Source organism: Ammospiza caudacuta, chromosome 16 (assembly GCF_027887145.1).
Source record: "Ammospiza caudacuta isolate bAmmCau1 chromosome 16, bAmmCau1.pri, whole genome shotgun sequence".
Lineage (NCBI taxonomy): Eukaryota > Metazoa > Chordata > Aves > Passeriformes > Passerellidae > Ammospiza > Ammospiza caudacuta.
The window spans coordinates 7586653-7658741 of record NC_080608.1 but is presented as its reverse complement, the minus strand read 5'-3'; the positions used below and the strand labels follow the sequence as shown (position 1 = coordinate 7658741).

Here is a 72089-nt window from a genome sequence, read left to right as displayed (position 1 = left end):
TGCTGCTGTACAGGCAGGGGTGGTATTAGTCTGTAATGGTGTTGGAATTAAGGGTAGAAGTCTAGTTGGCTGCTGGGCTTGATACTGAGCCAGTTGTCCCCAGGGCTGAGCCCTGAGCCAGTGCAGATCTCTGGGGCAGCTCTGCAGCAAGGAAAGCTTTCATGTGGCTCAGGCTGGACACAGAGTGAGAGACCCTGTCACCATGGAGCCTGTGAGGGCTGGTACTGTGCCTGCACTCTGCACACAGTGACAATGTAAAAGAGAGAGAGGCAGCTCTGCAGGGGCTGTGCTGGGAGAGCATTTCACAGAAATAGGAACAGTTGATCTAGCACTGCCCTCCTGTGGGTAGAGCTGCCTTTCCACAAGGCACAGAAGCACCAAAACTGCTTCTTCACACATGGGAGAGAGAGCAGTCTCCTCTTCTGCCATTACTGAAGAACTGCCCTAATTAGTTAATAATTTTAATTGTAAAGCTATTTGTTTTTTTTAATCTGGAAAGCTATGGGTGTTGTCCAAATAATCAAGGTATTTTTTATCTGAGTAAATGAGTAAATATTTCATATACATGATAAAAAGGTAGAGTCTCACTGAATACTTTAGCAAAGAGGCTGAAAGATAACACTGAATTGCTGAAATAAAAATGCATCAGTGGACGTAAATGGATCTCACCTGTGAGAATAGAAATCCCTTTTGTCTGAATGCCTAGTTGTGACCAACTGGGGTTTGCAACCCATCTCAGGCAAGGTAGAGCTATTTGTTTAAAATGCTTTACCTTTGCATAGGAGTTGCTCCAGTAATGACTCAGGAGGAGGTTGCAGTGAATTGAATCACTCCTTAAATTGTCTCATGCATGAGAAATTCAGCTGCAGGAAAAAGGTTGGTGAAAAGCCTCCAGAGTGTAAGGTGATCACAGCCCAAACTGCTCTGATCATTTTCACTTGGTAACTCTGCAGTCTGGGCTGAGCCTCACTGCTGATGGGATTTTTCCCTGCAGGACTCTTCTCCTGCTTTTCTTTGGATTATATTGGCATTACCTAGTGTCCAAATACAGAGAATGTTTCCATTCAGTGCTTTTTGTATGCAGAATGTGTTAATCTGCTCCAAGCAGCAGAGCATCCTCCATCAGCTGATATTTTGACACTTCTTTTGGTCCATGGCTACTTCAATTTTCCTGAACTCTTAGAAGGGGAAACATGTCTTGGGACAGAAAGCAGAGCTGCAGAGGTCCCACTGCTTGAAGGAACTGAGGTACCTTCAGCTGATGAAACTCTTCTGTCAGAGGAGTGCAGGCCTGAAACTGTGGTGAAAATCTGGCAGATGTGATTTCCTTTCTCAAAAGGAGGAACTTTCTTCCTATCAGGTCAGGTCCTGGATCAGGAAGGTGACATCTTTATGAGAAGGTGGAAATTTTAGTCTTTGGAAAAGATGGTCCTAAGGGTGGTGAAGGGATGTTTGTGAGCAGCCTCACCAGAAGTATCCAGTATTGTCAGTGACTCCAATCTCACATGGGCAGTGCTGCTCACTGCCAAGCCAGTTCTCAGCTTTCTGCCCAGCAGAACTCACCCAGCCTCCAGCACCTCCATTGGTACCCAGAGCTGTGCAGCCTTAGCAGCTGTGAGGATGGGAATCAGCAGCCAGCCAACCCCCAAAACCTCATTTTCCCACAGTGAATAATAAAATAATTACATCATAACAGGCAAAGCTGCTGATTCTAAGGAGGTTCACTTTCCCAAGGGCAATACTAAGATGATAAGCTTTTCCCTCTGGTGTGACACTGCTCTTCCCTGGGTGGTATTTTATTGTGGTTTCTATGGAGCAAGTGGCTACTTAGCAAAAAAATAATGTCAGTATGAGAACTTTATGTGGGGCCTGGGATATCATCACTGACCTTTTCATGCATTTAAAAAACCATAATAATGTCAGGAGAGATTTAGCTATCACTACTAGTTTTCCTCCCAGACCACACCACAACACTTTTACTTTTTATCCAGGGGTTCTTGTACTGCTCCCAGGAGTTATTGGCAGAAGCAGCTCCCTGGAGCTGGAGTGGACAACACAATTTAATGTGACTAAAGTTTAAAAAATGCTTCTCTCCTTTCTAATTCAAACTATATGTAATGAATTATCACTCCTCCTAGGGTTAGAATATAAGCCCAATGTTTTACACCTGGCAATATTTAATGGTTGTGCCTCTTTGCCTCTTTGCTCTGTGACCCAGGGGAATGGCTTCTAAGTATTTCTCTTAAAGACTTAGTGTTTGTGTTGGCTTCCCTCTAAATTCATGGTATTTCATTAGCAGCTAAGCTGCAGCAAATCCCACATAACTATTAGGAAGTCTTGCACATACATAGAGAAAATGCAGTCACAAGATTGCTGAACAGAAATTGCTCTGTCTTCAAATGACCATGGGCTGTCAGCTGTTCCTTTGTTTGGATTATTATAGACACACATGAAATATTTGAATGAATGCTCAAGTTTTCCCCAGCTAGAATCCAGACAGATGTCTGATAAAATAACAAACACACCCCACTGCAGCCCTCCTCAGAATCCCCTTCCTGCTTTGGCTGGATTTCTCCCTGTATTGAACCCAGTATTTCAGGGACTAAATTGGACAAAGCAAGCAAACAACATCCTTCACATTGATTTCCAAATCAAATCATTGTTAATCACATCAATATTCCCAGCTGGTTCAACAGCCCTGAAGCCCAACTTTGTGGCTAAACCAGCTCCCCAGCATGGATGCCATGGAGCCATGTGTGTGTAATAGGTTTGCTATTAACTTTTGTTGGAAGTATTCAGGTCTGATTCTTTCACCTCTTCAGTTCTGCACATGACATTGGATTTCATGTCATGTGAAGGGAAGGGACCCTGCCTTGTACTAAAGCAGTGATCCAGGGCAACATTGACTCAAAAGGAGCCACAAATCCTCAGTCACTGAGGAGTCTGACAATATTTCAGTGCAGTGAGCTCCTGATTTCTGGGGGCTGAGCTCTTCTCTTTTGGAGTGCAGCTCTGTTGGTGAATGTGGCACCTTAGATGGTGTCAGTCTGCCTCCTAGACTGTGCTGGCTGTGGGGCAAAAGCCTGCTCTTGCTGGCATTTGTGCAAAGGGTTAATTTCAAGCCCATGTGCATCTCTTTGTGCTCAGTGAGGTGCCTCTCCTGCTTTAAACAAGGGAATGCCTGTGTTTGGGAGGGTGGCAATCAGGGCAGGGACATGGAGCTGTGCCATGGCTGGCAGGGGCAGCCACCACCCCAGTGCTGTCCCCTGGCCTGGGACAGGCTGAGCCCCTGGGGGGACACAGGCAGGAGGCCGGTTCACTAATGCTCCAAAATTGACATGGGCAAGCTGCCTAAAGCAAGCTGGGGGCTTGAAAAATACCTTGAAATGCAATTGTTGGAGGTGCAGCCCGCTCTGGCACATTTCTTAAATGAGAAACATCTTTTTTGCTGGGATAATCTATCGTGGTTGAAACATTCTGAAAGGCTGTATCTTTCCCCTAACTATCTTTGCCATTTTAATTTAAAAGCTTTTAAAAATTATCACCCAAATGAATGATAAGGAGTGAGAGGGTAAACTGCTCTGAGCTCTCCATTAATACAAACAATGCAAAGCGACTCTGCCCTATTTACAGAAAATTAATGAACTTAAAAAAGATGAACTGCATGTCATTCTAGTGATCATAAGTTGTTTGTCATGCAAGAAGGTTTGCAGCTTTATACATTAAATGCTGGGACAAAAGAAACATCTGCAATATTAATAATTGTAATAGATGATTGTATGTTGAGGGAATAGAAATAATATTAATTTTCTTTAATGAAGACTAATGAAATTGTTCTGATCTTTCCATTAAAATTTCAACAAGTTTTTCTAATCAAGAAGATCCTGCTTTTTGAGAGCTAATTTTTCATTTTTAATTCCTGAAATGTCAGCAGAACGCTAAAATGTAAAAGCAATATCGTAGGATGTCAGTACATTTCCAGTTCTAATGGGAAATTGATGCATTTCAGGGGTTTTGTTTTGCTTTTGATTAAAAGAAAAAACCTCAGGCTATTAGAGAAAAATATGTTTTTCTGTCACAGTCCTTTATCTATGCACTGACATGGCAGATATTCTTCACTGGGCTTATGAACAGCTGGGTGGACAAAGTGCCTTTTCCCTAAGCCTGAGCAGGGCAGGATGCCAAGCACCGAGTTAAGGGATGCAGCCTTGAGGGGCAGGGAAAGAGATGCTCACTGAAACCAGCTGGGAGCACCACAGGCAGCACAGAGAGAGCACCTTTGATAAGCACCCCAGATCATTAAGCCTGGTTACAGGTACTGGAGAAAAGTAAAACCTGACTTTTTGGGGGTGTTCATGTTCAGATTCACAGAGAAGCACAATTATGGGAACTCACTTGTTTTTGGGATGACACAGCTCTGCCCCTTCTTTGTCACCCACAGCAATGCTCCCAGAGCTCCTGTGGGACTGCCTGGGGCTGGTTACTGCTGATAAATCTCTGTGCCCACATGGACCTGGACCTGCCCCATCTCCCCTCTGCCAGCTGCTGGGTATCAGCCCTAATTCTAGAAGGAAAAATATTGGGGTGCTTGCACAGGATTTTCTTGTCTTAATTTCTATCATATATGTCTTATAATCTGCTAACACTTTTCATAGCATTTATACAGTTGTTGAGCCTTTGATATTTTTCACACCTGACAATTTCTTAGAAAGCATCAATTATTTTCCTACCTGTGTTCACAGTTTTTTGTCATTAAAAAAAAAAAAAAAACAAAAACGAAATATAAGGATTTATTTTACTTTTTGTTTAAGCAGAAGAACTGAATTTGTCCATAACCTTTATATAAGCACAAACCTCATAATTTCCAGAGCTAATGATGAAATCTGAACAGCTGAACTGCCATTTTCAGGCCGGTAGGTGGGAGGGAGAAACAGGATAAAAAGTCATACTGAAAATCACAGCTGATTAGTGTGATGTTGGGCCATTTCTAGCTGCATTTAAGCCCCAAAGCACATGTAAACACTCACAGATACAGAAAGTATTTCTCTCCTGTAATGTTTCATTTCCTGGTATCATGTGTCTTAGGCTGAGAAACAACTGCCTTCTCCCCTTCCTCTTTTCCTTCCTTCCTCAGCAATTCAGGTTTGTTTTGCCACCTGCCTCATGCCCCAGTCCCTCTCCCTGCCCTTGGTTTGTTGTCACTGCCTTGGTTTCACTGTTAGCCACCATGTCTCCTCCAGCTTAGTGCTGGAATGATGCCCCAAAGTTTCCAGGTTGCTGAGAGCTTCATGGCCCCATCTGCTGGCTTGGGTGCTTCTGGAGCAGCACCATGGCACCCAGGGTGCAGGGGATGATGCAGGAGCTTTGTTGTCACACACTCTTTTTATTAAAAAACAAAAAGGACATGAGGACTTTTCTGTCCGTGTGCTCCGTGCTCTGTCTCAGTGGTGTCACTCCCACATTCACTTGACTTGTCCCTTTCTGTGACACATCAAATACCAAGATTGCAATTACACCAGGTATGGACTTTTCTGCCTAATTGAGATTAACACACACAGAGCATTAGCTCAGGAGCTGAACCTTGGGGCCTTCCAGCAATTACTTATCTATTGGCTGTGTCAGATCCTGAATAGTTATTCCAACAATTACACATTTGCAGCACTTTGCCATGGGAGAGACCTGCTCAGGCCCTTCAGTGCACAGTGAGGGGCCTCCCAGGTGTCCATGCACACAGGTGTCCTTTTGTCCAGCTGCCCCTGCTCCCAGTAATTTACACGTTTTGCCACATTCCTTGGTCTTGGCTAGCATCACATATGGGCAGCAAACCCCATCCTGCCCATGAGCACCCCTGTCACAGATATATTTCCTGAAAAATCCTTTTGCTAGGATCTTTTCTCCTGAGGAGCTGGGAAGCTTCAGCTTCTTCATGTTTTGCTCTTTTGGAATGTGATTTGGAGAATTGTTTACCCAGCGTGTGAAATTGTTTTTACTTGATGGCCAATGACAGCCACCTGTGTCGAGGCTGTGAGCAGTCACAAGATTTTGTTATCATTCCATTCCTTTCTTTGCTAAGCCTTCTGATGTATAGCATTCTTTAATATAGTATATATAATATACTATCTATAATAAAATAATAAATATGCAATATAAAAATATACAATATATAATTTATATAAGTATTATGTATATAAAATAAATGTATCTATAATATAAAATATAAAAAAATATATAAAATATATGTATCATTAAATAATAAATCAGCCTTCTGAAACATGGAGTCAAGACTCTCTTCTCTCATCCTGGGACTCCTGCAAACACCACCACACACCCCCAGCTTCTCCTTGTGCCTCTGTTTATGACTTGAGGCACTGCTGCCCACGCTGCTCTCTGGGTAAGATGGAGCCATAAAATGGGAGTTATCACATGAAATTTGCAGTGGTTGCAACCATCAGTAACTGGGCTGGTAGCCTTGAGCAAATCACCTTTGCCTGTGCTTCTGCTTTCCCCAGGAGCAGTTTGGCTTCTGGAAGACCTACTCTGTGAAGTCTGAGAGGCAGAGGTGGATTTTCCTAAGGTTTTTTGGTACTTCTGTGCTTTGCAGGTGAATCAGGGTACTGATGGAGTTCTCATGCACCTGTCACACTGTCTCCAGCTTGACTGGGGGAAGCAGGACAAAGGGCTGAGATTGCTCAGCCTGTGGTCAAAGGGAAGAGCAGAGAGAGAACATTTCAGTTGCACCCCAAACCCTGCTCCCTTCTCGTTCCTGTTTTTCCTTGCTGGATTCTTCCAGCAGAAACACAGCACGGCAGGAGCCTTGAGCTTCTCCAGTGAGTGTCAGCCAGAGGTGGCTGAATGCTCCTCATGCTGCTGTGTAAATCTGGAGGGAACCAAACCCTACCAAACCCTACAGCCCTGCTGGGTTTCCTAAGAGGTACCTCTGCCTCCAGCTACCCTCCTGCTTCTCCTTCTTACTTCCTCCCAGTTTTGGGGGTGTAGAGGTCTCTGCTCACTCTTCCCATCACAATGTCTGTAAAATAAGGCAGTTTTGTGGTGGAAGCAAGTCAAGACCTGATAGAAACCATTGGGAGCAGGATTTGACACTTGGGAACTGGGGCTCATCTGCAGCTCCAGCCAGCCTGGGGCTCAGCTCAGCTGGGACTGCAGGAGCAGGAAAAACACCCGGGGAAATGATTTATTTGACTTTGTTTTCTGCACAAATCTCGCCCTAAAAAGGGCACAGCTGTCACTCTGTCAACATCGGCAAGTAACTATGTCAAGAAAAACATCATTGTGCTTCTGACTTGGTGCTTGTTCTGTCGAGCAGAGCCCAATAGGTGGACCACTTGGATCGTGTGAGGAATGGCACAGTGAGATGTGCAAAGCTGAAAGGGCTCCTCCAGCTCCAGCTAAGCTTGTTATCTTCCCCCCAATAATAGAGTGAGAATTGAGAAAAAGACAGAAAATCAGCAGTAGAAAAAATCAGCTCCTCCTTGTTGAATAGAAAATTGAATTTTTTCCAGAGCACAATATACCTGAAGAACAATAAGAAACAACGTTGATATAAGCTAAATAAATAAAAAAGATGTTACATAACCTAATTTTCTGTGGGCCTTACAGAAGTCTCTAATTTATCAGCTTTCATTTTGCCAGAGCAAAATTAATAAGACGAGAAAAGTAGAGCGAACTGCAATACTACAAGATTTCTTAAAAAGAAAAATAAAATGTGTGTGAGCTAATTATTAGCTGTGTGGGAATTCAGAAGGGCTGACCTTCAGGAGAAGCTGATGATGGGTGAATGGCACTGAAGGCAGGGGCCCGTGGTCCCCAGGCTGGTGTTAGCTGGCAGAGAATTGGCTCCACAAATGGGAATTTGCAGCAGTGCTGGGGCTGGCTGGGCTGCTGGGCTTCGAGGTAGGGATGCAGGGGAGGAGGGGGGTCCATGTGTGCCTCAGCCAGCGGGAGCTGTAACCTCCTGGGAGGTGCAGGGCTTTCCAAAGGGCAGGAAGGTGCAGGGACAGGGGAGCTGGTCATCCTTTGGTGTCTGTAGGGGCTCAGGGCACCCACAGTGTGATTCACATGCTCAGGGACTGATGAAGCACAGGAATACCACTGCACATCAATGTCAGACAGTGACCTTGGGTGGCACTGGCAGATAAAAGCAGCCTGTGTGCCTTTGCCCAGGGATGGATGACACAGGAGTGTGTGTAACAGCCAGAACAGCTGTGAGGGAAAACCTGCTCTGGGGAGTTTACCAGGGACTCTTCTGTGCCTCTGTGTGCCCTGAGTGCAGCTCCAGCCCTGCATGGAAGCTCTGGCTGGAAATGCAGTGTCAGCATCTTGGCAGACCCTCTCAATCAGCAGTGGAGTAGAAGGGAGTGGCCTTTTCCACCACTGAGGATAAATTTATGAGGAATTGTGATTTGATCTAATGCCTACAATTTCAGCTCTGCCCTTAGAAGCAGAACTGGGGCCATACCAATAGGAGGTTTCTTTTGGAAAGACCCATTAACCCCCTGCCACTGTTATTCTGTGGATACTCCATGGGACATGGTTTTGTCTCAGTGCCTTTAACCTCAGTTGGGAGCTCTTTCTTCAGCTCTGAGATCTGATTGCATTCCCAATCCCACTTAAACTGGCAGAGTATCATTCTACAGCCCATTACAGCTGCCAGTCATCTAAATTACATGATTTGCATTTATTTGATAAACACAAAGAGTTTTTTTAACCATTGAAAACAGAAACTGATTTTCTGTTGCAGTTGCCCACAGTGCACAGAAAGGTGTGCTGGGTTTCCTGTGCCTCCCCTGCCACCCAGCTGCTGGTGCACATCAGCTCACAGGCACCCCCCCTGTGCTCTCAGCCAGGCACTTTTCAGGGTGTTCTGCCTTCTATCCCACCCACCAGCAATCTTTTTATCAATGCTGAATTTTCTGTGAACTCTTACCACCTTTCTTCTACCAATGAGATGAAGTGCAAGTGGCTGCTGCTATAACATAACCACAGGAGAAAGCATTAAACTGAAGCTCATCATCAACCCATGGGTTTTGAAGTATTTGTACAACTAATTAAACTTTTTTCCATCTGTCTCCTAAATGGGAACTTAGTTCTGAAGAAGTCCAAACTTCTTCCGGGGTTTCAGCTTTGCTTCACTTTTCTCCAGCAGCTGTAGAGCAAAGTAATAATGGAAGAAGTAGAAAGATGTAGTTTATTTGTTAGTGCAAGTAGTGGTGAAGTAAAAGGGGAAGCTTTAAAAAATAAATAAAAAGGCAGAGGCAGTTTTTACTGCAGATGGAAGGAATTGCTGTTGACCTCACTTTAGAAAGATAAGACACTCTTTTTCATGAAGGGAAGAAAGGTAAAGGTTTATTCACATGTCCCATTATAGAGTTTTACACACATATTGTGCCTATTTCTGATTGGTCAGTGACAAGTTGTTACCTGTAACAATTGGTGAGTTCACCAGAGATTCCTACATGCTGGCAAGCATCTGCTTTTAGATATTGTTTGCATTTTTCTCTTTGACGGTTTAGAATAGCTTATACAGGTGCAACAGTCCCAGTCTCAGAACCCTTTCTCAGGGAAACAAGCTGTTTTTCACTGTTCCAGGATTCTATTCTTGGGAAAGGCTGGTAGCTTTCTCACAGCTGTGTCTGATTGAGCCAAACTCCAGTCTATGAAGTTTTACAGGCCTTGCTGTTCACCACCACAAGAAGGTAGAACCAAAACCTCTGGAAAGGCACATAACATGTAATATTGATAGATTGCCCCAGAGATTAATTAATCAGAAAAAACCCCATCAAATAAATGGGTTTTGCTCTTTCTTTTGCTGGATCCTATGTTATGTTCTTGCTGATTGCAAGGGGAGCCCCTTGTGTTGGAAAGCCTTTTGCTCTGGTGTCCTCTGTTTCCAGGCTGTTCCTGCTCCCCAGGAGCATGGAAGGATAACAGGACACCCTGTATGCTGTGGGAGCAGCTGTTGTTGAGAGGTGTCACTTCACTTTTTATCACACTTGGTTTCCAGGCAGCAAGGCTTTTTGTCTGTTCAGTTCTTTGCAGGACAGTCTGCATTGCTCAGTGACTTTAGGAGAAAACAAGTTGCTTATGTTCTCTCACAGAAAATATCTTGGAAGGGAGCTGAAGGAAGAACAGGGAGATAAGGAGCATTTTTATGATTAAAAATTGTCTCACTGATCTGGTGTGGTTTCATCTTAGCCCATGGAGAAGAAAATGTTCTGACTGGAGGCAGCAAGGCCAGATTTCATTTCTAATTACCATCATTCATTATATATATATAGGTGGTGTAAGAGAAATACTGCTCAATAAAAACTATGTTTTGTGAGGCCATGGGGATGATGCAGCATAAATAAATGTGTAGGTTGAGGTCATATAGATGTGTAGGTTGAGGTCAGACCTTGCAACATCCATGTTATTAAGGGGTAATAACTCAGTGTGTAGCCACTGCAGTACTAACAATGCTTTTATTTTGTACTAACCCCCAGACACTTCCAGCCCCTCACTCTGCAGGCTTGGCAGGCAGGAGAGTCTACATACCCAGAGGGCTCTGGGTATCTCAGCTCTGCCCATGGCTCAGCCACAGGAAGAGAGGTTGATGCAGGTCAAAATGAGAATTACAGAGTACTCAAGGAATAATCAATGTCCTCAGTTATGTTTGTATGTGAAATCTGCTGCCCTCAAATCTGACCCAGCCAGCCCTGCCTGCATGGGGAGGGACCTGGGAATACAGATAGTCTCAAAGCCAGGTGGTCCCCACAGAGCCTGTCCAGGTGTTTGAAAGGAGGTTAAGCCCAAGAGTCACAGGAGATAGGAGGAAAGCAGCAGAGGAAAAGTTTTGGAGAGGAGACATCCAAGAATCATTGTCGAAGATTTTTCTACTCTTGCTTCCATTTAGTTTTTTATTTTTCTCCTTACACTCAAACTTCTTCCTTCTTCTGAGGCTCAGATTTGATTTAAATCATTGCAGACTTCTCAGATGTGTTCTGGAACAGCCTGCTCAGACAGGCCTGCAGGCAGATCCCGTTAGCTCCTGCTCTTCCCCCCGCCTTGGGGCAGCCCCTCTGTGTGACCTGGAGGGTGAGGAACGGCTGCAGGTGCAAACTCAGAGTGCAGGGGTGGGCTGCAGGCAGGGAGCTGTCGCCCTGGTTTTCTAGGATTTTCTAAGCCTTCTGATGTTGACATTCTTGTAGTGAACTTTCCCACACACTTTTTCTGTAAACAACTCATTGTTTTTCATTCCTTTTGGAGGAAGAGAGATTTGATGGACTGTTGGTTTGACCTGTGGCATTGCAGAGGTGGTACTGTCACCTTCCAATCCACTGTCACCCTTGTAAAACTATAAATAGTGGAGTCAGAGAATAAAACGTTCCTTATTTCCTTTCACCTGAGAGCGGTGTGTGCCTGTGTCCCTTCGTGTCGATCTGCGACATCTGGTGACCCCGACGTGATTCGAACACGCAGCCTTCTGATCCAGATGTCGCAGATTGACACGAAGGGACACAGGCACACACCGCTCTCAGGTGAAAGGAAAAAAGGAACGTTTTATTCTCTGACTCCACTATTTATAGTTTTACAAGGGTGACAGTGGATTGGAAGGTGACAGTACCACCTCTGCAATGCCACAGGTCAAACCAACAGTCCATCAAATCTCTCTTCCTCCAAAAGGAATGAAAAACAATGAGTTGTTTACAGAAAAAGTGTGTGGGAAAGTTCACTACAAGAATGTCAACATCAGAAGGCTTAGAAAATCCTAGAAAACCAGGGCGACAGGGAGCAGCTGATTCACCTGCAGCTCTGTGTGGGTGAAGGGAAATCACAAACAGCCAGACAATGCAATGTGATGTGCACCCACTCCTGCTTTCTCTAGAATTTCTGTTCTTACTTTTAGCAAATGGCCTGGTGCATTACAAGTCTGAAAATTCTTAGGAAATTGATCTTCTTTTCTTTTCTGAAAGCTTTTAATAATTAAAATAAAACCTAGAAAATCACTGCAAGGGACACTATTTATTTTCAGCTGTGCAGAGGAATGCCCAAACCTGCCTCATGTAGAACCACTCAAAATAGCCTATTAAAATTAATTATAAGCCTAAATTAACTTCTAGTAATTCTGGGGGTTTTTTGTAGTTTAAGCTCACAGACTGTAGACTGAGTGGTTGACTTGATCCTCACCAGAGCTGATCCATCAGCCAACATCAGCCCAGTTTTGCTGACCACCATTCCTGTTCATTCTAGCTGAACTCTTCCACACAGATTTATCTTCTCCATTAGTTCTGGCAGTGCCAATGCCATGGGAAGTGGCTGGATTTTCACAGTACAGCCCACCAAAATGCTCCATGCCTTGATCTTCATGTGAGCTGAGAGCAGCTCAGTGTAGACTTACTGAAGAATAAGGTATTGTATACACAAGGAAGGATTAAATACTTTGGACAAAACTTAACAAATTTAATCTTTCTTCTTTGTTAATATAAGTACCTGGAAAAACATGGAACTTATCTAAAGTAATGTGCATAGATATATGCATACATCCATGTCTATAAATCTTCCGTGTGTGCATGCACCCCTGTCAGAGGAGAGACTTTGGAAATGCACACCTTTATTTCCCAGGGCTACAGCATTTCATCTTTAGTAATTCCCCTCCTCCCACTGCATTGCTGCCAGCATGACAATTATTCTTTGATTCCTTTCCTCCTGTACAGTGTTAATTTTTTAATATCAAATGTGATGCTTTTGACAAATCAATATAAAGTATTGGTTTGTAAATTAATGTTTATTGGTTTGTAAATTGAAGTACACAGGTTTTTCAGTGGAGTTCAGCCTGGCCAAGTCTGAATGCCCTTCAGAAGTTGCTAGGTGACACTGGCACACCTCAGTCTGCTGAACAAATGGGAGCTTGTAATGTTGATGCAGTGTGTTCAACCAAACATCCTGCTTTCATTTTGACAGAGGCTTTTTCCCTTTCTGCAAACCATTGTATAATTTTATGAGCTGCAAGCAAGTTCAGATTACATTTTTTGCTAGTTGTGATTTAGTTCATAAAGCCAATGCAAGTTGTTCCATGTTGCTTTCATGGAAATCAGAGCAAATTCATATATTTGCATGGGCAACAACATAGAGTGATCCAGAAAATTTAGCAAATTTCACAGCTCTGAACCTGACTGCATTTATTCCTGTTTTTCTGCCTGCACTTGAATGCAGAACAGCTGAGCTGAAATGCATCTTTGCAGCCTCCTCCAGACTCACTCAGCATTTGCAAACCCACAGGAGCCCAGGCTGTGTAACACAAACATGGGCATGTGCATTGTGTGCTTGGGTGCCCAGGACAGGTGAGTCAATGCTGAAAATATATATCCTTAACCTTATCCTTATTCTTAACCAGAACAAGAACAGTTTTTTTCTGGCTCCTTCCCAGTAGCTGGTGCCTAACAGGTAATACTAGAATTTTATTACAGTGAAAAGGAGGAAAAGAGCAAAAGTCCTTTAAATTTTTCTCTTTATTTCTTTTTTTCTTAAGACAAATATTTCCTGATTTCTTTCTTTCCTGTTTTGAAGCAGTAATCATGCTGCACTGACTCAGACTGTTCACAAGGTGACTTCACTTACCTGGAATTGATGAGAAATGTATTTCTAAAAATTTTTCTCCAGGCAGGGACCTGTGGAGCCAGGAAATGTCTCTCAGTGGACTCCTCTGAAGCAAAATGGTGAATTTGAAAAGAGAGGGTTTTTGGGCTTTCAAGGCTTTGGTCTGTCTCTTCCAGCATCATTTTTGTGATCCAAACTGGCATTTATTTAAGATATGTTCCTGTGCAGGGTAAATAACAGCTTAAAGCAGCTGTTAATTAGCTCAGCTCTGTTCCATTCTTGCTTTTCATCTTTATAGATCTCCTTGAGAAAAAGGAAGCAGAAGGAAAAGATCCAAGAAGAAGAAGCAAGAAGGCAAAGGAAAAGAAGTGGATGGGGATTGCAAAGGGAAACTCATTTCAGAAAACTTTATTTGAATATAGGCTGCATCTGTGCAAGGAACAGTGACTTAGAAAGAGGAACCTGTTGATATCTGGAGCAAGGTGCAAAGCCTGGCAGCCTCTTTGCTTGCCCATGGCCATTGTGGGCTCACCTCTGAAATCTCTACCTCACCTTTCCTCCCCTGCCCTTGGCCAGGCACTCCCAGCCCCACTGGGGGGGTTGTGGCTGGGTGTGACCCCAGAGGAAGCACAATCTGGGCTCAGCAGGTCTTATCTCACATTTATCTGGAGGTACCAAGCTGCCATGCCCAGCCATTATTATATTTTGATCCATTTTTCATATATAAATATGTTTACATCATATATATACACAAATATAAAGCATTCAGCTTCTGGCCAAGAGGGAGCTATTTGTAGCTCTGTTGCCCACTTGACTGCCTGGTGAGGATTGTCTTTCTGGGAATCTTGGATCATTCCCAGAATAAGTGAGCAGATAAAAATTTGTGTTTGCAAGTGCAGCAGGTGTCTGCAGAAAGTCATTGCTGCTGAAAATAATAAAATAAAAATTGCTACCCATATAGTACAAAAACCAGTGGGGAATATTTCTTGTTATTTTGCAATGCAGACTTTCAATTACTGAGTATCACTTTTCATGGACATTCTCAGAAGAAAAAGCATTTTTTGGTACCTTGCATGACTGGGCTGAGATTCTCATCCTGAGGGCTCAGTACTTAATGAAAAACCTGAAACACAAGACTCTTCCGAGTCTCCCTGGAAGAGAGTGTGCTGGATCAGTATGCCAGTGTGAATGCCACCCCTTGCTTAGCTGCCTGTTGCCCTGAGTGAAATCTCAGAATTACCTAAAATGAAAACTTTCTCTTCTATATTAAGACCATCTCAGTGACACTGAGCAGCTCACACTCTGCTGTTAATTGGTCTCCAGCTATTAACACAGTGCTTATCTCTCCTTATTTACTTCTCCAGCCACTCTTCCCCTTAATGTTCAAATAAATGGATTGAGGTATCCCAGCACAGAAGCTCTCTCATGTAGTATCACCTCTTAGCAGTTTCATTTGAATGTTTCCAAACCAGACAGGGCAGCATCAGCTGCCTCCCAGGATGGATGTGAAGGCTCTAATCCAGAAATCTTCTCTGTTAACCCAAGCTCTTGCTTATCATTCTTCAAAAGACTATGGAGACAATAAAATATTCAATTTAGTCTAATGGACAGGTGCAATCTGTCTGTCAGGGTCTTGTTAATATTTTCTGGAAAGACTTGAAGAAATTTGAATGTCATGGGTGTCAGCTGCTGGAGTGGCAGGACATGAAGCAGTGCTGAATGTTTGTACTTGCACAAGAGGCAATTCCAGTTTATTGTTCAAGGTGTTAACTGTTGACATTAGTGCTGCTTAAAATTTCCCTTTTGTGAATCTATTCAGATTTCCCTCTGAAATTTAGCTCTCATAAGGTAAAGACATTAGTAGGGATTTCTCCTGATAAATCTGATCTGTATTCTCTCCACATTTGCACAAATATTTTCTGCCCAGCATCCCCCACTTCTGCCAGCATTCCAGCCACTACAGCTTAAAGCCTGCTTATTCTCCTATCATTTGTTCCATGTAGAGGAAAGGATTATTATTTCCTCTTACAGTCTGGGAGGGAAGCATAGAGAGATGGCTCCCATTTCCCGGCAGGTATTTTCCTCTGTCAGAATCCCTGAGTGGCACCTGTGGCTGCTGAAACCCACAGCAGATCATTTATTTACCTGTGGGAGAGCTCCCCACTGGGGGATGTGACCCTGCTAGGCAGCCTGGCTTGGTGGCTTTAAGGTATTTATGCATAATAAGGTATTTATTAAGGTTTAAGGTATTTCTGCACTTTGGTTTTGTTTGAGTGCTGTTGCAGAGGGAGAAACTTTTAAAGCATTTGTTGCACAGATAGCTCTGGAAAAAAGTTATTTGCCTTGTTTTGTTTCTGTTTTAGCAGCACAATTACCCATTTTGCTGCTGGCACCTGCATCTTTCTGACCTGACCCCTGTGCTGAGGGAAGCCCATCCTGAGGGGCTGGCCAGGAACAGCCCAGGGAGCGAGCAAGCGACACCTTAACCTCAAAATACTAATTAAAAATTGCCCTTGAGCCAGCTCCAAGTCAGGTAGCAAGACAAAAGGCCCTGGAGAGGGATGAATTTACAGTAAATAGCAAGACCTGTAAGACCTTACTGTTGGTAACAGAGAGTTTCCATACAAAGAATTTCAGTCTTACTGAAACATGATTAAAACTACTTATGTATAGTTTCTTTATCAGAAATTCAGTAAAATTATTTATTTTCCTCTTCCCAAAAATCTGATCATTTAGCACAGCTGAGCCATTAGTGGCTTAACAAAGACAGACCTATACACAAGCCAATAAAAATGTTTTTACAATAAATTATCTGCTTGCCTTTTGAGAGCTGAAACAATCTGTTTGATTGTGACAGTATTGATTAGAGCAAGATAAAGACAATTAAGACCATATATTTCTTGAAGGTGAGCATTTAGGGAATTCTGGATAATTCCCTATTTCTTGTCAATCTTTAGAAATATTTTCATTTATCACTGAACAGCAAGCAGGTCTGAATAAATTGCAAAACACAGGTTTGCCCACAAAATGACTTTGGATATCTAAAACAAAACTAGTTTTCACTTCAAGCTATTTTCTGCTTTTCCTTAGGTAATTGCAACTTTCCAGTATGAGAATCAAACAGTATTATATGTAACAAATAGAACATATTTGAGGACATACTTTCAATGAAATAGTTTTCAAATTTTAATGTTTGTGGTCATTATCATGAAGGTTAAAAATGATAGAAACAATATCAGGCAATTACTCCTACAATCAAAGAGTAACAAAGTGAATATGAAACTTTAATGTATTGGCATTTATGTGCATCAATTATTGTAATGTTTGACTAACTCTGCAAATTCCATTTTCCTTCAAGATTTCTGTATTTTTATTCCAAAAGCGTTGAATAAAAAACTGATGTTTTGAAAACAGACTGATGTCATATTAATTCTGCATTGTAATGAAATTTTGCCATAAGCCCCTTGGCTGCTATGAAACAAATATCTTTACTTCAGATGATAAAAAAAAAGTGTAATTTTCTATATATTGGGGTCACACAGAAATCCTGAAAACCTAGGTTGTAGTTACAGTGATAAAACCACTGTAATCAGAAAAAAGGGTGAAGTTATCACATAAAAAGGAAGTTATCACATAGAAAAGTGTCCTGATTGTCAGGACATGCAGGCATTGTCCCTTTTCCATTGAAGGAGGGGCTTTGCCACTGACCCCACAGGGCACAGCACCAGCCCCTCCTTTCACTGCTGTCTCTTCTACTCTGCCCTCAAGGCAGGCCCACACTGATGAAATTGCTCTAATAAATCAGTAATTACTGATTCAAATATAAAAATGTATCTTCCCTCAGCAGAAACCGAAGATGATGAAGTCCTCCAATAAAAAATAGTTTCAAATACTGTGACTAAAAAGCCAGTTTCAGAAACACATAACAAATGTAAACCAGAGAGAGGCCTTAAAATGGGCTGTGGCTGATTTTCCTGTACAGCTTTTCCTGAAGTTTCACTGGTTGCTAAGATACTACCAGTATTATCTTCCACTGTGCCTTTGGTATTTGAAATTTTATATTTTTAAGCCCTGTACAAGTCTCCTTTATGCCTTTACCTGGAGCTTTCCTTTTGGAATGAGCAGGTGGGGAGTGTAGGTGAGATTCTCACACATGAAAAACCCCAGACTTCAGTTACTCTAGCAGAGCACTCCTACCTTCTAACCACTTACATTCTGCCTGGTAAATACAATTGCTTTATTTAGAAATCAACAGTTTTTAGGCTGTGTCCTGCCAGATAATGTATACTCTTCTATAAATGCAGAAAATTTGTCTGCCTAGAGGTGCTAGAAAATCAGAGGTCTGATTTTCAAAGTTTATTTACAAATTATATGCTCAAATAACTGATTTCCTCAATCAAAGTAATGTTTATGTCTAAATGGTTTGTATTTTAGTGCTCTGCAGGCTGAGGAAGTTTTTTTCAGGATCCTGTAAATGATTTTCATAACTGAAGATGGAGTGATTGAAAGGAAACTCTTTCCTTAAAGTTCATCACTCTGACCAAGCATGATTAAACACTATATAATTTAACATCATTTGCTGATAGAAAATCAGAGCATTTCCCCCCAGCATGCTGACATTTGCAGAAGTGGGGAACGTTTGCACATTTTATGCTTACAATAACAAATGAGATATGAAACAGATTCCGATAATGCTTTGTTCACCATGGAAGTCTTCACAGCATACGAGCTTGTTCCAGATCCCTGCTATTATTGTGATCTGTTTCTACAAACTGGAAGTAAAGAAAAACTATTTTGATGGCAGATAGTGGATAAATCTTCAAAACTCCAGTAGCAGGTTCTCCTCAAGCATGCTCCACTGTAGGGCTAATCCCCTTTCTCACAGGGTTTGAGTTTGGTTTTTTTGTTAATAAAGACTTGCATAGACAAATAGGTGACATGTATTGTCTTTCTCTCCTGAGACAGGATTTTTGTTTGATTTGTTTGATTGAAAATATATCACAAATAAGGAGTTAAGTAATCTCAAGAAACTGCAAATAATTTTAAATGTTAAAGAATGAAAGTTAAATGTGGTGCAAGAATATTCCTTTTAAATAAGCTGCCTTCAAAATCAGTATTAGGACTTAAAATGTTTATTTGGTGTGGTGCTTGAACTGCATTATTGAAGAGTGTTGGAGAGTTAGACTCCTATTGGCTCTAAATTTTAGCTTTGGGTTTTTTATGTAAGAACTAATAGCTGCAAGCACAATTCTGTCTCTTTGATGTCTGTGTGCTATATTCCTTCCCTACTGTGATATTGAAGATTATGAAATTGAGCAGAGGATCCTAAGAACAGATTCCCAGTATTTATATGTTAAAAATTTTTGAGAAATCCAATTTGAGTCTTTACAGAATTGTGTCCTCTCAAAACATGATTAAAACCATGCTCATTTTAGCTAATTTACTCATTAAAACTGTGCTCATTTTAGCTACTGTAAGAGAGTGGCAATTCTTCACAGTCCTCTGCAGTTAACCAAGAACATGCATGAATGCACACTTCAATTGTTTTATTCATAAAATATGTTAGATTGACACTTAAAGCCTTTAATGATGTGTGTACACTGATGGAAAGCTGTTCCAGAATTTGTTTGGAAGGCTCCAGAAGGTCTTGGACTTGCTCATGCTCTTCCTTTATCATTACTCCTGATCTTGATACTGATAGTTCACTCCCATCCCATGTACACAGGAACAGGATGAAAGTCTCCTCTGCTCTTCAGACCTTGACTCAGACCATGAAATCACTGGCCACAAGCTGCCTAAGCATTGTGAAAGAGGAGCCATTCAGACTGAGCTTTGACATATTTGTCCTTCCTGGCAAAAGTCCTTAGAATTAAAGTATTAACAAAATGAGATAGGTACTAATAAAACTCCAGTGGAAGCCAGCTGATTTCAAATGCACTCAACTGACCTGCCTGCAGTCTATTGATTTCTGTTTGTCCTTTTTAAAATAAAACCAATAAATGTCTGGAAGTTCCCTAAGTGATTTGTTTGATGTTAAATAGAAAAATGTTAGTAAAATAAAGTGGAATACAAAAGGCAGGAACCATCTCTGTTTAGACTCTTCTTCCACTGGATTGTCTACTTATTGCAAATATTTTTACTGCTTCCCCTCCCAGTTCCATTAAATTTCTGTCTCAGCTTTATGGTGTTGTACAGTAGTGGGTACAAGAAAGCAGCAGCATGATGTGGTTTCTGTGAAGGTCAAAATTTTGTCTCTGTGAGCCAGAGCTTAACCCTTTTGTCATTTCTGTTGATAATTTATAGAGCAGTGCTCTCCTGCTGGAGAACACAATGAGCACACCAGTTCTCTGGGCACCAACAGGGAAAGTGTGGCTGGATGTGGAAGCATCCTTCAGTAGCTGCGCTGGGAATGTGGGGAATAACTGTTGCCTTCTGTGCATTCAGACAACAGATCCTCAGATCTTATTTGAAAAATAATGATTCAGGCTCTAGTCAGTCTCAACTTTTTTTCATGTAAATGAGCATAAGTTGGTGTTATATTAAAGAGCCAGACAGAAAGTTCTGTTTGCAGTTGTCTCATGCACTGATAATTGCAGCAAGTTCCAGTCCCTGGCAATGTCAAAAGTACTTTACAGCTCTTCAGTATTATTGAGTCTTCTCTTTAAATCCCACCCTCTGTGATGATTATCTCCAAGAGCCTCTTGTCTCCACGTTTATATTTTTACTCATCAGTGCTGCTTACAAGTATCTAATCATGCCACATCCTGCCTGCAGTCACCTTACCCCTAAAGTTAATAGCTCTGTACTCATACCTCAAACTACAGCCAAACAAATGAATTAAACATTTCAGCATCAGCCAACAAAGTGGGAAAGTAAATGCAATTCATCTTTGGGAAAAGTAGCTGCTCACTGTGCTTCAGCAGAGAACCCATCTCCACAGAGTGTTAAAACTGAGATATGTAAGGAGAGAGCAAGCTGGAATCCTTCCTCTCTCACAGCTGAATAGTTCTGGGTTTTACACTGCACAGTTATTGCTGACTTGCAGCAGATAATCAGCAATAATGGCAGAGACCTCTCCAGCTGGCTGTATTGAGACAGACATGAACAAGGTGTGTCTGTGTTTGCACTGCCTGCATCTTGTGTTAAAAGAACCCAGAATTTGCCTGTTCTGAGAACATGAGGGGTGACTCTTCACTGACCACTGCCAGCAGCAGGGGACTCCATCTATGACCTCCAACAGCCCTGGCAGGCCAGTTCCTGCTCACCTCTGTGTGAGATGTCACCTCCTCTTTTTCATTAGGTTAATCTATGTATAGCTCACTGCTCCATATGCAGAATCATCAAAATAACATCATAGACAAGAATAAAAAGAATGCAGTAATTTCACACATTCCCTCCATTAATTTGTTTTATTATCCAAGTATATGAAATATTGAATATCACCAGAGGATACATTAAAAATGAGACACCTGTTCTGTTATGAAGCATCCACATTAGAATTAATGGAACATGGACCTTGACAGTATTATTAAATATGTCTTGAAATAAATAAATAAAGCTACCTTGGAAATCCAGTTAGGTCTAAATAACCCATTTAGTAAATACACTTCCCTTCTTCCAAAGAAATTCCTTAGGAGACTATCTGTCTTGCTGGAGGCTTGTTTTCACTGGAAAAGAAAGTTTTTTCTCTTGATCTTACATCCCCAAAGGAAGGATAGTCTCAGCTAATTTACCTCATGATCAAAGGGAAGTAAGTGCCTGTTCAACATTTTTTTTAACATGCGATAGTTCATGGTAAGTGCATAGCCAGGAGCAGAAGGAAGATCACACTGTTAGCAGTTATTGTGGGTCCAAACTGAGGCAGCATCTGTTTCAGAGGATGGCTGGCAGCCCTGTCACCCAGGACAGAAAACTCTGGAGCTGCAAGGCAGAGGTCAAGCCTTGCATGGTGCTGCCTTTCTATTCTGTTTATTTCAGCCTTCTCTCTCCTCAAGGATCAAGGAGAATGAAGGAGTGGTTTTCCTCTATGTTGCAAACTGTCCAGGTAAATTCAGCCATTGGACCATTTGTGGTAATCTACCACACAATCAGTCTGTATGTTTAGCTACAGAATTATTTAAGGCAAGCAAAATAGCATCCATGCAAAATTGGATTATTTATTTCTTTCTTTTACCCAACATAACTATTTTTGGTTACAGCTTAGAAAATACTTAGAAAATGACTCTTCTTCCACTTCTTTTATTCCCAGACACAGCAGGATATGCATCACTAAATAGCTTTTAGTGGTTATTTGGTTGGAGTTCCTAATCAATCCTGTTTTGCCTCCCCTCTATGCTATTTCTAACCCTAAGCCAGGGCAAAATCCATGACAGGACTGTTTTGCAGAGACTGATGAGAAAACGCGATTAATTCTCGGCTTTCAATTCGGGAAAGGCATACAACTGGCATTCAATTCAGGAAGTCTTACAGAATTGGTTAAACATCTCCTGTGTACATTCAGGTACATTTGTCATCCAGCTGTTCTGATAAGGGTTCCTGCTATGCAGAGGAGCAGCCTCTGGAAACAGGAGTTTGCTGCTCCTGGGTGACAGTAGGAAAAGCATTCCTTCACCGCTGTTTCTGTCCTCTCACCAGCACAGCAAGGCATGACCTTATCACACTTATTTCTATAAAACACTTCACATTTTGTAGTACAATTTGTAAGTAATTGACATCTTCTTTAAGCTCAAAGGAAATGGGCCATTTAATGTAAAAAATTAGCTGTGAATGGTAAAGGATTTCTCTTTAGTCTTGCTGCCCCAGGTCTGTTCCCAGCTAGTGAGAAAACATTTGAGCTATCTCACCCTCCATTTAAAATAATGTCATCTATACCTATTTTCCTTCATTTTGCTCATCAAGCAAAAAAATCTCTTACTGAATTAATTGCTTGCAATTAATACTCTAACAAAAGGAGTTCTTACATATGCTCTTGCTCTGGCTACTGGAAATCCCAGTGGGAGATGTGCTGCTTAATTTTGTCTGAGTTGTTTCGAAGTAAGAACTTGAAGACTCTAGCTACAATAATTATTATAACATACAGAAGTTAAATTAGCATTTGCTAAATAGGTTATTAGAAAGATCACATGTTGTCAGAGGTAGTAAATAGCAAAACACAGCATGTATAAAAAAGGCTGAACACCTATTAAATCAGAACCAGTGGCAGATTCACAAAAGTACAGATGGTTTGAATTTTAAACTAGATAAGATTTCATCCCACATTGTGAAGAAAACCTTGGGAAATGGTCTTACTAGTCAACATTTCTATAAGAAATATCAGTCACCCTTCATTGCATTGCAATGAGTAGTTATGATGGTGACATCTTATGGTTTTCTTCTGCAACTTTTTGCCCTGAGATACCAAAAAAGGGATAACATATTATGTATATTTTGGTCATTTTACACCATGCTCTTCCTACAATGTGATTAGGGACCTTCATATATGTCTTGTCAAAATCTCCATTACTGAGATCCATCAACTAATGAATGTGACTCACTGTGGGGAGGAGCATGATTCATACTTGACTGAATTCAGCAGCACCACATAACAATATAGGGAACTGAGATAAGAAACTGAATTTCTAGAAGAAAAATCAGGGACAACTTAAGAATTCCAGGACACAAATCCTTGAATGTGACTTGTTATATCTGTCTACTTCTGTAGGTATGAAAAAGTAGACTCCTCTTACCACCAAGTTGTCTTGGCAGTTTATGTGGTTCAGTATTTATATTCTTCATCTTTATAACCTCATTTGTCCTTTTCTTAACAATATCAGGTCAACTGCGATCTGCATAAAAATCTTACTCTTCAGAGAACACAGGCTGTAGAGCTGATACTGCTGTATGTGTAAAGTACATATATTAAAACCTGGGACATTCTCTAATGTCTCTCCATTGCTATTATTCTGCAAGTACCTTTAGTATCTGCAGGTAGTAATTTTTCATGAAGAATTTTAATTTTTAAGTTGCTAAGCTCCTTTTTAGAATTTGAGAGTAAAAATCTAGAGTGGGATGCGTTGCTTTAAGAGTTGATTTAATAAAGAATGGATTCTCTTTGTATTAACTCAATAGCATAATAATAACAACATTGAAACTTCACAAGTATTCCCTATTAATATGATACAAAAATATCTGTTGAAAGAAAGTAATTGTGCAATTCTCAGCAACTGCATGATGCTCATGTAATGTTTCTGTGACATGACCAGACCGGGAAGATCAAAAAGCCATGTACTGATAAACCCAGACAATGATGCATTCAGCTAAGGTTGCATATTGGAGTTGCTATTGCATTACTCCAGCTGCCTCTCTCTCCATTTCTAGTGAGAATAATGGCTGAGCATAAACATTTTTATTTTCCCTGTTGAGTCCTCCTCCACACGGGCTGTGGGTTCCATTTCTGAACGTTTCCTCAGAGTGTCACTGAGCTCACTGACCGCCGGTGGTAATTAAAGCTTTTGAGATAATCTTTACCATCCTGCCCAGGAGCTGCTTCCCTGCTGGCTACAAGGGGATGATGGCCAGAGGAAGGCCCTGCTGAAGAATCAGCAGCAGCAGATTCTTCCTCTGCCCACCTGTTAAAGAAGTAATAGCCTTCCTCATATGTCCTTCTCCCGAGAGGATTAGGGGCAGACACTCCCAGATTTTCTGTGTCCCTGGGAGACAGGGCTGCAGCTGGATGTAGAAATGGTGACACACATAAGCGGCTGATGCTTTGGTCAAGGTCATCATTAGATGCAGGTGAGGCCACAGGTGCACTAGAAGCAGCTTCTTTTCTTGATCTTAGTTTCTGGATTTCAACGTCCTGTTGCTCCTTAGGAAGCTTTTCTACTTGCTGTGCTCTCAGAACAAGAGATGCTCCAAGGGTTCCTCGTAGGGCAAAAATAAAGAACCTGATGAAGGAGGAAAGGAATGGATTTTTTAATCTGTGGGCTCATTCCATAATCTACATCACGTATCCCAAATACAGATACTAATTTTCCATTATTTACAGACATCAGATAGACACCTTATACCTGGTAGAAAGTTGACTCCTGGATCTTAACACAACATGTTACTACATATTTAGCTTGACCTGTATAGAGTCAACTATATGTATATATTATCATTTTTTTGGTATTTATAACTACTTGTTAGCTGTACAGTGAAGAAAAAAAGAAAAAATCTCAAGAGATGCAATATTTGAAAATATGGAAGTTGCATTTATGTTGCTAAAACAGGCTAAAGAAGAGATCCTAATTTGTTAGATAAGAGAAAATCAGAAGTTAAAAACCTCAGCTTTTGGATTTTTTCAGAAAGCAGCAACAGAAATGTCCTCTCTGCCCTTTGCAAGACAGAGAACTTATGTAACTAAATATTGTGTGCTGTGAGACTGCATACATCCTCTCTCCATGTCATATCATCTTTGTGTGAAAATCAAAGTCTCAAAGCATCTTTTTATTAGGATTTGACCTTTACATAGGTGGCTTCAACATGTATTTTATAACAAACATGGTTACTCTGTGAAATTGCATTTCAAAAGGTGCCATCCTCACATCCTGCTGCTCAATGTACCTATAAACAAGATTTACAAGATTAAAAGGCTAACAAGCAGCAGTACAGAAAGGGCTTTTAAGGCAACGAATTTCTTGGGCTTGCACAAGCAGGAGTGGATAAAGTTAATTTGCTGTGCCTGTGCTCAGGTTGGTCAATCCCAGCAGAATCTCAGGTCTGCTCAGGAAGTGCAGAGCATGGGAGAGCCCAAGACTTTCTGTGTACATCTGCTGTGGGTCACAATGTCCTGTGTCTTTCTCCTCAGCTCGTTTTCTGCCTCTTTAGTGCAAGTTCCAGGGAAACCAGACAGGATGACAGAGAAGGAATAGGAAACTGTGTCTCCCATCCTGTAAACTGCTCTCACCTGCTCCTGCCCTCCCACAGCCCCGCAGGGTGTGAGGCCGGGCTGGGCACAGGCCAAGGCTCCCCCTGAGTGCTGCAGCCCAGACCAAAGGCAGCACTCAGGGGAAGAACCCAGGAGAGCAATTATTTAAAAAAAACCTGTAAGAAGGAACCCAGAACCTCCAGAAACCAAGTGAGGAGATAAGGAGCAGGCAGGACAGTGTGATGGACCATGGAATGGAATGGAAGTTAAAATTTAGTGCATTTTAGCAAAGGGTGGTTTCACCACTGCTGTCATCTGCTGGCACAGCTCAGTTGGAGTAGAAACAGCTCCTGGATATTCTGCAGGTGAAGGAGTGTGCAGAAAATAATCTGGGGTACCAATACAAAGGAACAGCACTTGTCCAGATTTGAAGATATGAATATATAACCCTTAACCTCAGTAACCTGCTGAGGCAGCAAGGATCTTAAGTGTGCTAAACTCCCAAGATGGAGACACGAGCTCTCTAACCACGTGCTTGATGCAGCTCTCAGCAGAAAGCTCAGGGTCAAAAATGTCACTGTGAATGAGGGCGGATAGGAAAACAAAAGTCATGCAGGAGCACAGCAGACTGGAAAAGGATGCCCTGCCTAGAAGACATGAGACCTTACTGAATTGTGTTGTTTATTCTGATCTGAACTTATATAATATAACATAAAAATCACAAGAGCATCTCAACTCAAATGGGAAAATAAGAATAGTTTGAAGAAAAACACCATCTATTGTTGAAAAGTTCCTTTTCAGTCAAAGCTAAGACTCAGATTCTAATGCCTTAAAGTACTTACAAAACCAGATACTAAAAATATTGTCCTGAATTTTGTAATACCAGTGTGCTGCATTACTTCATGGAAATTAGGATGAGAAGGAAACCAGCAAGATAGCCAAACCAACCCATTTCTTTCAATGCCCAAGCAAATAACAAATAAATATTTGAAACAAATGGTGCAACTCAAAACATACCTGCTTTAAGAATTGCTAATGTATTGAACACCAAAAGTAGTAATGTTCCCATATATATATGGGGACAGAATAAGTCTGTTTTTAAAACCATTTTTTCAGCAACATATCACAATAACTATCCCTCTCCAAATATTATACAGTCTCAATTAAAATTATCTTTAAAAAATCTGATTTTTTGCAATACAAAGTTAAACTGAAATTCTGGATGCAATTAATATTTTTCATAAATAAATGCTCTTAAATTCAGCTTAGTAATGCATCATAATGTACTTGAAACCAAGAATATATTTAGTAACTCTCAAACATACAGGAATAATTCAAAGACTTGTTTATAATCTTGATCTGCTCAACAAAATTGTGGTCATGACAGTGAATAATTAGGTAGCAGATCTGTACTGGTAAATTTTGATGCACCCCAAGAAGAAAGGTTTTCCTGATGGGAAAAGTAGAAGATACATAGCGACTGATCTAGGGTTATATAACTGAATAAATGAATGGTTCTTGAACTGGAAGGTTGAACTCAGGCATCTGCCTTCCACTCTGATCCATTATCCTGTGCAGCACGTGTCTGACACATCACATATCTGTACACATCTCTGTTGTTTCTTCACTCCCATGTCTGCAAACCCACAAAAGGAAAACATTCAAACATCCAAACCTTGGTAGGAGCGCGATGACGGGGGTGATGAGGCACAACAAGTAGAAGGTGGGGTCCTTGAGCTGCCTCTCCATGATCCAGTAGGGGTTGGTGGGGGGGCTGCAGAGCAGGCAGGCAGCGTTGTAGGTGACAGAGAAGATGAGGTACAAAGCCACACTGCAGAGCATCGCCACCAGCTGCAGCACGGTCTGCAAGCACAAGGGATGCCAGTGAGACCCTGCCTGGGTGCGAGACAGGAGGGGACAAAGGCAGCCGGGAAGAGTGCATCTAACAGTGCATTTTACTGAAATCTGCAGTAGCAGAAATAGCCAGAAATAATTTAGAGAACAGCAGTGAATACAGTTCTCCAAGTAACACTGCATACATTGAGGTATGCAAGTATTTGGTACTGTCCTGTCTGAAGGCATGATAGAAGCAAATTCTGTCACTGAAGGTATTAACCTGGGGCTACTAAAAAATTCTGGCACTTTGTGAAATCTTAGTGTACCTGTTACTTACTTTTTGTGACCCAGAATTCAGGTAAATGACTCTGAAAGAGAATTCTATGCCTACACAAGATGCAACATTCACAAAAAAAACCCAAACCAAAACAGTGCTGTGAACAGGACAGGTCAAATACATACCCATGTTTTCATTTCTAGGGCCTGGTGCAAGAGAATGGTCAGGAGGGCGATGGTGTTGATGGGGTTTCCAAAGGAAAACACATCTATGTCAGAGTCTTTGTAGGTCTGCAAAACAGGCAGAGAGACTCTGGTGAGCGCTGACTATTCAGAACTGCATTTACTACTTCTAAGGAGGACAGGAGAGTGAGAACATTAATAAGCCTGTTACTTACCAAATAGGGGACAAAGAAGCAAATGAGGCTTTGATAGAAGGCATCCAACATTGTAATAATAAAAGCTGACAAGTTGTATATCTGCAGGAGTTTACAGATAACAGTCATTATGATGGGATATATGTCTCTAGCTGTCCTGAAAACATAATTGCTGTTTGTGTTCCATTCACACTACTAATTATTGCTAACTGGTCTCTTTCTATGAATAAATACCTCCTGAGCAGCTGATTAAACCAAAGGCTTATCTCTAAACAGGCATTTTATCTGTGTTAATAAAGACAGACCTTAGGAATATTACCAAGTCTACCAAGAGTATTAAAAGCCGAATTTTGCCAATGTCACGTCCCTTCACAATGGATGTTATTCCTCAAATTCTTTCTCCAAGTTCCTTCTAGAGTTATAAAATTGGTCAAAAATCCTTTCTTCTAATGCAACACTTATTTTGTGCCATTTTAATTTGACTCTTTGCCCTATTTAAAATTACCTAGTGACCTATGGTGTCACAGCTCCCATGGAGTGGAATGCATTACTGGAGAGACAGAAGATTGGACCCTGTTGTTTCAACATTCCAAGTAAGTCTAAACTCTTTTCTTCCTTCTCTCATTCCTCAACAAAAAAACCCTGTGGTCCTTTGGGTTATCAAGCAGTTATTTCAGCAGCCATGACATACCTCTGAATTCTGTCCATTCTTGTACAGCTCGGGCAGACGTAGGAGCGTTTCTGCAGAAACATCTTTGTCAAGGACTCCAAAGAGGAGAGGGGGCACCGAGGTGAAGAAGAGGTTGAAAAAGATCATCTGCCAGTAATCTAGCATGGTGCTGCCTGAGAAGCCACAGAAGAACTGGTACCAGAAGAGCAGGTTGACGTAGCACTGGGAGAAGCACAGACAAACAAACACATAGTTACACCTGTGGTTCATTTGTTTATTGAGGCACTGGTTATCAACAGAACCTCCTCTGAGGACAGGAGCACTGGCTAAAGGCACTGCACTTCGTTCCATAAATCAATATACCCTAAGGGTCTGTTTCACAGTGATCCACTGCGATACAGCTTTTTAAAAGCCATTGTGGTTCTTTGAGAATGTATCAGAGAATAATTAAGTGAACTGTTCACAGCCCTGAGCACCAGATTTTAGAATTCTTTTGGAATCTCATTGTCCATGTGGAATCAAAGGCGTGCTGCTCCCTAATGCTATGGGGGACATTAAAGAACAGCAGCATCCTAGTCTGGAGAGCTTACTCACATTGCAAATAAATAGCCCTTGAACTCTTAAAGGATGTCCAGTCAAAAAAAGCAAAGTGTTAATTTCCACTACAAATTTTAACAGTAATAAGAAGTAATCCTTATTGAAAATTATTAAAAACTTCATGAAAAAACAGATACCTTGAATTCTAGGTAAAAAGCCTTTCATGCTCAGAGCACATTTCATGTCAAATGGACTTGTTTTCCCAGTCTTGTAGAAACTGAATTACTTCATTTTTTCCACTTTATATCATACTTCAATGCATAGATCCTTTGCATATACATTAAATTTTTAATAAAAATGACAGATATGAATGCATCATTACTTGGAAGTGGCTCCTATAAAAAATCAGAGGTTTCAAGGCAGGCAGTTCTTAGTACACACTCATCTACATTCCAGTGCTAATAATCTGATCTCCCTCATGCAAATTTTATTTTGAGGCTCATGGGTATTATTAATAAAGTTTCTTGTGCTAGCATATAAAGTTACTAAGCCTTGAGTCCTTTTTCCCTCTGGAATAATGCTATTTCAAAATATATTTAGAGCCTGTATTTTTCTCAATGCTCTATGCAGCAGCTTGCTAAGAAGGAAGGGGCATACTATAAACTTGCAAAATGAAGAAACACAACTGTAGCTTCATAAAAAATAAGAGTATAACCTGCAAAAACCAAAAACAAACAACCAAGAAAACCCTCAGAGCTGGAATTAACCTTTGCTAGGATGAACACTTAATAATTTTAATCATCTTACCACATTTTTGTAGAAAAAGTAAATCACCATCTTTGCCAGGCGAGCATAGCACCAATGTCCGTGGACAAGAAGGAGCTTTTTGAGATGCTTAAATCGGGATATTGCAAAGTCACTGGCCATCACAGCCTTGGGGAAAAGGAATAGAAAGTAATTTATAATGCATCCTTTTCACACACTATGTAATGAAATTTGAACATAGACATTGAAGCAATTTCCTACTATTGAATATTTTAGAAGAAACAAACCAACAAACCTCAAGAACATAGTTGGAGCTTTCTATCTCTGCAGAGCTCTCCATTTAAGGAGAATAAGGAAGGGGGATGTATGGGAAAGGATACAGGGCAGAAGATTATGGAAGAGAATCCACAAAACCTGGAAACCTGGAAATGCAGCAGCTGAGAAGATTCAGAAACCAGATGCTCACCTAACACTGGGCAGACATCTGCTAATTTTCCAGTCTCATGAGCAAACACAGGTTTGTCCTCACATGATAATTTTTTGGCTCAAAATGCTCTTTATTTTTTTTTTTTTTGTGGCTGGGCCCTTAATTACAAACTGCATATTAATTTATGATGCCAACTTGCATTTTTAATATGACACTTGAGACTGTAGGGCTGCTATGAAACTTATTAAGCCTTTAGGGACTACCTGACAAAAGAGGAAAGAAACTGAGAGGATACCTGCATGCCTTCTTGGCCAGATATTCCAATTCCAACATCAGCTGCTTGAATCATACTCACGTCATTTGCACCATCCCCTAGAGTGGAAAAACAGGAGGGAACAATAACAATGCAAGAAAGGCTGCCTCCATCAGAAGAAGGAAATAATCTCAGCTGTGCTGATTATTTCAAATATTCTGTACTACCATGCATCTTGATCAGGAGAACTGATGTGTGGCATCAAGCATCAAGGCTCTGGTCTTGGTCTCCCTCCTTCCCTGGCTCCACCAGAGCAAAATCCAGCATTGGGACCAGCTGGGTGGTGACACATCAACCCCAATCCCATTTAGATCACCATCATTTTGTGTTTCTGCTTGGCCAAATCCATATGCTCAGGAACATGTTTTGCAACACCCTATTTCACTGAATTCTCTGAATCTATGATAAATTTGATTGCAGATGACAATGTAACAAGCCAGTTTCAAGAATTATTTTGCTCATTTCAACTCACAGCAATATGTTAAGTATGTAACCAAATTTCCAGGGAAGGAACAGCCATGCTTATTGCTTGCAATATGGAGATTGCAAATTAGGTTAGCTGGTAAAGTAAATGAAGCAGTAGGCTGAAAGCTTATGGTTTGAACTGTAAGGCAAAGTAATATTTCAAAAATACAATAGACTTTTCTCTTTTGTCCGCAGAGGTGTATTTGTTTAGTTTGGAGTCATCTAAATCAATTCATCAAGGATTTTAGTGGCATCATTTACCAAAAGTGTGGAAGGAAGCTCAAAGCATTTCACAATATTTGGAGGTAAAAGGCAAATGAGTGCTTAACACCACTCTGGAGATAATTCTGTTCTCACCAGGGAAAATCTGACAGGAAAAGGGCTTTATGAGAAGATAAAATAGTGACTAACAATGAGTGATTTCCAGGCCCAAAACAAGGACGTTTTGGAGGCAATATGTGCATGTGTTTGTACTGATGTGCATGAAAGGGACTGCTGGGAGATTCTGAATTTGTAGTGCCTTCATCTGTTTAGAGGAGGTGGATTTGCTTCGTGAAAGCTGAAGCAGGGCTTTTATATGGGCTTTGATCAGGACAGATTAATCAATGCTGTTTCCTCACCGCCCTTACCTGAGGCACAAAAATCTGCCCCATACAATACATCCCCCACATTCCTCTCCAAGACAGAACCTGCCATGTCCCTGTGAGACGCAGGGTAGGCAGGTAGGATGCAGGAAGTACCTATGGAGAGGGTCATGGCTTTCAGCTGCCTCCGGACCAGCTTGACCACCATGCTCTTCTGCAGGGGCGTGGAGCAGCAGCAGAGCACGGAGCGGCAGTGCCGCGCCAGCTCCAGCAGCTTCTCCTCCAAACCTCCCTGGAAGATGATGTTCAGTGTCCTCCCATCCAGCACCAGCCCAAACTCGGGGCTGGGGGCCTCAGGGGATGGCAGAGATGTTGGGATGATGCCAAAAATCTTCCTGCGCGGTTTGTCGCACTCGTAATTCTTCTTCACCTCTTCCAGGGTTAAATTCAAGAGAGATTCACAAGTTTCCTGTGAGAAAACAGACGTGGGTCTAGAAATAGTTATCTCCATCTACAGCGCAGCACCTTGCCAAATGGATATTTGTATAATCATGCCAGGGGGTTTAAGCCTATCAGATAAACATGAGGGGAAATTTACTGAGAAATGCACTGATTCATCTGATTGGACATTATTTCAATGACAGCATCCAATCCCTCAGTGAAAACACTGCACATTTTATCAGCCAGTTAACTGAGGTAACGAATTATTCTAAAAGAAAATATAATAATCTTTACATCAGGAAGGCATGTGTACATTTATGCTGAGAGTTCAGAAATTGAAAGAAAATATTTTCTTTTAAGGAGATTGAAAAATCTAGTTCTGATATGAATGGTGTGAGATATTGCAGCATTGGCTTCCACAAAAAATAAACTGTGGTAAGAGAAACAAGAGGTCCACATTTTCAAAATTACCCACTAACTTTCAGAGTTAGGCCTTTTCTAAGTCACATATCAGGCATGTGTCACAATTAGAAACAGAAATAAAACTTCATCTTTTCAAGCACGTGTCTCAAACACAAAGTCCTTCTGTCTTAGCGAATCTGCTTCGTGTTGGATCAAGTCCCCTTTTAGATGCCAACAACTGGAATTGACTTAGTACCACATAGAAACAGATTTAAGGGGAAAACTCTCACCCCTCCCATCCAGATTTCCTAAACTGGCACATCACTATCAGAGAAAATCCAAAATGATATCAGAGTTATTTTGCTCCCTCTTAGTACCCAAAGTCCTCCTTCTGTGGCCCTGAATATCTGAGGAGCTAATCACTCCTCTTTCTGCCTTTTCTGTCAGTTTTATTGAGTGATGATTCAGTTCTATAATGTTATTTTCACTTTATGTAGCATAAGGTACATGTGTAGGATGTTTGCAAGATTTAAATTACTCTTAAGTGGGAGGTTCTGGAATCAAATGTACCTCTGACATCTAATAAAAACCTGCATCTAGCATGAACACCTAAAACCCCTAAAAATATTGAAGAAACGTCATCTTTGTGTGAACAAACCAAAACCAGCAGTGGAAATTCCTGGTTTGCCTTGACTTGCCTTTTGAAACAAAATATGCCAAGCTACCTAATTATGTTGCATCTTCTTGGAAGATATCTCATTTTCAGTGTTTGAATAATCTGCTGGGCTCAGGGGTAAGGAGAGGCCCTTCCCACTGACACTACTTCAAGACCTAAGTTTGGCAAAATTAGCAGGTTAAATGTATATATTACAGTGTCCCTCACTGCTGCTATTGGGAGCCTCTTTCAGAATTTGTCTTTGGTTTAATTTTGAAAGTGAGGGAACTAAATCTTATTGTGGAGAAACTCCAGTGTCCCCTGAACCAAGGGGGTTCCCAAAGTCTCCATGTGCATGCAGGTTGCTTCTGAGCCTGGAACCACAGAGGCTGCTGTGGGTAAATGCCCATGCTGGCATTTCTGGGAGCCAGGGTGGTCCTGCCTGCAGCATCTCTGCTCTGGCACCAGCCCTGTCTAATTTCCATCCTAAATGTATTCATTCTGCTTCCTGTTAAAGCAGATCTGTGTTTCAAATGGAATTACACCTTGGAATGTTTTCTGTGCCACATTCCACATCATCTTTGCCTGTTTCTCTATTTCCATGACATTGAAAGAGACAGATATTTGCACAGGGTTTTTTCTCGTTTGGAGAGGTGCTAGCTGCAGACAAAAGCATTTAGAAACCAGGCCATCTCACTGCTCCATGCAACTGCCTAAACCAGTCAGTATTTTAACAGTATTTACTTAATCCTCACAATAGCTTTATTGAGAAAAGCAAGCTTGCATTGGTAACCCTGGTTCTCTGGGGGGAAAAGCTGAGACAGCCCAGGTGTGTAACTTGTCACACAGGGAAGCCCTGCCTGCCCTCCACAGACTTGGAAGAGCTGAGCTCACTGTGCCTACTGCTCCTAATGCTACTTGGGGCTTTTTGACTGTTCTTTGTAAAGTGAGGTCTAAAGCAACAGAATGCCAAACTGCAAGACACAAAGAAAAGGTAAGATAGCAAATTCTGTGCGTTCTGTCTTTTTTTACTCACCTTATTTTCAGTGTTAATGGTGAAGACAGTGTCCCTTTGGTTCAGAAGCTTGCAGGAGTATGCAATGTTAACTGCTGTCTCCTGTTTGTCTCCTGTCAACACCCAAATTTTTATCCCAGCCTCTCTCAGAGACACAATAGTGTCAGGTACTCCGTCTTGAAGGCGATCTTCAATCCCTGTTGCTCCTGGGCAAATAGGAAAAGAAGAGAAATAATTATCTTTTTGTTAAAAAATCAAGTTGCTATTTTCTTGTTTAAAAAAAGCTCTTTGCTTTCCAATCACGCTGCTGAACTTATTGAGAATTGAACCAAGGTTTTTTCCAACAAACAAAAATGCAGGCGCATGATCTGCATTTGGATTAAGGTCTGAATGTGTCAACAATCAAGTTCTGTCTCTTCATTTTGCTCATTGCAAGAACAACGCATTTCATTTCTTCCTAATAATCCAAAATGACAATGTGCTGGCAGAGGAATCACAGCATATGAATTTTAAAAATGCTGCATTAAGTCGCATCAAAGCAACCAGAAAAGATGAACTTTGACTGTTTAAATGGATGCTGTCTCTGTTGTCAAGTCAGCTGCTTCAGCCATCAAAGGCAGAAGAAACAGTACAGTACATTTTCTTTTTGAACATGCACAAACTTAGAAGCAGATGCCAACATTCATCCTGATGATGTTGGGAAATGACCATCTGAATGTTACAATACTCCTTATCCCTTCCACTAGAGGTCAGTTTGAAGATGCTGTAACTGTGGTACATTAAAGATAGATATTGATTTAGGCTAAGGGAACACTTTTTGCAAATTAAAGTGTGAAAGCACAGAGAGCCTTAGTAATTGGCAAAGGTAACAGACTCTGACAAGATCTACATTACCTCTTATGTGGTCTGCTTATGGCATTTAGCATTATTACTCTAATTTTTAAAATCACTGCAGAGATTATGAGAAGCCATAATATGAGGTATAACTTGCAATCACAGAAATTCAACAAAGTATGGGCATGAATTGCAGTCAAAGAAAAATGACAACTTCAAAAATCAAAGTCATAAAGAACAAAATGTTTGCAAACAAAATAGAACAGAAAGCACTGAAGTGCTCCATAATTTAACAGAATATTGTTAGATATGACAGTGATGAATAATGCAGAAATGTCAATCAATGTAAGTTTTAATGCTAAACATCCTTTTACGAAGAGCACAAAGCAAGCACAACAATGCAACAACAGCAGGAACTCAGTGGCAGAACACCTACATGTTGAATATACTGGATTTTATAATACAGTTCAATTACCAAAATTCCCTCAGAATTTGTGCCCAAAACTGAAGTTAATTTATGGCATTTTATAGGTTTATCTAAGGATATGGATGCATGATTGAACTGTGGGAACTTCATTTTCTACTGTGTCAGCTGAGCCACACTAACAGCTGATGTGCATGTTCTTTGCTCAGGGCATACAACAGCTTCAAGTAACTTTTTAAAAGTTACTGCTGCCCAAAATGCAGAAGAACTTGTATAGACACTGTCATTGGATTTTATCTCCCCAGCCTGGAGATTTCCAAACCACAGAGGAAGTATTTTAGATATAAATTAGTATAAGCTGTTGTCTGCCATACTGCCAAGACTATCACAGGAGAGCAAGTGATACTTCATGCAATGACAATTCTTATTTTTAGCTACCCAGCAGGGTGAGTTTGGTCTCCAGATGCTGTGCTGTCTCTATCAACAGCTCCTCTCTGTTGTCAATTGCAGCTTCTGCCTCCTGACGAAAATTGGCCCATTTTTGAAAGTCATCTTCATTCAAGACCTGCATAACACAATTTAAACAGTGTTTATTTGAAATTTAAATAAGAGAGGAATGCCAACATTCCGGATCACAGAGATTTCACTCGTTTCCAAACTGGTAAAGTACTGTGGCATCTTTAAAATAACTCAGCCTTTTCCAAGAGAAAACTGCAACCACAAGTAGTTTGTACAGATGACCTACAGCTGAGACTCAACAATATGACATAGGGAAACTCTTGCTCACATAACTCTTGCTTAGCTGAGAACACACAGTTTCTGAGGCCTGATCTGCATTTCTCCAGAGCTTGAATATGATCCATTTGTTGCACAGCGACAACTCCTGTATGAAAGCATGACACTAAAATTCACTAATTCAGGCTGAGAGCAAGATTTTTGAAAGTTGAATGCCAAGCAAAAGAGAAAAAGTTTGACTGCTCTGCAGACTCTCTTTCTTGCGTGGAAGCACTGTAGAGTAGGTCAGCTGAGTTACTATAGGAGAAACAGAGATAAATGTTTTGAGAGTGACTAAAAATCCCTCATTGGGTCACATTGAAGAAAAAGAGAAAAAAAGACTCCAGACAAGGGAAATAGAGGGACAAATAGATGGGTATATCTGGCTGGTTGTCTGAAGCAGAATTATAACCACTGTATTTTTCTAGCAATTCTATTGACATGTACAGAACCTGGTGCTCTCCCACCTTCTTAGCTATGCACAGGGTTCTCAGTCCATCATGGGCATAGTAGTCCAGATGCTTCTGTGTTCTTTCTTTTATTCTTTTCATTCTCTTGTCTGAGTTAATGTCACCTGTGAAACACAAGGAAAAGATTCCATATTTTAAGTACAGATAATTTTCAGTCTAATGGCCTAAGATTAAAAAGAGTGGGCATTGGAGAAAAGTGGATTCCATTACAATACCAAGTTCTTGACAAGCTCAAAAGTATTGGCTGTGCAGAAGCTGAAATCTTGCTAAAAATTCACATTTCCTTTAAGATACATTACTTGTGGTTTTTTAAATTAATATTGCAGTACTCTTGCTGACAACCTGAAAAACAATGGTCGGGCCCTTATGACAGTATTATTGTAGAGTACACAATCCCCGTGGGTTGGCATTATTCAGTGAATTTTAATTATCCCATTCCATATTCTAAGCACTTATGAAGTTGAATAAATATCTCGGTTCTGATCTCCAAGGATAATACTAGACAAAGCTTGTTCTTTGTTATACTCCTAATATCTAGATATAATATTTCATGCAGAAAAGACCATAGCATACTTCTTGTTAGGAGACACAACAGATGTGTCTCACACAACGGCTCATTACCTTTGGTGGAGCTGTCCAGCAGGTCCATTATTACAGAGTCAGCGCCTTTCGTGTAGACCACAATCTCCCTGGTTAGAGGGTGCCTCACCACCACAGACATCCTTTTCCTGACTGAGTCAAAGCCCAGGGTGTAGAGGATATCGAAGGTGAGCAGCGTGCCCTGGGGCAGCTGCACCGTGACCTGCTCGGGCGTGCGCGACACGAGCACGAAGCCGTAGGCCTGGGCAGCGTAGACCAGAGCTGCCTCGTCCGGGCTCTCAGCCTCGTAACAAAAGTCTGCTGGCAGAGAAGCGTTGGTTGCAGACCTAAAAACTTCATCCAAGGAAGCAGTGCCGATCTCTGTGCTGCCCTTGTCCTGGAGCTCCTGGCCCCCACTGCCGGCAGAGCCGTCGTTGTCATTGTCACAGCTCTCCAGCACAGCAAGAGGCTCCTCGGCGCTCTTTGCACTGAAGCTGGCACCAAGTTGTGAGCTAGACTGAGATGATGAAAAAGATTGACTAAGGCTTGCTAATTTTAGCCTTTGAAATATCTGATGAATCTTCTCCAGGGTGATTCCTGAAGGTTTTATTGGTGGTGGGATTGTGACCTAGAAATAGGAGAAAAAACAAAGGTTCAAAATAAATAAATGTGAACTTCAAGAGCCTTCTCAAAACCTCTCTCTATTTTTTGCACCTAAATGACAATAGTAATAACTATTACTGTAATAACTGCAACTTCCCCTTTTCCCATCTCCTGCCATTTAACTGTGATGGAAGGATTTAATGGAGAACTCATATGAGAGATGGCATCCAAATTTGATGGTGATTTGTATTTCTGCTTCTGAAGCAAAGATGTAATGAAGCTCTTGTAGTTCTGTCAGTTGCCTGGCAGATCAGAGAAAACCCAGTGTGTTCAACAAAGTTCTTACAGCATATATAATACAATATCTAAGAAAAAAAGTGCAGATCCTGTGGTAGCCTTAGCTATCATCAAACATAAGAAGACAAACTAGGAAAGGATACACAGGCATGGAAGCAAGTAGATATTACAGAAAATGTAAAGGAGCTAGAGGACGACTCTCAAACAAACCAGTTTTCATGGTTTCAGTTTTCACTGGACACTACGTGGTTAAATGGAAGCATGACCCATTTTCCTCATGTATTTAAAGTTAGATTACCCTTTGTCTTGGCTCGGTAGCTGTGGAGACCAGAACTGTGTTGCAAATGGCAAGAGCCAGAAAAAAGTCAGTAAAGGATGTGGAAGTCTTCATGTGTAAAAAGGGAGGAAAGCTCTCAGTCTGGAGGGCAGCTTCTCGCACTCGCCGCAGCAGCCTGCTGTCCGGAGTCACATCCTTTTCCTGGAAGAGAATTAATCAGGATTATTTTCATTCACCCTTGTCCTCAAGGAATAACTGGCAACATCATAGACTTCTTGAATTTAGACCTAGAAAATACCTTCAAAAAGCTGCCTAACTAGATAATTAGAAGGAAGTGCATCTTCAAAACGAAGATGATCTCAGAATTTTATTTCTTTTGAGATGTTCTAAAATTCAGAAAATGCACTACTGGGCATTTCACTTCAGCAGCAACTTTCTGAACTCAAAAGTTTCCTCTGGAAAAACTGAAAATTGACAGGCTAATTGTGGCATCAGAGACAGGTTTTAAAAATGAAACAATAAAAAAAAAAAATCAATATTTATCAGAAAAATTTTTCTCATTTTCTTTTTCACATTAAATGAAAAAAGCGCTGATCTGAATTTTCAGTCTGAACATATATTAAAAACCCTAACCAAGCAAAAAAGAAAACTGAATAAAACAGCACTAATGATGATAATCATTTAAATTTGCCACCTTTTCAATGTTAACAATTTTGTTAGTGAAAATGCCAATATAAAATGGCTAGTGCCATTCAGTTTTAAGGTTTCCTCATTAACCTGATAGCATTTCTTCTACTCGATGGCATGAAAACCTGATGACCATGGGACAATGAAAATCTTTATTAAATGGTTCTAATAGCAAGGCACTACTTATTGGAACTATTAAATCTAGAAGGAAATGTACTGTCACTCCCTTAATTCATAAGAACTCCTACAGGTAGAGAGTAAATGTTAATTTTCTGTTGTGTTCCAGTGTTGAAAAATGGATTTCTCTTACAAACTTCTGTCTGCTGACATACACACAGGTCTACAAACACATTCTGTATACCAGGAGTACTCAGGATGCTGCAGATTTGTAGCAAAGTAAAAATGCATCAGATGAGGTGATGCAAGTTCCAAAGGGCAGGAACTATAGAGACACCAAAAATGTATTATTCCCATTTTATTAATAGGGAATTGGCTCAGGTGGCAAAGGATAGTACTATGTCTCATTTAAAGGTCATACAGGGCAAGCTCTGTGCAATGTCTAAATGTCTCTATTTTCACAATTGTCATAGGGCATTAAAACAATTTATCCAGTTAGAGTGACACCTTTGAGCAGCTAAGACTGCTTAATGCTCTTCTACAAAAGAGGCATTTGATACTAGTTCCTCACATATTGCTTCACAGTGAATTAAAAAAATGTTTATTTCTAGAAGAAAAAGAAAAGGCCTGGCAGTAAAAATATAATTGGAAAATATACTGACAAGAAATTTCTTTATCATTCTTCAATAGTCACGACCTCTAAGAAGTTCTCAGAAGTCATGGCTAATGGGTTCTCAAGAATACACGGAGATGTTCTCAGCAACTCATGAGGTTTGGGCTGGAAAATACTGGGATAACAATTTACAGAACTCCCATATTCCAAGAACAGTAGGAGTTCTGAGTGGTACTTACTACATGACAGTAGAATTGAATGAGGAAAGTAGGATCTTATAACAACTGCAGCAAAGAGAGTTCTGAGAATTCTGCATTTATTAGGCTATTTTTTTTTTTAATAAAACGATTTGGATGGGTTTTCCAGGCCTTTAACTTTAATTGGAATTCTAATTTTGAAAGTGTATGACCTTTTAGTGTTCACAAAAGCCTTGTCTGAAACGTCTGTTAAAAAACTTTCAAGAAGAGCAGAACAGTCTGACTTTAATTAGGCTGTGGGTGAATTTGGGAAGCTTCAGACCTAAATTACAGGAGCTCCTGCTCCCCTCTGACTGCAGCCAGCATGCTCCAATTGAGGACTCTGGTTCTTTGTCTCCCCCTTCCCTCTCTTAGCTCCAGCAAGGCTTGGATTTCTTCTCTCTACCTATTGGTTCTCTGTGGCTGTTGTCACATTAATCGAAGGGACAGGACCACAATCAGACTAAGAATGATTTATTAATTAGATAACATCAGTCTCAAAGGCCATGAGATTTATAAGACAGCAATCAGTCAGCCTTGGTCACAAGTTCTCTGTTGCAGACAGGATATAACTTTCTAATCCAATGGACAGTTGCCACGGAGTGTTTTCCTTTTCTAACCTGCCACCTTTACTTCTTTCTACTTTCTACTTTTGTCCAATAAGGTCCTATTACATGCACACATATTTGTTTCTATTATAGCATCCAGCTCTATTATAACTCTTAGCTTATTCTATTCAAATCACAATACTGAGACACTGAAATTTTTCAGAGCAGAAGTCCATTTTGATTTAGGTGAAATGTACATCTTTGAATTAAGTCTGTAGCTTGCAAACATAGCTGTTTGGTCTGACTCCTGACCCAGGAATTCTTTCTGATAAAGAAGAATTAGCGGCAAATGTCACTGAAATCAGTAGAATGAATATGTATGAACCTATTGTGAAATTGCATGCATATGCATTTGAGAGGGAGATAAAAAAGGATCTGGAGTTCCCAGAGGCACACATGTCGTTTTAGGGGAACGATTCCCACATGCATCCAGTGCTGTAATAAACATACTGGCTTTACAACTTTCACAGAAATTGTGGGGTTTGTTTGTTCCACAAATCAATACTACACTATAAAACTCTGCATCACCTTGTCTAGTACAGTTTCTTATTTAAGGCACATTCTATAGAAACATAAGTTGATGATTTCTCTGTTCAATGTGTGTATCTTCCTTTCACACCAATCTAGACTTCTCCAAGGCTATGAATCGAACCCTCTTGAGTCGGTGAAGATTTATCTTTCTGATTCCCATCCACAAAGCAGCAGAAGGGTAAGTTAGAAGGTGCTGGCCCAGGCTGCTGTACTCACAATGGGGCTGCTGAAGGCCACCTGGGACTGGCTGCTGTCCTGCCGACCCACGGACCTGCTCCTGGTGTGGCCCTTGGAATGGGCCCGGTCGCTCTGGCACCTCCGCAAAGGCCGCACCGTGCTGGGCTTGTAGGTGCCTGGTCTCTCCAGGCTCATGGGAGGAAGAGTGAAGTGCTGAAGCTTTGCAAAATCCTCTAAATCCAACTCTCTCTGTGTTTTCAGTCGCCTGTCTGTAAAAGAAAAATGAACCTCTGATTCTTCACTGATTTTTTTTTTTTCATAGTTTGAGAGGAATTCCTTGATCAGCTAAAAAAATCTGAAAAAAAGTAAACCAAAGCCAAAACATTTCAAAAGCCATCACCAGAAAAATTTCACGGCCCACTGTCCAGCAGTTTCTGGCAATTGCCACTGTCATTATTGCAAGAAAATAAAAATGTGTTTTCAAAATGATCAGCCACTTTTATGGGCTTCTCTTAATGTTTCGTCTCTTCAGCTGCTTTTTGCAGTTGGAACGGGAAAGTGAAATATGGTAATTCACAAATCTGCTAATGTTTTCAGTCACAGAACACAAACATCTTTTTGGCAGCTGCTTGCCAGGATCCTTAACCTGCTTAACAGGATCCTTTCCACTACACAGAGCATGAAAGTGATGACGAAGAAGGAGCCTGAGTCAACACCATGAATTCCGAGCATCGAGTGCCAGGATCCGCCAGACCCGGACTGCAGCCAGGATCCACTCCAGGAAATGAGTGCCTTATTTTTCATATCACACAGAAGTGTACGTTTACATAGTCACAGAAATAATTACTTATGGACCCACTGAGTTTAAATATTAACTTGTATCAGTTTGTGAGCTTATAAAAAAGGTCGTCTGGTGTTCATTTAGAAATGAAAGAGAAAGTGTTCTCTTTGAATGCAGAGCAAATCCTGGAGGTGCCTGCAGAGGGATCTGGAAAACCTTTCCCATCTGCCTTCTGAATCATCTAAAACACCTTCACTTTTGTGAATCTCTGTAACAGCAGTCTCTGACAAAAAAGTGACTATTCCACAAAACTCTACATTCCATCAGAGGGCTCAGTATGTTTAGGTATTAAAACTTAATGACATTTAATTGCTCAGACAAAAAAAGCAAGTATAAAAAACTGTCTCTCACCATTTTCCTGATGGGAAAACTCAATTCCATCAACAGTACAGCGTCGAAATACCATTTTATTTTCTGTCAGTGTCCCAGTTTTGTCTGAGAAGATGTACTGGATCTGTCCAAGGTCTTCAGTAATAGTGAGGGCACGGCACTGGATGGGCAAATCTGCTTCTTCATCATACAGGTCAATGTCATTGTGAATTAAGAAGACTTGGCCCAGTTTGACCAATTCAATGGACACATAAAGAGATATGGGGATTAAAATCTGAAAGAGAGTTTAAATTCTCAGTGAGGGGTGAGATAAATTTCACTGCTTTCTACCAGCAATGTCCTGGCACAGGCATACTAATGATTTCCAAAGAAACAGCTCTTCCTGGAGACATATTTTAGGGCTGATGAATTCAGGGATGAAAAAAAATCCTGCACACAATTGCAATGGAGAAACAGGGATAAGTGGCAAATATAAGACTAAATTCCTAGAGTACTAAATTCAAGGGTGGGTCTTTCATACGATGCCCTTACAAAGCAGATTTTCTAGACATAGGATCATTCGCTCTCTCACCCTTCTGAAACTCTGAAAGGATGGACTAGCATAGACTCTTAGTGCAGAAAAGTTTCACAAACTATTACTTTTCACACAACACTTTCCACCCACAAGCTTCCTTGCCCTGAAAGAAAAATGAATTCTTAAGATGCACGAATATTCTGTTCCAGTAATGAAGAATAATCCCCCAAGGAATCTCTTAGCAACTCTGAAAGTTATATTCAAATTTTGTTAATATTAAAGAAATTCTGTCCACTTAAATCTCAGCACTGGCATCAAGAAATCTGAAAAGTAAATGTAATTTTTTCCCTCACCGAATAAATTATTCTTTCTCAATTAGGCTTAATCACACTCAGATATACAAGTATCCTACTTCTAATTTAGCTTCTTTCCTAGACCAGATGAACCATACCTAGTTATTATTCCCCACTGGTAAATTGGTAATTTTTATTTCACTGTTTTTCTGAGCTGCTAAGTGGCCTTCTTATTTCGGAATTCTGGATATAGGCAGACAAAAAAAAGCTGGCATTTGAATGTATATATCTTTTTTGCATCTGCTAGATATTCTGAGTTAAAGATATTATACATGTACTTCCTATCTATATCCTTGTGGCTGTTCAATAGCAAGAAAAAAAATGAAGTTAGAAAAAAAAAGAAAAAAAGAAACATTATTTCACACTTGGCTGATTTGAAACACTCCTAGCAATATTTTCAAATAGGATTAAGAAGGCACTGCACAGCTATTAATTGATATTAATTGTTCATTAGTGATTATACTCAATTTTGAGTAGCTTCTTCCTTGGAGGTAACAGAGAGGTTTTTGTCTTTTACCTGCAACAGGATTATCATTGTCAGGAACATGTAGAAGCCAGCAAGAACTGGAGCCACAAAATTGCCATTCCAGTCTGGGACATCATAAGGTGGATGCTCCCAAAATTTTCCTGTCCAGATGCCATGCCCTGTGGGAATGAGACACAAGACTGAAATGAGCAGTGGAGTGAGGGACAAAGCTGCTGAAATGTGCAGATATGGACTGCTCTAACAAAACAGACACAGCATTTCCAAAACTGTGCTCCCCAAGCAATGCTGCAAATCTTTTGGAGAATGCAGAGCACCTGCAGAGCTCTGTAGCACATCTACACAATTGATTTGTTGACAAATAAGTGACAAATGAGTATTCAGGGATATTTTCATTCACCTCTGCTTCGGCAGGTGTTTCCCATGGCTCTTAGCTCTGCACAGATCTTTTCTCACTCTGTGTTTCCCTGCTGGAAGACTCCATCTCTATCACCTATCCATGAAAATCCTCAGAGCTGAAGACTCTTTCCTCTTATAGAAGTAAACCTTAGAACCTTTGTATGCAGACAAACTAAAATATTTCTTATTCTCCCTGACCATTCTTGATTTCAATCTGTCTTTGTTAAGAGTTGACAAATCCCCTAAATTCAGTCTGGGCAACTCATCTTTACCTTCCTTCATTTAAATCATATCTCAAACTGCTTCTTCCTCCATGTTTTAAATACCAGTAGTACATATCATTGCACTGCTACAACAAAGCCTCTGTTCCAGGACTTAACAACATCCCATGACAACTGTTTTACCACTTTCCATATAAAATAAACTTTTGTCAAGGAGTTACTAAATTTACAGCATCTGAAGCTTCCCACAGAGCTAAGGCAAACATCTTTTCTTCTCTCATTGCATAATTTGTCCAGATGCCAAAAACCTCTATCAGTCCAGCTCAAATAAAACTTCCATTAACAGCAGTTAACCAAGCAGTTGTTTTGCAGCATCTGCCTACTGAAATGCTGCCAAAAATATTCAAATTGTTTCAGCAATGCTCTTTGGCTGCTTCACCCCACAGTCACATCTGAACAAGGAGAATTCTGCTCTACACGCTACTTCTTACCCCAATTTGTACAATTTACTGTATGCAAGAACAATCCTGATAACTGATCCACCAGTGATACTTTTTCCTAGAACCCTACATTCAGACAAGGCTGCAAAGCAACAACTCACAGCAGAGACTCTGGATTTTGGATGGCTGAAAGGTAATGGATTTTTTATACTTTTATATGTTTAACTTCGATGATGAATATTTTTTTTAACCTGACTAGATAAATTATTTTTCCAATGCTGATTTTTTTCATCTGAGACTTCTTTTAACCTTAAATTGAAGGACTTTATTACTCAAGAGCCCCTACACATCGGACAAGGCAAGTCTCTAAATTCATATGACAGCAGCCAAGGAACAAGGAAAATAAAATCTCTCCCACACACAGAGCTCAGTTGTGAAACTGAAATCCCATTTTGGTACCAAAAGTCCCACTGCAACATGAAGCAGTAATACTAAAGAAGTGATCAAGCCAGTTCAGGTGTTCGTCTGTTTTGGATGGCCCTTACTTCCCATGGCATCACACCTGATGAGTGACTGGTGCCACATCACATTTCCTCTAGGAAAACTTGATTTGGCAGTTGCTTAATCAGAGCAGTAGCGCTGAGTAAAGTGGCACTGAAACAAAATCCATTATAAGAAAAAGGGGCTCATGGGAGCCCCTGCTATCTCCTTAAAGCATTGCCCCATTCAAAAGTCAGTACACTTTAAATTTGGTCCTTTGCTCTGAATGATGAGATCCTGTTAATTCTGGCCTGCCTGGGACAGGTTGCCATCAGAGCTGGAAGGCAAGCAGGTGCTTACACACAGTGAAGATGATCTTTGTGAGATTACCAGTCCAGTAAACTCCAGTCAGTTACCAAACCCCAGTGAATAAATTCACATGTGCTCACCTGCAAGGACCCCAGAAAAATGCAGGCTGTTCCAAGCAATTTATCCATTTCACAGCCTGATGTAAAGGGGTTTTTGAGAAGGAAGGAAGCCGTGGAGGATGTAAACTGAATGAATTAGTTATGAGCAGCTCATGGGTTCTAAACTGTGTGTCTCTGTTTAATACCACTCCCAAACATATTAGAGTAAGACACTACTGAAATGAAAGTAAAGCAAAATAATTTTACTTTTGCTGATACGCACAAGGAACAAACACCCCCTCATGAAGGAAGGAAGATCTCAGCTGACAAATATTGATTCCTGCAATGATTCCTACAATTCCTACAGGATGGCTTTCTCCTGCTTTACATGTATGATACCATGGTGGGGATGAATCTTTCTGAAACATTTATAGCCATGTTTTCTTCACCTGAATTGCTCAGATTTGTCATTTTAACTCATTGGAAAGAACAAGGAGCCTAAAGACCCCAAGAGCATCCAGCTGTAGATCTCACTCATGAAAACATCAATTTTAATCACCATTTAGGAAATAGATTTTTGTCAGTGCTTCATACCTATGGCTCCAACAAGGCACATCACAAACAGGAGTCCCACACATGAGAAAATGTCCCTGTTCATCCTCTGCTCGATCCTGCTGCGCTTGTAGCGAGGACCGCTGTTGTTCAGCATGGCTTTCGTCTCATGACCTTCAAAACACAAATTAATATTTTCATGGTTATGTAATAGTTTGTATTTTGGTTTGGTTCTTAAAAAAAGTACTCTCCCCGCAGCTGAGAGCAGGCTGACTAATGTTGACATTCAGAACTTTTCTTGTCCATCTTCCTATTTGACTGACTACATCAGTCTAAATCTTGAAGTTTACCAAAAAGCTCCATTATATCACAGGTTTCAGCTGTCATATACATTTTTCTGTCCCAATGACAGCAGATTAATTAGGGTCATTAATTTTATATAAAGTATCAAAAGCCAAATATCCATGAGAACAAGAAAATTAATAATAGTATTATATTCTTGCATTTTATGAACAAATTGTTAAGCTGCTATACAGGTTCCTAAAACCTACATTTGAATATTTTTCAGCAACAATTCAAAAACCACTAGATACATTTTGTATATTAAATAAAATTCAACAAGTCAGTGAAAAGCAATAATATTTAGCTTTTCATTATTTGATTGTAAAGTGCTGACAAAACAGTCATATGAGAAATAAAAAAATCCCCAATCCTTAAACTTAGTGAGATATAAGTGAGCTGCTATAATAATAATAATGAAAAACAAAGGAGTGCTGCAAGAAGTCAAGAAGCAGAAATTACTTTTTCAATTCTATTAAAGTTATCTAAACTGTGGCTCCACAACTGGGATATCTGGACACCATCTGTTGTTATATTGATTTGTATCTTTTATGTTTATTTCTGCAGTCCTTTTCCCTGAAAACACAGACCCTGCAGGCTTGTATTTAGTTTTCATTTGTATGTGCAGGATGTGTGTGACAAGGACTGTTTTCCAAGCTGCCTTTTAGGTTTCTCTAGGGAAGTGATTTAACCCAAGAACTGGAAGTTAGGTGCAGTTCAATCACACCTGCTATATTCATTCCAGGTTTACATCAGTGGTTATTAATTAAGAAGAGAGCTAGAGAGAAAATTAGTCTCCAGCCTTATGTTCAGGACATTCACTCAAGAGCTGGGGATTCTGGCTTAGTATTCCAATGAATATGTAATTATTTACAAAACCTGGAGCTGTGTCACTGGGACCAGTTTATGCTGCCAGGGCTCCTGTCCTTCCAACTCACACATAAGCACAAACCCTCTTGTTCCACTTAGGCAGGTATTCAGTGAACAGGCAGGAGATTTGTGTTCACTGCCACACAGGCAGAACTCAGAACAAACTCTAAGCCTTCCCTTTGGTGAAAAAATTCTCTTAACCACAGAGCTACACTGAAGGGGAGAGCATTGCTGCTTGAATTTCTGTTCCTCCAGCAGCTGTGTGAATCTTATTCCTCACTTTTATGTCAGGCATAATGGAATGCTTTGTATTGAAATCAAAACAAGCCAAAGCCCTCTAATCCCTCCCAGAAAACCCTCAAAGAAATGTTGATGAATTTATTTCAGGAAGAAAATGGGATAAGCTTATTTCCAAATATCAGTTCTACCATTCCTTTCCACTTCAGGTGATCATCAGGAAAAGGACATTTCTCTAACACAGTTATCACCTTCTAAGGAACAGAAAATCAGAAATATGAGAAATAAAATGTCTTGTTCTCCTCTAATCCTCACCCTTTCCTATGCTGTGAAGCACAGCACCTCACCTACCACCCCATTGGTACCTTGTCTCTATTTCTAGATGCTGATGGGCTCATCTAAAACTTCTTTCTGGTACTTTAGTATATGAAAAGCATATAATTCTTAATGCTGTCCCAATCAGAATGAAAAAACTACATTGGCTGTCACTCTGTAATGAGGTTTTTGTGTTTTATGCTATTGCTTTGTGCAGAACAATTTGGGTAGCCATGAAAAGTAGAACTGTCCTCGGGTCAGATGGGAACTGCACAGACCAAGCAATTGCACTAAGTGATGGCTGCACTCCTCACAAAGGCTCCCATTAGAAAGAAAGTTTGAGGAGTAATAGAGTCATAAAAATGGAAAGTGTGCCATCTTATTATGTGACTGATCTTGATTGTTCAGAAAAGGTCACAGACCATGATTAAAAGCCAGAGTATAATCAATGTCAAAGAACCCTAGAAATGAAGCTGATACTGACTGATGCCAGTCTAATTTTAGGAAAAAAGCCCCAAAACTTTTATGCTGACATTAACAATAAGAACTCAGTTGGAAATTGATTTGAAAACCTACTCATATGAAAACCACCATTCTTGGGAAAAACTTTTAAACTCCAACCTTTTCTACTGGCAGCTTAAGCATCATAAATGGAGATCCGCATTAGGATCTGTGCTGGTGGTGAAGGGACCATGCTGGGAAATCTGAGCTAAACAGGAGAAAATGAGGAACAGCAACAGGGAAGGGAAGATAAATTACTCAAATTATATCAGGAATTATACCCACTGTGATTTTTATACAGTAGCTACTTTGGAAAAGAAAGGATTACAGAGTTTGGCTCTGTCTCTCCTCCTCTGCCCAGTGGGCACCATCCTTGCATGTGGAGTTCACAGAGACACAGTGAGAGACCTGCAAAGGCAAAGCTGCCTTGGAAACATTTGGGAGCTGCAGACATTCAGAGCCCACTTGTGTAGCAGTGAAATAGACAGTCTGTTGTCAGGAAAATTGTGCCAGGCTGTGGAGATGAATCTCAGCTCTTCTAAAGGTGTGACTTCTCTTTTCTCTTAGGTGGCTCAGCCCTGAACCCCTTGCTGTTGATTAGGCATAAAACAGTTAATATAACTCTACTGGAAAGATAATAATGGCTAATAGGATTGATTGTTGTGTTTGAATTGACTTGTATTTAATCTGCAAAGAAGAGGGAAGCTGATACACTCTGTCTGATGCAGAAGAGGACACAGCTGGCAAAGCCAATGATAAATCATGCTCACTGAGTAAAAGCAATGGTAGCACTCCAAAGGTAAAAGATGCTGAGGAGCAGATGAAGTGACCCACTGCTGAACCTGGCACTGCTGCATTGATCTGGGCACCACCACTGTCTCTCTCTGTCCATGTGTCTCCTGCATGAAGTTCATGGTTGCACAGACACACTCTGTCTGTGTCAGCACAAACCTGAGCTGCTGCTGCTGCTGCTGCCTTTTCTGCCACCTCCAGCTGCTGCCTCACTGCCTGCTGGCACTGGACAGATTGAATGGATGAATGAAACTCACAGATGACTTTTTTTTTTTTTTTCCTAATTAGCTCTTTAGCTGCTCCAGTTTCTACCCTGAGGAGCCAGTGAGACCTCCCTTAGGGCAGCTGTGTAGATTTTATGACAGATGGAATTAGTAATGTAGCAAGAGCTGAGGGTTAAATACACCTGAGCAATTTTTTACTTGTCTGGATATTTTTACCAGATATTTGACATGCACAAGGATACTGTCACTTGCCGAAGACCCAGTGCAAGACTTGCTGGATTTAGAGATGGATGAGTAATACCTTCACTTAAAAAAAAGGTTATATACTTTTTCTGTTCACTACCAGTTTTTAAAACAAAATGTCAAATTATGTTGCAATATTAGACTATAGTTATTTTTTAAAGGATATTTACAGGGAAATTCTCAGTTTACCTAAATAAAAAGTACATCTTACCTGCATATATAACGATTCCTACTGCAGCCTCAGTATTTCTGATTGTACATCCACGAAGCAAGAGGTTTTCAATGTTGAGACCCACCTGTTCATGGTTTGGCTGCTCCCTAGAAGAAATACAATCAAATGGAGCAATTAATTGTTCTGTTCTAATGGAGTGTTAAAGAAAATTTTCATTCATGTGCATGTCTGTTTCAAGTTGAAATAAAGTAATTTTTTATTTCAAATTCACGGCCCTTTTTTGCTTTTATTTCCCTCAGTTTCAAGGAAACTTTTCCAGCAAAAAGTTACAGAGAAGTCCAATTCTTTCCTTTAAAGACCACTGTGTCATGATGCCAATACAAAGCAAGTTTGGCTTTCACTTGGAAACTTATCCGCTAGATTCAATATCTTATGAAAGAAAACAAGAGTCCTTTTGCAACTTCTTACAGCCAAATTTATTTTAGAAAGAAGAGCAGAGGTTCAGATGAATACATCTACACCCTGTAAGTGCCTCTGTGACTCCATCAAAGTCATTGTGAATCTCAGTCCATTGAAGCAGCCTCTGGGCTGAGGGCTCTTCCTCCTTCTCATCCTGGACAGAAGAATTTTCATCCTGGCCAGAGGTGCCCCATCACTGACCAGATCCTTCTGCTTGCAGCACAAATTGTGAAAACCAAAATGTCAGTGCCCATCGGGCAGGAAATTTGTTGTTTCCCTCTGTAAATTAATGGCACACACCTACCCCTACCCACAGCTTTTATTTTACACTGGTAGGTTCCTCCTGAGATCTTTACCAAAGCTGAAAGCTTCTATTTCAGATGCTTTGTCTTGTTCTGTCGTGTAAAGGTCAGGGTGGGAAAAGACCTTTTTTTTTCCTAGAATAATAATCTCTCTCTACTTTCTATTTGGTGTTTTGTGTTTCATTTACCAGCAAAGAGTCTCATCTCTCAAATGAAGGGCAAGGCTAGGTTATATTAGAGCTGAGTGAAGTCCAATGTCTAAGTGCAGCTGCACATGATTACACAACTTAAACTTGCCATGGGAAAAGGTGTAGGTGTCAACAACCTACAGATGGTGGAATTGTAGAAACATAATGCCAGAAATCTGTTTTTCTTGGAATCTAAATTCAGCCTTGGGGAACTCATTTAATAGAAGTCTTCTTGCATCCCCTTGAACAGGATTTTCTGTGATTGGACATGTCAGATGGATGTCACCAAGTTATTTCTTATCATTTTTTATCAGAGAGTGTTCCTGCTATTTTATAGCAAGGCAGTAGAGCCTCAATAATTTATTAAGGGTTCATGGACAAGAAGGTTGCCTGCTCCAAATAATTTGTGTTTACAAAATAGCTCAAATCTCAGCAGACCAAAGACAGAAACTTCACTGACTCTCAGCAAGTAATTTTCCCCAGCAAATACTTTCTTCTGTTCCTGAAGAGGGGAGAGAAAGGCAGCTAATTCCATGTTCCATCAAGAAAGTGAGATGATAGGCATTCACCAAAGAGATTTCTGTTACAAACTTTCAGTTGAGAGTTGAATATTTTGAAGCCAGTCCTGAGTCCTAAGGGGGTGTATTTGTGTTTCCTTGTGACATATCTCCTACATTTCTTTAATATCAGTGCTCTTTGCTAATTGGAGGGATTGCTTCAATTTAGATTGTACCCAGTGGTCCCTGAAGCCAACAGCCACAGCCAGCAATCAATACAAGCTCGACCTCTTTTTCCCTTGTAAGAAATTGCAGCAGAGGAGAATTGGCATTGCTGTTAGGCACACCATTCCTACAGGGCACAGTCTCAAACCAGATTAGGTATGGTCAGTGCTAATGGGAGATAATCCCTGGTTTGCTCTGTCACAGACCCAGACATCTGCAGCTCCTCCAGGTGCAACACTCACTGCTTCTTCCAGAGCCACTAACTCCTAGTTTAGCTACTGGTAAATTCAGCAAAGCTGGGGCATGGATGAGGATGGTGGCACATTCTTGCAGTTCAATTATTTACTTGACAATGGGGCATGCATTTGGTCTGGGGCAGTAGGAACCTTGGACAATCTCTGCTGTGGTGTGGGAATAAGCTCATCTGGGTTGGAGGGTAAGAGGATTTTAAGTCATGAGCCATGACACAGAAATTTGCCTTATAATTCATAAATGGGTTTAAATTTGCTGAATTTGCTGTTATGCCTATACCAGAATTATTTAATGAAGCAAGACAAAAAAGAAAGCTACCCTACTTTTTTATACTAGTCTAGTGCATCAGTTCAATAGCATTTTTCATGCATGTTTGACTTTTCTACCTTTCTAATAAGAAGAAACTCTGGATTGTTTATTAGATCTTGGACACCTTTTCCCTGTGGCTGTAAAGGTGAAGAAACTAGAGCCATGCACCTGGATACCTTAAACAATTAGAAGGATTTATCTAAAATCTAGTTTAGTCTAATCATCAGGTCATGCGTACATGAGCTTATGTCTAAGTTTTGAAGAGAGCTGAATATCTGGGAAAATAGTTTGTAGGAAACAACTGTAAATGCAATGCCAAGCCTTGGTTCTACCTCACCACAAAACAGAGTCCAAGTCTACATTTTATATTGACTTCTGAATCTGGGAATAGATAATAGTGACAACCATCAATTTCCTCAAAATACGTTCCTTCCATCCAATTTCTCCAAGAGGACTATGAAAGTACAGATCAAAAATGTATTTATGGATAACAAATACTTACATATAACCTTTGAATTTATTGAGATCATTGTTTGGCATTTCACAGATGATGGTGTTTTGGAAAAATTCTGGTTCAAACACAGTATCCTACAAGAGAAAACAGACTGAGTGTCAGATCCAACGAGTATTTTAAATGATAAACACCAAAAAAACTTAATTTAGACCACCAGGGCTGGAACACTTGCCCTAGCAGTAGAGACAAAGACATTTTAACTCATTCAGCCTGAACCAAAGCTTCAGAAGAGCTGAGCATTTCCTCCTCTTGGAATAACAACTGCTTGAATTAAATGAAGAAAATGCTGTGTATTGAACAAGACATCACAGATGCAAATTATTGGAAACACTTGTCTTCATTTTACGTGAATATAACAAAGATAGTAGATTTAGATTAAATGTTAGGGAGAAATTCCTCCTGTGAGGGTGGTGAGGCCCTGGCACAGGCTGCCCAGAGCATTTTTGGCTGTCCCATCCCTGGGGGTGTCCAAGGCCAGGCTGGATGGGGCTCTGAGCAAGGGCCCAAGGGCAGGGACACCTTCCACTGGACCAGGCTGATTCAGAGCCCAGTTTAACCTGGCCTTGGACACTTCCAGGGATGGGGCACCCAAAAATTCTCTGGACAACCTGTGCCAGGGCTTCACCCCCTCAAAGGTAAGGATTTCTTCCTAATACCTCATCTAAACCTACTCTCTGTCAGTTTGAAGCCATTCCCCCTTGTCCTGTCCCTCCATGCTCTTGTAAATCTCTCTCCCCACCTTTCTTGCATCCTAAACTCAAGAACTAACCCCAGTTAGTTCTAACCCAACTGAAGAACTGGCTAATATGTATTTATTTCCTCCCTGTTTAAAGAGTCACTTTATAGGCACAATTACATCTGAGGGGGTTTCAGGCAGTTCATAAATCACAGGACTAAGCAAAGCTCAAAGAACAAGGAAGAACAAGGTTTTATCACACCAAAACCTGCAGTGTGATACCACATCCACTGGGGTTTTTTATGCAGCACACTGTTTACACAAACACAGCACGAGAGCAGGGTGATTCAGGAACTATTGTCAGCTCTGACCTTCCTGAGCAATGGCTGCCACCACAGCCAGAATTTTGTTCCACCCTGTTAATGTAACAGGAGTTCTTATTACATTCTTATTATTCTTAGTAACTCTATTCCTGGGCATAGAGTTTATCTCAATAACAACTCAAAATCTAAAGAAAATCACCATGAATAGGCAGTCAGGGGCATAATTTAGCACAGGGGTATTTTCTGATATAATGGAAGCCTTCCACACATTATGAACAACTGAGGCAAAATTTTGCTTTTTGTGTAATGGTAGAGCAGCAGCCTGCTCTCCTCTAAAATGAAACATAGGTAGAAAATCTAACATGTAAATTAGAACATTACATGACAAAAATACAACATTTAAAAATGTTAAGTAGCCAGATTACTGTTTTTCTGCTAAATCTTTACATATTAAATTTCCAGTGTGTCTCAGGAATAAAGGAAGGCACTGGAAAAGGCCTGTGCTATGCCACAATATGGGAAAGCCCTTAATTGTCTTTGAAAAGTGATTTCCATTTGAACAACAAGCAAATAACACAAGTACAGCACCTGATCTCAACTGGCCATGGAAATGTTCTGCTTTTATTTAATGTCTGGTTGCTCCCTGGCAGCTGTGTCCCACATACCAGTAACCCCAAAAGACCTACCTGGTAGCACTGGTACTAATTGCTAAATAAATTAATGTAATTCCTAGAATTATCTGTGAGTTATTTCCTGTCTGCCGGAGTGATTCCAATGGAACAAAGTCTTTGTCCTCATGTACTACCACTCCTTAAACTTGTTCTGGGTTATTTGAAAAACTGCCCTGCTCTGTGTTTAAAGATACTTGAAAATGTAACAACAATATGTAAGTCATATTTTCTAGTTTACTTCAGGTTTATCCAACATGAGCCAGGTGAGGAAAGGAAAGGAAAGGAAAGGAAAGGAAAGGAAAGGAAAGGAAAGGAAAGGAAAGGAAAGGAAAGGAAAGGAAAGGAAAGGAAAGGAAAGGAAAGGAAAGGAAAGGAAAAAGTAAAAAGGAAATGATACTGCCTATGAAACATAAACAGTGATTTTAAGAATTCAAACTGAATCCCAAACTGATGTCAAACATTTAACTTTAAAAATAAATTAATTTACCTTGAGATCCTATTAAACTTCCAACCCAGAGTGCCTTAGAGCACCTCCAGCTGAGCTCTCACACCTCCACCTGCCTTTGCAGTGAGTTGGGTGTGTCAGGTGCAACAGAGACACAGAGTCCATAAGGAAACCCACTGATGCTTTGGCAGGGGACCACGAGCTTTCTTCCAGCTGCCACGCAGAAATAAACCCCCCTGTGCAGTGTCTGGAGACAAATGTGCCCATTTTGTGGGCTGCACAGCCCATTTGTGGCCTCATGCCCAGACTGACCTGGCTGCTGAAGCCCATCACCACGCGGCGCTGCTTGAGGTTGGTCTCCCCGTCCAGGTTGGCGGTCTCCAGGTGGCAGATCCCGTTCTGGTCAGAGGAGTGGAGCAGCAGGATGTCTGCTGGGACAATCTCATTGCACTGCAGCTGCACAAAGTCCCCCACTCTGACGTCCTTCCAGCACTTCTCCACGTAAGCGTGTTCCTCCCTGTGGCATTGAAAGCATAACGTGGGTGATGAGGGGCATTAGGAAGGCAGACCTACTGGGTTGGGGGGCTTCAAAACCAGAAAATAGGGCATGGGGGCACAGCATTTTTAAAGGACCTTTTCTTAAAGGACACAGCACAGAAGCTAGAAATTAATGATTCAGACACTTCCACAGCACCACTTCACTGTATGTCACATTCAAACCAAATCTTTACATGGAATAAAACATTTACAGCAGCTCTCTTTCAATTCTAGCACTAGTCCTATAATCTGCACAACAAAATATTGTAGGCAGTTCAGACTAACAGAGGTATTTTTGAGTATCTTATTGGAGAAATTCAGATTATTGTTTTTGGCTTGTGATTGTTTCCTAGACACTTTCCAACATCAGCATATAGCTCCTAAAAGAAGGAAACCGATACCTCAGCCACACTTGCTTCAGGTCTTTCCAGTTTGTAACTCTCAAGAGGTAGTTACAAGTTTTTATTTTAGTGCAGAGAAACAACTTCAAAAGCTGGAAGAGATGATAAATGGTCCCTTAGTATTAAGCAAAAAAAAAAAAAAAAAAAAAAATACAGCCAGAGCCCAAATTAAATGGAAAAGTTAAAGTAAGAAACAAAAAGCTTATAAATTAACAAAAAATTAAAAAAATAAAAGAGCCTATGGGGATCAAGGAAAAGAAATTATTATTTCATCAATGCACTAAGTTCTGCAAATAGGAGGCATATTTTGACATTGCATTTTCAGTAAGTAATTCTTCAACTGCTTTTAACCATCTAAGCAGACCAGAAACAACACAATAAGCTTTAAATTTATCTAATGGGAAAAATGCACTGCAACAATCGCTTGGCTCCTCTAACTCCTTGAGAGGAAATTATTTTTCCAGGATGAATAACCAAATCATCTTATGCCTTGCTCTGTGAGAGGGAAAATGCTCATGATACTTTACCAGACAGAAAATTAAAGGCTTTTTGTAATGACTCAGAGCCTCATTTTTGGTTAAGTTTTTAATCATCCCCATCTATTGGATGGAGAATACTATCTTCCATTGCAGTGTTTGTGCCATGAGGAGGGGAGCAGTGATGGCAGAGATAAAGAGTTTTGCTGCAGTTCAAAGCACCCATCCAGCCCTGCCTCGGGGCTGCTCCCTGCTCACCCACTCTCCTGGCTGGGTGCAGAGGCAGCCACAGCACTGCCAGGCAAACCCTCTCACTTGGCTTCAGCCACAAAACAACAACAGGCAGGTGCCTGTGCAGCTTATGCAAGAAGTTAAATTCTGTCCTTGTCCCAGTGGTACTGAATTTTCATTAAAAAACCAGAACCCCCCCAACCTGAGTATTTAAATCTCTTTACTGCTGCTTTTGAAGCACTTACTAAACCATGGGATTGTAGTAATATTTTTTCATCTTACATTGATTTTTCTTTCTTGAATTTTTAATTATTCTCATTTTGTCTGATTCTGCTTACCTGCACGCCCTTTTTCTTTTGTGCAACAACAGACATAAAAGATCATATAAAAGAACAGAGGTTTTTGTAAGTTAATTAGGTGCTGCTATGCATTTTTAAAAATTCAAATTAAATTTCTATTTGAAAAGTATTTTAGCAAGTGTATGCTGAGTATTTAATCCTCTACAAAGCAGATACTAAGTTAATATAACAAATCAACTATGTAGTACCAATCCTTTCCATGCCAAACAACTTCTGAACAGGACTTCTTAATTTGTTTGTTTAAAACATGAAAGAAAGAGTACAAGATCAGTTTAGAGGAAGCAGATGTCTTGCCTTGCCATCCTAGACATTTGAATGCCATTTATAGTTTGCATATAATGTTTACTGTGGCTTCTCCATGGTAATCCTGCCTCTCTGTACGTCAGCTCTTGCACAATTCAGAAGTTTACAGAGCATATTGCTGATTTTGTCCACTCATAAAATGCTATAGAAGGGCCTTTTCTAGCTGGCTGTGTTCCACATCAGCTGAAAGAAACCAGATTAACCCAAATAATCCACAGAAATCGTGGATTTGTAATTTTTTTTTTCAATAGCTTGCTGTGAAACCTACATTACATGTAAAGCTTCAGGGTTCTACCCCGTCACTAATTAGAGAGGAGACAGTGAGTCAGAAAAGCCAAATGACCTCTTTCAGATCAGAGGAAAAGCCTTCCTAGGCACAGGGACTGCAGCTCAGGGATTGCTGGAATCCCAGACCTGCATTCAGGGGAACTGTCACTCTATCCCAACGAGTATCCAAAGAATACACATTTTCTGCTCCTGAAGAAAACTTCATCTGAACCTGCACGATTAAAATGTTGATTATATGATAAGATTAATAATTAAAAATACCAAAAATAGTACAAAGCTTTTCTACAACTTTGTAGGGAATTGCCAGTGGATGAAAGGAAGAAAAGCACTTCATGATGAAACTGGTGCACCCCACGGCAGCACTGTCCTAGTTGTCTAACAAGATTTTTCAGATGAAGCAGTTTCCTTTCAGCAATCCCTGTAACTGGGAACACTGCCCATTTTCTGTGCACTGATGAAAGTTAACACCACAAGCTCGGGTTGCTAAATAAACAGAGGAGCTTAATAAACCCAAGATGGTCTGATGAGAAACACACAGAAAGGGCAAATGTATTGAACCAATCAAATAAAAATCACCAGATGTGGGGATTTTCAGTAGGTGGGAATCTGGACCGTGGTTCTTACAGCATGTGGTATCAGGGCTGTGGCCCACTGAAGACAAGAGGTAAGATAAAAGTTCCTCAGTCCCTGCTCTCTTTTACCAGGCAATTTAACAAAAGCACATCCAAAAAGTGTTCCCTTGCTCATAGACATCATGATGATGCCCATCAGAGGATACTGCCAGTGAAAAGAGGCCTTGAACAGTCAAAATGATGCCTGCCAGAACTGTTATTGAACTCATCAAATCTGAACAGAAGGCCTGAACTAAACAGATTTTATGAGGTAATTTCTGGGAAAAAATGATAATAAAAAAGTCCTGCTGCAGTTGGAGATTGAGGGGGAACTTGAATAAATTATTGACTTTGTGTCAACAATTAGATTTCACTTTCTTGGATTCAATAAAGATAAATTTCAAAGAAAAACAGGATTAAAATGGATGGTGAATGGAAGGAAATAAAATTATTGTTCTGCTATATAGAAAAGATTAAATAAAACTAATTCTTCACATGCACTCCACAGCATGGATGTCTCCTAGATTGTCTTAGAGAAAGATCTTCAGAAATCTCTGTCATTTAGAAACATTTTATCAGACAATTAATCCAGTCAATCTTATTCCCTAGAATTACAGCAAGCTCCATCTCAGGATCCTTTGCAGTTCAAAATAAAGATATGGCTTGCTCTGCACTATATCCCCCCTAAATCGTCACCAGGTCATGGCACATAGAAAAATATATCAGTGTTGTCAATAGAGAAATGTACATATTTATATTTTTTTGTACGTAAATTTGCTAGAATGCTATATTTGAAAATGACCTCCTTCAAGCAACACTTATTTTATAAAAAACAATATCCTGGGATCCTGCTTCTACATGGCAACAGGTTGAATCACACAGCTGCTTACCCTTCACAGTCTATTTTTGCAAATAAAAATCTTGCACAATTTTATTCTATCAAAGATTGTATCATCTTTTATATGCAAACCCCTCACAAAATATTTTCAAAGATCCCTTCATGCCCATGACCTCACCATTAGGAACTACTGCCACAAAACAAAAAAAACTGACAGCAAAGGAGCAGATTTAGGACTCAAGGAAGGCACAAGGTCAGACAGAAACTGATTCTGGAAACTGTCCATAGGTCAGAGTACAGCACAATTGGCTGATGATGCTCCTGAGCTGCAGATGCTGCCTGGGCATGGGAAGGTGCCAGGTGGGTTTGTCACCGCTCCTGCCGCCATGCCATGCCATGCCATGCCATGCCATGCCATGCCATGCCATGCCATGCCATGCCATGCCATGCCATGCCAGTTTCTGTTCCAGCACACCACCCCAGCAGCACCAATGATTCCATTTATCATTGCCCAGCCCTGTACCCAGCCCCAGCCTTTCCCCACTGCACCAAACTCCCAGGATTTGAACACTATGTTAAGACAGCAAAAGCACCTTTTAAAAAGAACTGAAATGGAATATTTCTAAATTCTAATAAAGTACATACACTTGTATCATACTGGCATTCCAAATTCTCAATGCTAATAACAGATCCTATCTTCTCATGTGCTTAAACTGCCTATAGCATCATAACAAGTAACTTATTTTCTCAATGGTACAAGCCTATGCTCAACTTCCATAACCAACTAAAGCTTATGTAAACTTTAAGTAAGTACCGGATCTTTGTAAATGTATTATTTGTTCATATAAATGTTTTTGGCTTTATTTTAACTCACCCTTGAAGAAATAAAATAGAATAGATGTAAACAGCATGTTACTTAGACTTTAATAGGTTAATTTTGTAAATTGTAGATTTTTGTATTTAGGAAAATCTATTTTTTTTACTGCCTTGAACAAAATACTATTGTTACAATTCTTCCTAGTACCAGCTGGAAGGAACAGATAATTTCAAGGTGATTCAACTGATGTCTCCTAATCATTAGTATTAGTTTCTATGGACTCTCATTAACTTGCAAAGTTTCTGGAAAGCACAGCCCACATCAGCTCTTTTGACAGTCATATCTTTATATGAACATGTGGCTCTTGAGGTCACACGGTAGAAACACTCCACTCTCCAGATTTTAATGGTATTTTAAAAGTTCAGACAGTTAGGTTGAATCTTAATGCCATAAGGCCATGATTTTGCAGGTCTCTGAGCCAAAGCCAGAGATTCTTATTTATTTGGTCTTAATGTTTAGTCATTAGCTCCACTGCTAAGCCATTGCACCTTTTCTGTGAAGCAGCTTTAATTGTCTTGGCAGGTAATAGATCTTGTAGAAAGCTCTGATCGAGCAATACACGAAGCAGTGGTAGCTTTAGTAATGCATTTTATGGATTTTCTTCCACAGAGGCTGAGGCTCCTCCTGTAGCAATACACCCTGACTGGCAATTGCAGCTCACTGCTCTTCCACCTTCAGCTGCTGCTGCCGGGACCAGCTGGGAGCTGGTTTGCATTTAGCCAGTTCAGCTTGTCCACAATTCCTCACAATGCATTGTCATATCCCACACAAGGTGTTTTAATTTCTTCATGATTTTGGTAGCACTGGTTTCAAGCAGTGTCATGGTGACACAACACGCCTGAGTGTTCTGTTGGGTAAGGACATTTTCTCAGCTCCCTGCACGGCTGAAGAATGATGCAGAAGGCACTGTTTGTGTCAAACTTGCGGCTAATTCAGGTATCCACAGCTAAACCAGGGACAAAATTTCCACAGTACATGAAGAGCAGACAAAAATGACAGGGATGGCAGAGCAGGGGATGCCCATTGCCAGAGAACAGCACTCATGTTTAACATTAGGCAGGGGGGTGTTCACTTGCAGCTAATCCAAGTGCTTGCTTTGCAGCTGTCACAGGAATTCACCTGTTCAGGATGTCTTCAGCCTCCAGCTGATAAGATACACTGTCCAGAAAAGGTATCACTGAAGCCCTGATATTGCTATGCCCAAGAAAACTGACTGCAATTTTACCAGTGGTGAGGTTTCAAGTGGGACACAGGCTTTAGCCCTTTTTTTGTGTATAAAATGAAGCCACTAAAGCCTCCAGCAGGCTCCTGGTCTTTAAAGTTATGCTTTGTCAGAAAGCAAAAACAACAAAGCAGAGAGGAAAGGCTCTTTAACAAGTGAAAACTCAGGGCTGCTGACCAACACTTTAAATTAAGTGTTGGCAAGAAATCTTTCAGCTCTTGTGCTCTTGTCAGAATGGGATTTTCCTCTCATCCTGCTTTCTACTTTACAAACTTTCAGGTTCACCTTGGGTTGAATGAATTGCATGTGATATTTCTGAGTCCAAAGAAAAGTTGTTTTTCTTTAAACTCTGCATTTTGACAGAGGGTCAATTTGTGTTTTCCAGCATGTCTCCATCCCTTTTCTCTGCTCTTTTCCAGATGCCCACACCTCTGTTGGTCACTGCATCCCTGGCCAGTCCCAGCACTATCCCAGACAGGAGGAGCACCCACAGGAGGTACAGCCTGCCCTCTGTTCAGAAATCCAGCTACACAGAGCAGGTGAAGGAGGTTCAAACAGAAGGGCAGCCTTTGCTGCCCAGCTTCCCATAAAGTGTCCATGGTCACCTGCAGGCAAGCAAATCTCCATTGCTGCCAGAGAGAAAACTGCAGCACACAATCACAATACTTCAGTTGACTGAAAAACTTTAATTCTCTTTCAAAACAGTGGGTCCAGATTAAGCCACTTTCAGTTTTTCTGCTGTTGGCAGTTTTCATTTCATGCACCACAGTAATGAGCACTTTGTTTTTTCCTTCTTTCTATACCTCTGCTCCAGGGCTAACCCAGAGTTAGTGCTGATGCAAAAATCTTTACATGTTCTAAAACCTTACACTAAGTAGACAAAAAGTCAGAGTGAAGGCCAGCCTAAACTTTTTGTGCCACAGGCATCAGTGGACTGAGAGAGGAGGAGATTGATGCTTGTAGGAGCTATCTGAAAATGACAGGCTCTGAAAGTATTACAGAGGAACTTTCCATGGGAAGAGTAATCAGGCTACCTCATTTAGGATGCCTGTTGGCTTACCTGCTTCTCCAAAAGGGCCACAGGATGATTCAAGGCACATAAACAAAGTTTCTCTGAGTCACTGTCTCAGATACTCAAATTTAGGGTCTTACAATTAAGAAATATGAATAGCTTAAGTAATGTTAATGTTTTTGTGGCTGCTGCTGTGCCATACTGAACTGTGCATAGCCTTTGCATTTGTATCTTTATGTCTCCTAAAACACAGGAAAAAATAGGTTTAATCTTCCAAAAATGTGCAATTGATGCAAAAACCTGTCTGGATGCTATGGAGTGTTTACAGAGTTTGATATAACCCTTGGGGTACATCACAGCCAAGCTATATAATAATTTCATATCAGTTAGTTCCTTAAACATTATAGAAATTCAAGAAAATTGAATATATATAATAGCTTTGGCAGCAATGACATTGACATTCACTTTCATGTTTGTGTGCCACATTCAGTGCTGGCCCCTGTTAGCAAGTTAATGACAAACTCCAGAGAGTTTAGAGACAAACAACCACGGGAGGTTTGGAGGGACTGACTGACTAGAAAGATGAAAAGAGCAATCTGTGCCAGTCTTAACTGAAATGTCTCTGGGTGCTGCATATAGGTACAGCCTTATAAAATAACGGCCTTACCATTGTAAAATCATGGCTCAGTTACTTTGGCTAAGCAGAAGAGGACTGTGGGAAAGAGACTCAGCTGAATTAGGGACAGGAAAACAAGTTATAAACCATTGTGTGTTCATATCGTGGTGTATGGTGGTTGGTTGAATTATGTTTGTTATGCTTTAAAACAGTGTAACTGATAATGGGCAAACTCCTCAAAAAGGCCTGGTTTTTGCAATAAAGCAGCTCTCCTTCCACCTGCCTGGGGACTCTGTGTCACTATGGACCCTCACCCATAAAATGAATATGATAAAAATCACACATATTTGAAGACTATAATTAACTGTTATGGATGTAGTCTAACTAAATAGGGTTCCATGAAATCAGGTGACTTGAGAAATTTAAATGTAGTTAAAGAGGCATAATAAAGTATAGCATCATAGAAAATGCTTTGATGCTTTGTAGTAGTGGAAATCTACCTTGCTTGGAAAATGTTAAAGTAGACAAAGTGTATTTTAAAAAACACCATGAGAAAGCAGGCCTTTAAACATAGGTCTGTACCCTCTGCAATTCAGTTTTTTGTTCTCTCCTTTTGGTGTGTGATTCATTCCAAAGCACAGCAGATTGTCTACAGAGTATGATCCCCAAAGTTTGGGTTCCAAAAGTACAAACTCCTCAATCACACATCTGGGTTATTGCATCTCCCCAGGACACTTTAATGCCTATTAATGGTTTCTCATTTTTTCAATTAAACATTCTTTAAATACACTACTGGAAGTGTCTTTTCTTTCATTTGACCAGCAGACCAGATTTCCCATTTCAGCTGATCTCTGTGAAAAGAAAATTAGAATAAATATGTTTACAGGCCAGCCCATTTAATTTTAATTTCCCTTGCTCTGTGTTGAAAGAAGGCATTTTACTGCATTTTCCCTGTTCTTCAAGAAAGTTTTGGAGAACATTCAGTATCTGGAAAAGTTTGGTTTGCCTTTGTATTTCTTTTGGAACAGGTGCCAGAGTCCTTATTAAAATCTGAAATAAAGACAACATAGACTCCAAGATTATCTCTTAGAATCTGAGTAATATTTCATCCAGGATGGGAGATCAGTTGTTCTATTAGAAATAACTTTTTGCTGCCGCAAGAGTAACAAAATTTGCAGTGTCCCAAAAAGACTTTCACCTATGTTAAAACAATTACTTATTTTCATGATTCATATGGAATAAAATTAGAAGACATCATGCCTTTCCATGACTTTGCAGCTAGGAAGAAGAACAAGAAATATCAGCTTCCCAAAGCATCTGAGAAGCCTGATTGAAATTATTCATAATATAATAAGCTGTAGTGACTGATCTGATGGCAAATGTTATTACCCACAATGTTTCCAGAGAGGATGAATGCTGTACTCTGAAAACCTTCTCATTTTCCTTTCCCTTCCATCACCTTTTTGGGCCATAAAACTTTGGTGAAAGACAAGATCCTAGACAAGACTGATTCATAGATCAAAATCTTTTTTATGGGATGGAATAACCAATTTTAAGGCAGGCCTGTCTCATGTTTCTGCATAGCAATCTTGAATCTGGATTGGAATATATGTTGTAATTCCATGGTGGATATTTTTCCTTTATACAAAACAAGTTCTACTGTATTCCCTACTTCTCGTGTTCTCATGGTAAAAGGATTTCAGATCTAAACTGACATGGTTTCTGTGTGTAAAGAGGAAATAAATAAGATCCCTCTGCAGATTTATTCTTTAGCACCTACTGCCCCACTTATTCTGTCCCGTGCTGGTTTTAACAATATTAACAGATAATCCATTGCCTCACAGGCTAATGCAACACTGGAAAAGCTAGAACGTTCAGCCACACTGAAATTTCAAATATAGACAGAAGAGGCAGTTTGCCACCCTACCCAAACAGCTACAATTATTGACATTCTTCACCACAGATGAGACCTTAAATCCTCAATATTTAGAAACTTGTGAAATGCCAGCTTTTTATAAAAGTTGTCAGTTTTTTTTAATGAGAAATGATTATCTATATATGGGCCTAATTTAGCCCCTGTACAAGCAAACCTATTGCTTTCCTGTTTAACCTGCAGGACATAAAAATAAAAATCTGCCAAACACATGCAGGAGAAACAAACAGAAATGACATCCCCATGTGATAAAAACCACAGTTCTGCAAGATCTTGCTCATGAAAGCACATGTTACATAAAGCACTGTTGATTATTTTGGGGGCTGACAGGCACATTCATGGAGATGGAAAGTTTTGCACTTCTGACTCCCAGATGTGATATTTTATCAGGGAGAAGTCATTTGCTACTTTGCTGAGAGAACAGTTTCGATACAATAAAACATAATTTTCAATCTTCTGAATGTCCTAAAAGCAAGAAGTCATGAAGCAGTTTGAAGAAGCGACCACAGACACGTGTAGTTAATTCATTTAGAGGTGAGTAAACAAAGGCATAAATTACTATCTTTCATTCCTAGACTGTTTTTACAGGTCTGTTTTACATACTTCCTAAGAAAGAAAAAATAACTAAAAGCTGTAAAGCATAAAATAAAATGCAGTTCAAAGGGCCAGGTTTTTAAGTGATTTCTTGGCATCTAAGAATGCAAACAAGTCCATGACAGATCTTGTTCTGTGCTACCTTAGGTTGGGAGAATTAAACCCTCTTGAAAATGTCTCAGAAATTCAGCTGCTGTAGCTCTTTGAGGACCTGCTTGCAGTGCACTGCATGTCTAAGAGGCTGATAGACACACCAATGCAAAGAAACTCAAAGTTAACTTCGCAGTAAAATAATACTTAAAAAAAAAACAAACCAAAAGAACTTAAATAATACAATAATAATTAAAAAAAAGTCTTTCCCTGTATGAGAACAAATACCAGGTGATATATAGTGCCCATGACTTTTCCCTATTTCTTCTAATGACTGTGATTTTTCAGCAGTTATTTTTTAATTTTTTTAAACAAAAAGCCTCACCATTTATCAAAAATCTTGACCCAATGTTTTTGGTAATCAAAACTGTACAAAACTTACCTGCTGTAAATGTAGCATCCCATGTGATTGATTTCTTTGTCCAGTTTATACCTCCTGAAGTCCTCCCAAGCATCTTTAATGGCTGTGATGGCCATTATAGAACAAATGGGGATCACAGACACCTCTGGTTGGAAAGCATTCACCACCGGCACAAAATTCAGCAGTGCAATGAACACAAAGTAAATATTGGCAAAGCGGTGAAGCTGCTCATAGATATTTTTAGGGAGGAAAGTTATGATGGTATATTTTGTGGTCTTAATTTCATTGGTGTCATAGTATCTGTTTGGATTTTCCTTCCACTTCTTGCTTCCAAAGGGCAAATTGGAGACAATCGCACGTTTATTTTCATTTTTCTTCTTTCTTTTCCTTACTTTTCCTCTCTTCTCCAGATCCTCATTTTGGATTTCAGTGTCTGAAGCACCACATTGGCAGCAGGTTTCCTTGAAAAAATGATTTTTCCATGTCATCCTAGAGAAGCAGCCTGGAAAACTTTTCCTTGACATCTTGTTTTTCTTTCAAAAAGTACCTCCAAGTTGAAAACCAATGAAGTCAGAAGAGCTCAGTAGTCCAAATGAACTCCCAGATGGTGAAGAGAAGAGTTGAGCTGTCTGAATCCCAGGGCTGCCTCCTCCATGTAGCCAGGGCCAGGGATCATCCTGACTCAGCTGCACCAGCTCCTAGATCCTGCTGGGGCAGCTGCACCTCAGCTCTGCCAAAAGCATCCTGAATGTTCTGTTCTTCCTGCCAGCAGATGCCTGGGGGCCCTGCTCAGACCATTTCCCTCCTCTGCCCGTGTGAATGTCTGTGCTTTAACACAGAGCTGTGGCAGAGCTGAACACACACACACACACACACACACACGATGTTCACAGGTCACTCCAGCAGCTCCAGGATCACTTTACAGCCCTGGGAGTTGCCAGGAAGCTCAAAGGTAATGGGCAGAGCTCCGTGTCCCAGATGTCAACAAAGGATTGCTACCAGCCTCTGAACAGACAGCATTTCTCTTGGACTTCCTCTATCTATTGTTAGTTTTCATGACCATAAGATCGATTATTATTAAACAAACAACCAACCCTATTCCCCCAAGCTAAGTAAAACTCTGATTTTGTAGCCAGCGGAGTCAGACACAGACAGAAGCAGGTCTAAGTGCAATGTACCTGGATTGCCCCTCAGCCAGATCCTTCTCCCCAACAGACCCCAAACCTTCCTCTCTCACCTAGGCACCTTGGATCCTTCTTCCTCTGACACGTTAATATGTCAGCACAGATGAGGCCTAATTTCCACAAGAGCTAATAACATGTATGCAAACCATAGCAATTTTTTTCTCTGTGGCCTGGGCTTAAGAGCAGGTGAAAAAAGGAAAGCACACAAATATTTAAACTTATTTTAAATGAAAACTCCTGTTTGCTTCATGATGTAGCGACAAGGTAAGCAGTCTCAAGTTAGTACTTGGACAAGAAACTCTGATGAAATCGAAATGTTGCAACAAGAATTGCAGTGAAATTATTTCTTCCTTCTGAGTCAGTCCTGAGCAAACAGCTTCCCACAGTGTTGCACCAGCTCCAAAGCCAAGCTGGCTTGTATTGATCTCTCTGCTTACTGGAAGTCCTAAAACTTTTTCATCTCCTGATCATTATGTGATTTTCCTTGCTGCTTTTTCATCTCTTGATTATTATTATATGATTCACCTTGAATGTTGAATCATATTTGATCATTAATTTCTGTATTACTGGCTTTAGTGTGAGACATCTGAAGGACTTTGTTCCAGTTTCTGTACAACCCCAGTTTTCTGTTCCAGACTTGAGTAAGTTCCATTTATCCTGCAGATCCTGCTGCTATCAGGAGAGGAATTTGTGTGTGTTGAGGAGCTGCTCTGAAAACTTGAAATGAAAACCTGTATGTATCAGCACACACTGTTGTGATAGGAAACAAAGCCTCAGTGATATTGAGATGATTTAAGTAAAATAAATAAGGCATTTTGAAAAGTAGGAAAAAAATATTTTGTAATGGTTCTTCCAAACTTAGAGTATTCTGAAAGGTCAGTGAGGGAATTACTGTAAAATCAGATGAGCAGTTTCTATCACAACAGAAGCAAGGAAACAAATAACTGATTTAGTTTACTTACTTGTCATATACCCTGGTTTTAGTGAAGTTTATTGTCTTATCATGCTGATATTTTCTGTAGTCTTGAACAGCATCCTTAATCATGCTGAAAAGCAGCACCACGAGCAGAGGCAGCATAGTAATCTCCCTGTGGAAGATTTCCACTTGTGGGAACCAGTTCAGAATCACCAGAAAGAAAAAGTAAAGATTACCCAGCCTGAAAAGGTATAAAATAAATTAAAAGTAGTCAGAAATTAGAATGTATCCTTTCCTTAATGAACAACCCCATTTCTGTGTCAAAGCAACATTAATAATTGCACTCTTCTACCCTGTTTTTCCTTTCTCCAGAACAAATTAATCAGCTGCTTAACCCAGATGCAAATTTTTTCTTCAGAAGAGCTTGTGACATACATTTTCATACTATTATAGCTAGCTCCAGTTTTCTCACATGTTGGAAACAATATTTGTCTGTGGGATCTCCAAGGTCTTTAATGGCCTCTCAGTCTTGAAAATAAGTACAAAATTAAACAAAGGCCAAACAAACCTTAAAAAATAACCAATGAATTTATAGAAATGTACCCATCAGGAATCCATGAAGGATTCTGCATATGGCAGGTTGAATTAGGAATGGGTCAATCTAGTATTCAGAATTAAAATTTCAAAGCTAGAGATGGATATACAACTTCCATTTCTCTTTATTGTGATGATGGTTCCCTGGAATCGAGTCCTTTTTGACTTGATTCTTTATGCTGGGGGTGGTGGGGGGGACTTTAACATAATTTTAAACCAGCACTTGGAAAGAAACCTGACCTTGCACTTGCACATATATATATATATATACTATTTCTACATTGGTAGACTCTCACTTTGTAACATTAAAAATATATCAAAATTGAGCTGCAGAAATCTACAAAATTTCAGAGGTGTCTCAACATATCCAATTAATTCATTTTGCGTTCTAAAAACCAGAGGTTTATACAACACAAAACCAGAAGGATTTTTAAATAAAAACTTGATTTTTTTTACAAAGAGAACTGTTGCAGCATTCAATTAAAAAGCTGATCACAGCAGTGGTTAATCACTCCCTTGCTTGCTTTAATCCACCATTTCAGTGTCAACTGTGTGCCATTTTGTTACAAATTATCATCGCCTAAATTTTAGTACAGTTGCAATTACAAAAGCAGCCCTTCTCCATCACAGTCAAATATCACAGTTTCAGAGAGAGTTCTTGAATCTCAAGAATCATTGAATTATTGCAGTTGAGACGGCCACGATACACAAAGCATCATTATACAATTTTAGAAAGCTTCAACCCATACAGAGCACCATCACACCACACCAGAAGGCTGCAAGGACCTGCCCTCCTTGTTCCTCAGGCCAGCCTTTTACCCCCTCCTGTTCCTGCCCTGCCCCTGTGTGCCCTCTGCTCCCTTTGCTCAGTGCCCCTGGGCACTCCAGGGCTCATTGCTGTCAGTGCTGCTCACAGCTGTGCCCATGGGCAGGGGCTGGGCCAGCCCCACTCCAATCACCACAAACTCTGTGTGCTTACATTGAATGTATTTTTTTACCTGTGGAACTGTCTCAGAAGATTTCGGGGCAAAAAAGTGACCCATGTGTACTTTGTGCTCTGTATCCTGTTTCTAGAATAAACTGTAGGAGCTTGTTTCCAGTCATTGCGCTGTCTCCCAGTGTCAGGCAGCACAGTCCTCTGCGTGTTTAGGCAGAGCTTTGGTTTGGCTGTGGCAGAAAGCAGCAGAGGTGTTGATTCTGACAGAGCCGGGCAGGGATCGCGAGCTCCCCGTGGCTGCCAGCGGTGCCGAGCCGAGTCCACAGACAGAGCCATCCTCAGCAGGGAGGGCAGCCTGAAAGACAAATGCATGGCAATGCTGACAGCCAATTCCACTCTGGTAGAAAATTCCCTTCATGTTTTGCAAGTTGAGGTTTAACACAAAGACAATTCTCCTGCTCAGCGCAGTGCATGTTCTTCGATCTCAGAATTTCTGTAGAGAATGCAGAGAATAAAAGACAAAACAAAATCTTCAATAAGAGAAAATCTATTTCTATCTCTGGGGACGAAAAAAATATCTAAAATCTATTTTCTGTGCCTTAGAACAGCAAATTGACAGAGATAAAACCAATTTAACAGTGGTGAACATCGACTTTTCCATCATGAATCCTGTATCCTATTTTTAAAATGTTAAGTGCCACTAAATCTTTTCAGGCATTTTTCTTAAAATGTCTGACTTTCTTACAATACTTTTCCTGTTCATTCTTACTTATAGCAGGACTGGTTCAGGTTTTGAATCTTAATAGCTCAGATAATAAAGAGCTGCAGCATCAGCTTAATCACATTCACACACAGGTAACAGTTTTCCAAAGTCTTCAAAGAAATCTGATTTGAAAGGAAAATCCCAGCCAGCACTAAAACAATGGATGTTTTATGGGTTGGAGAGATAAAGGAATTAAATCTCCCAATGTTAATCCTATTATCACTGAAAATTTGTCTCCTGGTTTGCTCACACATTCACAGCTGCAGGTGTGATGCTTGGGCTCCAGCCACACAAGAGTAGCTGTTGTAATGCTCAATCTGAACACAGCAAAATCTCACTCAAACAGTGTGAGTTTGAGAGCTGGAAACTGCCATACCATGACAAGGCACTAAATGTGCAAAAGCAAACCAAAAATAAAAGGTACTGGCCTTGTGCAGCTTCAAGGTTCCACTGAACAAAACATGTGAACTGAATCCACCTAAGTTAGGCTGGTGGAAATACAGAGTATGTGACTTTCTTTAGAAAAATACCAAATCCTTAATCGTATTCAAAAATATGTGTATGTTTGAGTCTTGGAAGAAGAGAAAACGATTCTGCCAGTGGGCAAATTAACAAGTATTTGACTGAAATCAAAGTTATGTTCAACATATACTAACTTACACCCATGGTCTCACAGTGTAACCTTTAAACTGTGGTGCTGAAGGATTTTATAATGAAAAGGCAAAAATTCCATTGTTGGTGGTTACCAAAGCCACACAGTGAGTACTCAGTGGAAACACTGCTGGGAAATGATGCAGCTTATATTTTCTAGGTTAAAGGATGCACACCTGGAAAATTCTGCCACCTTGCTCTTGTTCTGAGCAATTAACTCCCCAGTTGATTTCACTTTAAATTAAGGTCTGAACAGTGGATGGAAAAGTGACATACATCTTTAACCACATTATACATATATATATATATATATATATATATATATATATCTTCATCTAAGTTGCAGGTGACAGAGTCACAACCTATCAGAGCACCTCATTCTGTATCTGAGATACACCAAGGTAGATTGAAATTCCTTAGACTTTATAAATGAAAAAAGCAATAATTTCAGGCATATTGCTAAAAATAAAAGCAGACAAGATTAATTAAGGCAGCTTTACACATAATAGAACCATGTCTTCCACAACTTCCCCTGGGAAACTTTTTCTAAAGCTTCACAAATCACAATTAGACAAGCCTGCTTGACATTCAAGAGAGGGTCTCTCTGCACTCCATCTTAACAAATTTCTTACTGTACAAATGAATTAATGAAATGACTTAGTTTTATTCAGTTTGGAATTCAGCCCTCCTCCCAATTGTCTTTGAAATGCAGTGGCCAAACAGTGCCATATCCATGAAGAGAGGCCAATTGCTGCCATCAGGAAACTGAATGTGTTGCAGGAAATGTAGAGATTCCTCATAAACCACACAGAACTAAGGAAGTGCTCTGTGGGGGGAATTACACAACTGCATGTATAATCAAAGCAGCAAGATAATGGCTTTCCTGAACTGTGAGCTTCAGTGCTGAGAGTGAAAAAGCAGCAGAAACAAACAAAACTTTTAATTTCAGATCACTAAAAACATAAAGGATACTAAATGCGCCATTAGTGTAGCAAATCACCTAACAGGAAAGAAGAAAGAACTCAAATATACATCCTTCTGTAAAATGACAATTTTCTATAATTCAGACAACTCACAAGAACATTCCAGCTTGCTGGAAGTTTGTTGTGTTATGCCATCTTCTGTATGGCAGGAAACCTACAAAATATATTGCTCTCCTTTGGCAATACATTTAACGTGTCTGTCCC

At 40.3% G+C, this 72089-nt stretch overlaps 1 protein-coding gene across 1 annotated transcript; it reads right to left on the bottom strand.

Annotated features, from left to right (window-relative positions):
* Positions 1–24037: 24037 nt before the first annotated feature.
* Positions 24038–69824, bottom strand: ATP10B (ATPase phospholipid transporting 10B (putative)). The gene is made up of 22 exons (XM_058815590.1): positions 69550–69824; positions 68004–68198; positions 55361–55565; positions 52922–53007; positions 50227–50333; positions 46537–46668; positions 44029–44156; positions 42666–42918; positions 41513–41742; positions 38526–38705; positions 37355–37955; positions 36746–36852; positions 35943–36069; positions 34268–34452; positions 31890–32202; positions 30667–30743; positions 29987–30112; positions 28664–28864; positions 27994–28074; positions 27782–27886; positions 27159–27346; positions 24038–24518 (listed from the first exon to the last, which is right to left on the bottom strand). Exons 1-22 carry the CDS (start codon positions 69822–69824, stop codon positions 24038–24040), a joined length of 4383 nt encoding a protein of 1460 aa, XP_058671573.1.
* Between the last annotated feature and the right edge of the window lie 2265 nt (positions 69825–72089).

What these genes read in the sequence shown, in the direction of transcription:
- ATP10B (XM_058815590.1), bottom strand. Translation starts at nt 69,824, where the DNA reads ATGGCTCTGTCTGTGGACTCGGCTCGGCACCGCTGGCAGCCACGGGGA. An exon ending in CTTCTGAGACAGTTCCACAG is followed by an intron (nt 68,199 to 69,549) that starts GTAAAAAAATAC and finishes ATACCTTTTCAG; the next exon opens with GCTGGGTAATCTTTACTTTT. An exon ending in AGGAATCGTTATATATGCAG is followed by an intron (nt 46,669 to 50,226) that starts GTAAGATGTACT and finishes TGTGTTTTGAAG; the next exon opens with GTCATGAGACGAAAGCCATG.